Consider the following 67924-nt stretch of genomic DNA (forward strand, 5'->3'; position numbering starts at 1 on the left):
CTTTTTAAAAAATATTTTGGTGCTTAAATGTATTATAGATAAACTGAGACATAGTGGAAAACCTTCATTAGGTAAGAGTAGTTATTACTTTCACAGAAAGTTTGAAGATAGTTTAAGCAAAAATTTCCATGTCTTTTTAGTGTAGAGTCCGTAACATGCTATATATCTTCCTATATCTTTAGAAATTCAACACAAAATTAAACTTTTTTCAATGTTATGACATAACTACACATAGGACTAATCATTTACAAAAAGTTTAATTTTACTATTTGCTCTAATCATGAGTAGGAGGCTGAAACATCCTTATGAAGTGTAGAGTCCGTAACAGCCAAATACCTTGGAATGCCCCCTTCTACAAATGGAATGGAATGGAATTGGACAAGAAATTCGCACCCGTCGTTTTATATGACAGTTGGTTTTCTAGATTAGATAAACGAGGCATATCCAATAAAAAGAAATGCTGATTATGCGGTAATGATAATACCATAATGGTTGTTATAACCAATTTGCACCCGTTGACTTATAAAGATTAAATTTACAGCGTATACCGTTATGGTATTTTTATTTCTTATCAGTCTTCAACGGTGGGAATTAAAGTTCTCTGGAAATTTTTTTATTTAGATGAAGTTTTGCTATTAAAGTTCATCTATAATAAGTGTTTTTCCTGAAAAATGTTATTTTGCACGCGGGGCCTAAAAACCCCGTTTTTTAATGTAAAATCTGCTTGAGTTTGTTATGTGTTTATGCATGGCTCCATTTAAGCGTAAGCGAAAATTTAGTGAATCCATGGTTTATGTTACAAGTTTAAGTAGGTTGGTGACATCGAGGCTAATCGAGATAAAACAGAGCACGTAACATGCTTTATTGATATTATTTAAAATTGTACTCTTTTGAATGCTGATTAATAAAATTTTTATTATTGACAAAGTAATTCGCAACTCCAGAACTCAAATACGCTACCTTACAGTGATTAACAATATGATTAAAGAAAAAGGTAAAATATTCCATTCCACGTGTTTTCTTTGGGGTAAATTACAGGCTTCAGACAGTTTATGATGTAATGTAATTTCAGAAGAATAGAAAAGAAAGCTTCCCACGAACACGATGAAAAATTACTGTCCTTCACTAAGCGTCAAAAAAGTTATAAGTAGCGGCGTGTGTTTGTTTTAGGGCAGTTCTCAAAAGGTGGGAACAAAAAAGTTAACTTTGAGCAATTTCAAAAATTTTCGAATTTGACATCAATTTTGATTTTATTCTATAGTATGCATACCTAGAACACAATATATGAACATGAAAAGACAGCAGGTATTTGTAAAAATTGTTAATTAGCAAATTAAATCAGCAATCTGTAGGTAACAGATTTTGGACATTGTTTTCCTGTAGGTAACGGATTTTGGACATCATCATAACGTAAGTTTCACCATTTTTGACAATTGTTAATCTGATTTTTAACTTTTCCAATGAAAATTTTATTTACTACTTTTTAAATTTTGCAATTTAATAATAAAGAGGATATTAATGAAATACTTGAATGGCTATACATGCTGCTCCTTACATTTAATAAAGTTTTGGAATGATTTTGAAGAAATTGATGCAAAGTTAAAAAAAAGCTTCAAATTAAAAATAATACAATTGTAAAAAGTGACATCAGTTTTAATAATGAATATTTTTTCTAATGTCATAAGAATTAAAATGATGTCTAAAAAAATTATTGAAGAAAGAAATTCGTATTTCTATTTGGAGATCGGTTAAATTATGCTTCCAAAAGAAAGAAGAGAAAAAGAATTTTAAAATAATAAAAGCGGAAAAAAAAAAAATTGCTAGCGCAGGTGATAAAGTCGCCAAAACTGGTACAGCTGACGATAAACTACATTTGTCAAATTGATTCCCCTCTGCTAACCTTTAGCTTATCGTATACTGTGTTGTCGCCAACGGAGGTTTGCTTGGCGATTTTAGCGCAAAATGGCTTTGGTTCGATCATAAGCAGCCATGTTTCTACTGTAATTTATGTATTGTTCAATGTGTAAACAATTAAATTTTATGCAGAATACCAATGGATTAAAGAAGATAACATTATAATAACGTTTTTTATTGAGGTTAGAAGGACAGTAGATCATCAAAAATTATGAATAAATGCACAGAATTATCGGCGTCAAGATCGTAACGCTATTTGGACATCTCACATGTACGTTTAAAAAAAATTATTTTTCTTCTAAGATACTGCAATAAAAGCTTATGAAAACACTTTTAAACAATTAAAAATTGATTCCGAGGCTCGATAAACACCTTTAAAATGAAAACATCATATACTTAGTTCTCAAAAAATAGCATTTTAAAGATCGTAAATTTTGGACATGCATCAAATTTCAAACTTACTATTTTCTAAAATCGTTTACAAAGTGAATAATCTGTCTTTACTTTTGTTATTTGTGTAAAAATTACAACAAAAAATTATTCAGTGTAAGATTAATACCTTAAATTTTTTTTTGAAACGTATGGAAATAATTTTAAAAAATTTTTCTTTAATGGTACATTTGCTCAGTTAACGTTTTGGTATGTCCAAAATTGCGCCTTTTAGCAAAGAAAATATTTTTTAAGGGCATTTAAAGAGCATTTTTTCCATAATTTATGTCAATTCTTGTCTCTATACAGTATTATAATTAACTCAAAAATTTTGAGTTAATTAAAATGAAAAGTTATTTGGTATTGAAGCTTCAAAGTTGAGGTCTGTGTTTGCTCCCACCTTTTGAGAACTGCCCTTTACCTTTTTCATCCGCCATTAGATAGTGACTGCAGCGTCCCCTATAGTTTATTGAAGTTGCGAATACATAGCAGAGTTCAACTTGGAATGAACGCAGACGATTTGTAACCATATGAGGACGAAAATTTCCCGTTCTAAATACATATTAAAAACAACGAACTCGTCGTCGTAATTATCTCGTCGTCATGGTAGTCTGGAATATCATACCATCGTCAACTACTGTCAAATGAGGATAATAAACAGTTTGTGATTGCTCAAAAAATTGAAAACACGCCAAAGGTTTCACGTTTTCCTCCCAATTGCCGCCATATTTGGTCAAAGTTGCACGGGACCTTCTTATTCGGTGAAAAACATTACAAGTTTCATTGAAATGTAAAAAAGAAAAAACTAAATAAATAAATTAGGCCGTGTATAACCAGACAACAGTTTTCAGTATAGCAACTCGCACAATAGTTTCGGCGCATGCGCAGAAACTATTGTGCTAATTCGCTGTTGTTCGAATTACAAGTCAGACAACTGTTGTCTGAATAATACAGTACTACGGCCGTGTATGACCAAACAACAGTTGTCGGAATAGCAACTCGCACAACAGTTTCGGCGCATGCGCAGTTATCTGTTTTTCGAATAACAAGTCAGACAACTTTTGTTTGAAGTACGACGGTCGTGTATAACCAGACAACAGTTGTCAGAAACTCGACGTTAGATCCCGGTTATCACAAATTTGCCATCTCAACTGCGCTTGCGCGCGGACTTCGCTGATTTTAAAAATCTTGCTAAAATTAATTACAAACATTTTAAGTTTGGTAATAAATATGAGATAGCAACAGATAAAAATTAGAAATCACAAAGTTTTCTCTGATTTAGATTTAGGTCTCGGTAAAGATTGAATTTTGCGTCTTAATTATTAATGGATTCTGATATAATGGTGTCTGATTTATCTGTCCCTTTTCAGGATCAAATTTTTAACCTCAGAAGAGCGAACTAGAATTGCAGCATCACTTCTAATACAAAGCCGAACCCTCAACCTAAATAAAAAATGTATAATACTAAGTTGTTTACGCCAAACGTAAAATATCCGCAAAAAAAGGATTTCTGTACTAATATTCCAATCATTTTTGAAGTACACAACGTGTTTTACATTTATGTTAAATAAATATTTGCAAACTAATAAATATTGAAGTGTCATTTTTCTCTTAAGATTATCAGTCATTCATATCCGTGGTTTCATATAATGTGTCACAAAATCGCTGTGAAAATAGTCTAATCGCATTCATTAATTTGGTGGGACTCTCGCTCAGCCGAAATTTAAACAAGCAACACGAAATCTTAAAACAGAAAGCACAAAAAGCTAAGTCCGCGCGCAAGCGCAGTTGAAATGGCAAATTTGTGATAACCGGGATTTAACGTCTAGTTTGTCAGAATAGCAACTCGCACAACAGTTTCGGCGCATGCGCAATTATCTGTTTGAATAGCATGGTCAGACAACTGTTGTCTGAATATACAGTACGAATAAGGCCATAAAATAGCATTGAGATTTTCATTATCCGAATGAGCTAAACTTTTGCTAAACTTTTTTGTGATTATTGTTAAGCATTTTGCGTGAATGGAAGTTCCGCTGCTTGAGCTAAGCCTTTAGGCTGAATAGGCAATAATTTTATTTCACAAGTTTATTTGTTACATGCAGATTTACTAACACTTTCATCTCCATTTGTTTGAAATTCAGAGATCAGCCTTCACTGATCCTTTCCTGCAAATTATGGCGAAGACGAGATCGAAAATAGTGATAGACACAGATTGCGGCGTCGATGATGCTGTGGCCATAATGCTAGCCCTCAGTGCCAAAGATGTTTGCGAGGTGATGGGGATAACATGTTGTTTTGGAAACTGCGCTTTGGACGATGTTTGCAAAAACGTCATGCGTGTACTCACGCTTTGTAGAGAGACTAAGGTGAGTATAAAAAGTCGTTTCATTTCTAAACACAAAGTTTGCTCAATTTATAGGACAGCATTAATATATAATCCCCGGGTTGGCGACTTTTCGGCTTGGCGACGTTTTGTAACAGTACAACGCGTCTACGCACAAACTAGCAGCACATACTACAAAAAAAACCTAGACGCACAATGGCAACAGAAGCTCTCGCGAGAACAACCAAAACACAAGACAGCAAACACACTTGGCGAGTTATCACCGAAAAATGTCGAGAAAAAAAACGGTGCCAACCCGGGGATTATACTGAAGCAATACCCAATTTTTAGGGGATATTTCGATAATTGGGAAGCTGGCACGGTCGTCGCACTTTTGGCGTAAATAATTTTATTTTGGTAACCCTACTGGTTTAGTAACCCTGTGTGAATAGATGTTTCCGATCTCTTTGTTTAAATTTGCGAAGAAAAATACCTCTCTCACAGGCGCTGGGGGAAAAAATCGACGCCAATGAAGAAAGATCGCCAGATTCCCAATTATCGAAATATCCCCAATTTTATTTACTACTAGCAAAAATACCCGGCGTTGCCTGGGTCAGTAATAATTATGAGAAAAAATCGTTACTTGCTTTTGTTTTCTGTTTTAAGTGAAAGAATTTAAAACACATCTTTTTGACGTGATTAAAAATCGAGTTTCTTCCTTACCCATAAACCTAAAATAGCAATAAGTATAAAGAGCAAAGTAGTATTGATTTAGAAACGAAAGCACTATATTTAAGCATATACAAATTTCCAAAAGATGAAATTAATCTTCTCGTGTTTAAAAAGATTAATCTCTTGATACTTTTTTTTAACATGGAGTCTAAAACCTTCTCTGTATGGCTATTGAAGTACGAAGTTTAAAAAAATATATAGCCGCGCTCGTAATCCCCCTTATACTTGCTTTAGTTATTTTGGGAAATTTCAATCAATGTGGGCTCTTGGTGCGATTTTACCGAATTTGCTTGAATCGTTTTGGGATACCTTCGATGATGCTCCCTCCTTCTTTCCTTACTTTGTAAAACGATATGATATTAATTTTCGTTGCGATATTATCGCCAGGTGCTGAGATACTTTTGGTCACCATAAAATGGCGCTAAAGAGTTTCATCCGAAATGTTTCCAAAATAAGTAGTAAAATTTGGCGATTGTTTGACATTGTGCAAAAAGGAAAATTAATAGAAGTTTTTGTGCTGTTTATGGATTTGCCTAATTTAGTTGCTGGATTATTTAACACAGTAAAAAAAGTTTTTTATGGCGATATTTTGTTTACATGGTGAAAGCTGAGAAACATTATGACGTAGTCTTCAGCTTCAAAAACAGCGACGTTGAAAAAAACTGCCAAATGCATCAGCTACGGAAATCTTTCTGCAAAAATTTTGGCGATCTGCTGATTGATTAGATAATGAGTAAGTGTTCAATCAGCGTAAATACATTAAAGTTCCTTTTAAATGGAAAATGATCAGCCAAATCATGTATTATTTGCCAATCTTGTGCAAAAATCTTACCTCAAGATTTGACTTGAGAAAAGCCTTGAACAGTCACGAAAAGCAAAGATAGCCAACAATACAACAATTGCCGCTATCGACAGGGAGTTGAGATGATACACTAAATACTGTATTTAGTTGAGGAAAGCCTTCGAACATGGAACTAAAAAGCTCATAACTCGTTTTTTATTCTACTTAGAAATTTCGAATAGGTGCCATCTTCAGCAGAAAAATCAGAGCTTTCGATGGACATGTAATGTAAATATGTGCAAGTATTTGTTCATCCCTATATTAGAGAATTTATACAAAAATTGCATTTTATTGCCCCCCTAAGGGGGTTTTTCCCCCCATAACGGGACGAAAACTACCTAATGTGTTATTCTGATGCATAAGCTATATTATTGTAAAGTTTCATAAAAATCCGTTCAGTAGTTTTTGCGTGAAAGAGCAACAAACATCCATACATCCATACATCCATACAGACAGACTTTCGCATATATAATAGTAGTAAGATTTTTAGTTTCCCTAGCTCAAATCTTTCACGAAGGTAACGAATATTGTGCAAAATATTCCAAGCAAAAAAAGGCACTTCTCCGTTAAAAGTACGTCACTTGGCGTATTTTAATTCTTGAAACTTTAATTTATGTATCGTATTGCAAACTAAAAATTTCGTAGTTGGCGACATTCGACAACTTCAACTCCTGAAGTCTGTAGTTGGGGCAAACCTAACCTGCCAGCGCTGCGCCGTAATGCTATGATTAGGATCTGCGTAAGCCTTCACCATGCTGCCAGGTTAGGTTTTCCCCAAGTGTAGGGTAACTATAATTTTATCGCCAATCGCATCGCCAAACCAAGTGACATACCTTTAACGAAAAAGTACGTCAAACACTGAAAGCATATATCTGCTGATAGTCAAGCGTTACTAAAATCAATATTGCTAAAATTTTAAACTTAATGTTTGATTTTTATACAAACTAAGCCACTGTACAAGGTACCACATATTTTACTCAGGGATGTCAAAATATCCATTTTTACCATCCCCATTTAAATTACCACGCGTTTTCTCATGACGTCTGTATGTGCGCATGTATGTATCTCGCATAATTCAAAAACTGTATATCGAAGAAGGTTCAAATTTTGTATATTGACTCTGAGTGGGGTGCAGTTGTGAACCTTCCTTTTTGGTTGCATTCGGATGCTCCAGAGGTGGTCTTTTACTCCTTTTTAGAGGAAATCAGTGTTAATGTGCAGACTGTGTTGTTATGATTTGGCGACATATCATCAAACTTTTGGTAGCCAAGTTGGTGACAAATTTGACGGAATTTTATTTGAAAGTAAAATTCTCTACGTTTATCATACCTTTATGTGCTTAGGAAATGTCTAAAAAGCTATTCATTTAAGAAGTGTTGCTTCTAACGCTCTTGAGTCAGGCACCTTATAGAATCATAGGAAGTAGTGTGGGGTTCACACCAGACTAGCGCAGCATAGCCTACCAAGACTCTTGCACCAGAAAAAAAAACAATAGAACCGTTTATACGGCTTTAAAATTAGTCCCAGCTGAGTTCAATACATATTAACCTATACCTGTTATACGTTTTTTCATAAATACGCTTTTCATATCGTCCGCTCTCAAACGTATAAACGGTGCTTCACACGGTATTTATTCGAGTGGTGAACTTCGATACATAATGATGTGCACTTATTGACGATTTCGCTTCAGTTACAATTGTCGTTATAGCGTACGATTGCTGTATTAAGTTGGCAATGCGCATAAATTAGGACTGAAAATCCTTTCGTTTTCGTTTTTAGATTCCAATTTACAGAGGAAGCAGCACCGCTTTTATCAGACACGATAGAACAGGGAAAATACACGGCTCTGATGGACTAGGAAACCGCGGCCATGAATTTTCTACCGGCGATTTAAAAGAAAGTGAGATTCCAGCGGTTTCTGCTCTCATAAAAATGGCAAAGGAGCATCCCAAAGAAATAACGTTGATAGCGATTGGGCCGCTGACAAATTTAGCGATAGCTCAACGAATAGATCCACATTTCACTGAAAATCTGAAGTCCATTGTCATAATGGGAGGCAACTACAAAGGTAAGCGTACTTAATCCATTTCATGTAATTAAAAGTTTGTAGGCTAATTGCCAAGAGTTAGAGCACCACCATATTAGGGTGGTGATGGTTAGAGTCACTATAAAACATAATCTGACTCATCGCTGCCATTTTGATGCCAGAAAATGCGAGCGATCAACAATATTGGTATGAAATCTTAACTTTCAATCAATGCTGCCAAACTAATATGTAAATGAATGTGGAGATAGATGATTAGTGGCGCGATCCCTCGGTGCTTAAATGAGTTTTTTTCTTTCTGTGTTTGGTAGGGGTGATGATGGTAACCTACTATTCTTGTTTGCAAAGTTTCTTGATATTGACGTCACGTGTAGAAGGAAAACTGAGTTAACAGATAAAACACCACACTTACTATACTAGCTATACCTACTTGGCGAATTAGAGGAGATACTGTTTGTAAGCTCTTATTAGCTGACGCGTTCGATTCAAATGGATGTGCCTCGCAGCCATTTATGTATAAAAATTAATGATATTCAGTGAAATGTCGAATCAATGTGATCCATTTTTGCAGGCCTGTATTTTTGTGAAAAACAAGCCTAATTAGCACTATCCAATCAAAAGTTATCCAGCGAATATGTGATATGCAAATGTAGGCTTACGTCATCCGATGCGTAATCAAGCGTTTTGCGCAAAATAAATAACTTAGTGATATAACGTTTTATTTCAGGGTGTAAGGGCTTAAATCTGTTTGCTATGGCTTCGAAGTATCATTTGAAAGAATCTATGAAGTAGCGACTCATCGGCCGTTTAGAAGCAGGGCAGCCTATCACAGAAATTGCCAGATGTTTGAATATTTCACGACAGACAGTCTCTACATTATGGAAACAGTTTCAAAACGCGGGAACTGTTGTAAGAAGGGCTGGACAAGGCAGTGAACGAATGTCAACTGCTACCGAAGATCGATGCCTGGCACTAACTGCCCGTCGTATCAGGAAATTTACTGCTCGCCAGTTAGCTTCAGCAGAGCTTGTTGCTGCCACTGAAACTGCTGTATCACGGCAAACGGTATACAGAAGGTTTAATGATACAGACTTTTATGCCAGAAGGCCAAGGGTATGTGTTTCACTGTCCACACAACATAAGAGGGAACGCCGAAATCGGTACAGAGCACATCAGACATGGAGTGAACACCGATGGTTCCATGTTCTGTTTACTGATCAGTCGAGGTTTATAGTTTTACAGGTAATTCTACATTACATTGAAGTCTCGTTTACATTGAAGGGAGTCAGGAACACGAAATCACACCTCAAACATTATGGAACGTGACCGTTTTGGTTGTACGGGTGTGATGGTATGGGAATGAATAATGATCAATGGACGTACGCCCCTACATGTTTGCGAAAGTGGATCTGTGACCGGCGAGAGGTATCGGAATGTGGTCCAGAGCCTTATGTCAGACTTTTCAGAGGTGCATATAGACCTGACTTTTTATTAATGGACGATAATGTTCGTCCACATCGAACAAAGCTCGTTAAACGACTTCCTTGAAAGTGCAGGCATTGAGCGAACACCGTAGCCAGCAAAGTCTCTTGATCTGAATCCGATAGAGAACTCATGGGACTACCTTGGAAAAGCACTTTTGCGTAGACCTCATCCTCCTCGACCTGTAAAAACTCTGAAGACGGCATTACTTAAAGAGTGGTTCTTATTTCCCCAAACTGTGTTAACAACGCTATTGCCAGCATGAAAACACGTTGTGATATGTGTGTACAAGTCAGGGGATATCGTATTCCGTATTAAAATCGTAAGGCTTAATTCTGTTCTGCATTATTACTTTTATTCTGAGGTTGTTTTTCAACATTTTATTACTATTTTTCACATGTATCGTGCTACAATTTTATATTATGTGCAATACCCTTACTTTTTCCCTCTGTTATTTATGTGTCATAGTGCTATGTAACATTCTACAAAAAAACACAAGTTCATAGTTCACAGTTTCTGAGAAATCCGTGCATTTATGCATGTCAAGATAATTTTGGACATGAGTGTAGATCTCTACTACATAAGCAGCTAAATTGAAGTTGAAAAATAAATATATAATTTTATTACCGTTCCCTTGAGAAATCCCCGAATTTACAAGCTGTTTTGGAAAAAACTGTCTGCTCACGGTTGCTTTGTAATTGGCAAACGTCCAGTTAAGACGAGTCGATCTGAATGAGGGGGAAAAGGAAAAATGTGAGGCGCGTAATTCGTTCATTTCAATGTGACTGCTTAATTTAGAGGTCATCCACATCTGCAAACGCTGTCAGCCCCGAAAGCTAATAGATGCGTTCGTTTCCGCCTGTAAACCGGATGTTCGCCTTTCCATCTCATCGGTGGTCAGACAGTACCGTCATATGAGCATCGAATACTTATGATACAGTAGAACCTCGTTTATCCGGCTAAACTGGTATCAAAGGCAATCCGGAAAAACGGAAATCCGGATAATAAGCAAAACACATTTTCTTAAATATGCATACTTACCTTTTAAGCAAAAAAAACTGCTTTGTAACAAAACTTCATAGTACCGTTTCTCGCAAATACTTTATCATTAATAGTTCAAGTGCACAGGGCCTGGTTACAGCACAGGCCAACTAGGCCTGGGCCAGGGGCTCCCATCTTCCTAAGGGGCCTCAAATTTCCTAAAGAATTATGCATAATAATAAAAATAAATAAAAACTTATTAATCGCAAAAAAACTTACTTAAAGGAGAATTTTTATTCATTCAGCTATTAGCGAATTTACCATGTCACAACTATGATGGGCCCTGAAGGAATTCATAAATGCACATGGTTAATTATTTGTGTAATTCTGGGATAGACAAAGAGGCCCCAAAAATGAATTCTGACGGAGACCAAACCCGCAACCACCGTATCTTGCTATAGAGTCGTCAGGGAGCTTCCAAATTATTGTGGGCCTAGGGTCTCACTTTTAGTTAGTCGGCCCCTGCAAGTGCAGTGGTGTCGGACAGACGGTCCAAGTACGCCACATTGTTTGTTAATAGGGGTCGTTTCCGAAATTTTAAAAGCATTTTTTTTTTTTTTTTTTGAAAGAGCATGCTTAAAAGCATAGGATCTGACCATTTTTTAAATAATTTGACTTAGTTTAATATTTTTAAAAAATATTTTAATCGGTGCGCTTTTATTGTCTACGCTTCTGTCGATGACATCACAAATGATGAAATTCCATTCACTGTTGCCATTCACAGAGTACAATATTTAATTCGCTTCCTTACTCACATGTGTTGCCAACGATATGGGTGATAGCAAGCGCAGAGCGCAATATTTAATTCGCTTCTTGATTATCATAACGCGAAAACGCGGTAGACAGATGCGCCAAAGTGCATCATTTGTGACGCCATAAAAATCACGCCTCATTTTCAAAATCGGACATTTAAAAAAATAATTAAAAATCAAGCGTTGGGAAAATAAAGTTTTTTCTCGCTCCGTGTTTTTTTTTTTTTTTTTTTTTTTTTTTTTGAGCAATCACGATTGCTTATTGTTCTCACTTGACTGTTTTGAATTCCTATCATTTTATTTTCCCGCCAGCACCACCGTTGCGTCGACCGGCCTCACGATGCTGCTCCTCTTGCGAAAATTGTCTCCAGTGTGCGTCCATATCCTACACACACACGCATACACACACATACACACACTCATGCCTGTGCACAGACACAGACACATATGCCTACATACACACACACGAACGCCTACACACACGCGCGCGCACTCACATAGCACTGCATACACAACACGCACACACATGCATACATACACACACACGCACCCACACACATGCGCCTACACAAACACACGCGCATTCATACACACACACGCTCGTGATTGCGAAAAACATAATTTGAATTCAAGATGCCAAAAATTCATATTAATATAATTTTTTTTTTGCTTAATCTATTATTTTCAGGGACTAAAAGTAGTATTTTTGACAAATGGAAACAATCCCATTGCTACTATAATTTATTGTACGTTCTAGGGCTGTAACTAAACATTGAAATAAGGTACTTGAATGGCAGGACGCTCCAACAAATTTTTACGCAGAAGAATTTCAAGCACCTCATTCATGGCCCAAGGCCATCACAGAGTCAAAAAACTGAACATGACTTGGACGATCCTTCACGGTTTTTTCAAACGTATATACAGGGTGTCTCAACTCAACGTTTCTGAACTTCTAAGAAAAGTAGGAACTGCGAACAGTCTGGAATACTCCAAACATATCTCATATTTTCTGGGTTGGAAAAGCATTTCCGACCCCTCATTGCTGTTTGATTTGGAGTCTTCATGATGCATCCAACGACTCTTAGGAGTTCTGAAACATTTAACTGAGATACATGAAATACACCGCCAGCACAGTCATTCCAGCCGAGGACTGCAGTTTCGTGCTTATTAGCTCTTAGCTCTTTGCTTCCTTAAGGTGTTTTCAACCTCCAGCTCAGTTACTTCCTATGCCGGGCTGATGAGTGCTAATAAGCACGAAACTGCAGTCCTCAGCAAGAATGACTGAGACGGCGGTGAATTTCATGTATTTCTGCCTTAGCCCTGGCTGTAGGGCGGTAACTTACAGAATATACCATGCCTTGCCTTCAATCTTCGAGTTGAACCGAACCATTGCTTCGGTCACTCGTCTGGTCAGTGCTAATTTTATATTAGCTACCAGTTTGTTTGACACTCTTGACTTCCTTAAGAGGTTTTCCACCTGCAGCTCAGGCACTTCCTATTCCGGACTGATGAGTGCTAATAAGCACGAAACTGCAGTCCTCGGCTGGAATGACTGTGCTGGCGGTGAATTTCATGTATTTCTGCCTTAGCCCTGGCTATAGAGCGGGAACTTACTGAAATTTAACTGAGACTTGAGACCCCCGCATACAGATAGAGAAACAGAGCAGATCTAGCTTCTGATTCATGGAGGTCATTACTAGAATATGAGCATACAAAGACGAGAAATACGTCATGTACTAGAGAAAGAATTAGCAACATGAGTTTACCGGTAAAATAATATAGTCGACTCCCGCTACAACGCGATTTGACTTACGCGAAATGGCTATAACGCGAATTTTTCACGAGTAACGAATTTTATAACTAACGCGAATTTTTTGCCCACAACACGATTCCTTTTTTGGAAGGAAGTATCAGTTTCGTTATTGGCGGCTAAATACTGATTTCGTGAATGTTATTGCATCTCTTTCAGCATCAATGATAGCTAAAGTTCAAACACCAAACTAGTCTAGTGCATTAAATAACCACTCAGCATCTTTCATTTATTTATGTTCTCATTTTAAATATAAAAGTTGTTGAAATATAAATGACACCTTAGTGTCACCTTCATCTAAAGTTTGTGAAGATGGGAAGATAAAGAAGGTGCATGATAAAAAATAAATAAATAAATAACGCTAAAATTCTCGATATGCTTGAACAACTACAAAAAGTATGAGTGAATCTTCCATACGTACAATTAAAAGTCTAAACTAAAAGATATCCGTAAAAGTTCAGAACTTAGTTTCAATATTGAAGCTTGCAGAGCAGTCTTGCAAAGTAAATATTTTGAAAATGGAAGCTGCTCTTGTATTGTGGATTAATAAAAAGATCAGGAAGAGGAGATGTTGCCACAAATCGAAACGTTGTAAAGGCGAAGCAAACATATTTAAACATGTACAATTAGATAAGAATAACGATCTGATCATGGAGCATAATTCATCACTATCTTCATTTCTTAACTCTTAAATATTGTTACTGTATCTACTGTAATATTATAGTTTTTCATTTTAATTTTGCGTCTTTCATTCCCATTCGTCATTCATTTTGTTCTTAAAGTATTTCATGTTAAATTACAGTTTTTTATTTTTTAAATACAGTAAAAGTTCAGTTCTTTATGCAAGAAACTGTAGTGTATAGTTAAGGAATGCTTCAGAGCAGTTTGAGGGGTGTTTATAAGTATTTGGTATGCTTTCAAAAATTTGTATGCATATATTTTTCCTCAACGCGAAATTCCGACTTACGCGAGAAGTCTTAAAACGCATCCCTCGCGAAGTCGGGACTCGACTGTACTCACACAAAACAGAGGTATGGTAACTCTCCGTGAGAAAGTTATTTTAGACGATCTTCCGTGATTTAAGAGGTCGGGGAAGTTCAAAGGCCCTCCTGGTAAATTTTTCAAAACTAAACCCAGGGGTTTAAGGATCTTTAACCTTCAAAATTTTCGACTTTCTGGGAAAAAATATATGTTATGCATATTTTAATTCTGAACAATTTGATACCTTATTTATTACTATACACAAAAACTTTTCAAGTTATCGTAAAAATGCGTAACCAGAACCTAAATTTAGTTATTTTTTTTTAAATAAATTATTTATTTATTTGAAATTTTATAAGTTAATATCGAAATTTTCCAAAATTGTGGGCAAAAATATTTTTTTTTTTTAATATTAACTTTCATTTTTAGTTAAAATTTAGGTTCAGATCATAAAAATAAACTAGACAAACATGCATGAAAAGTTTTACTTAAATATATAAGAAATTTTGTGAGATATCATGCGCGCAAAACGAGAAAACCGAAGAAACCGGCACCTGAGAAAAAGAGGCTTAAACAGCTGCTGTTAACATAAATCTCTATAAGGAAAGTTAACGCATTTTTATGATAACTTGAAAAGTTTTTGGCGTATGGTAGTAAATAAGGTGTCAAATTGTTCAGCATTAATAATGTATGCATAACATATATTCCTTCCAGAAAATCGAAAGTTTTGAAGGTTAAAAGTCTTTAGACCCCTTAAACACGTTGTGGTAGACAATCTTTGGTAACGTTAGAGGAAAAACAGGGATACAAGGAATCTATCCCCCGGAAAGTTTTCGAAATCGCAGTCCTGAAAGCATAATTGTGGGGTATCTATAATGACGTTTAGGAAAAAGGTGGAATTTGGAACATTTCTTCCAAATTTTTCGAAGTTAAAGTTCTGATAACGCTATTTCAGACCGCCTTTATTGATATTAGAGAGGGTAGAGGTTTAAAATCTTTTCTCAGGAAATTTTAAGACCATTAAATCCTAAAACCGCAATTGTTGGCAAAATTTGATGATGTTAGAGGAAGAAATGGGTTTGCCACTCTCTTCCACCAAAATCGAAATCAGAAGCACTAAAACTGTGATTGTGGGTCACTTTTGATGACGTTAAAGGGAGAAATATAGTTCAGTTCTCTAGAAATTAAAGTTTCTAAAACGCAATTGAAAAGGATATTTGTTTATGTTATAGGAAGGGAGCTTTTGTGACTTTACCCCAGAATTTCCCTCCTTTTTTAAATGCAATTTTAATGTTTAGGGCATAGGTCACAAAAGGTAAGGCATATTAGCGCCCTAATGGAATCCCCAGGCTATGGCGCTGGTACGTTTAATCAAAACAAAAACCGAATATTTGGCGTATTTATAGTTCCGTTCTTGAAATCATAATTCAAAATTATTATTTAAGGTTTTTTTTTTTTTTTCCATCTCTACGAAATTGATCCCGATAAACCCGAGATCCGGACACGCGGGCACCAGATGAACAAGATTCTACTGTACGTACGCGTCCATTTATAATGCAGTCGAAGTGACCAAATAAAAATTCCGTAGCAGTTGCAATTTCGGTATAAAAATGTTAAATAATACACAGTAAAACGAAAAGGGGGATTCGAGCTATTACATTATAGTCATAAATTCCCTCCGCTATAAACGGGGGAGAGTTCATACGTTGGATACAGAACATGAGGTGTGTCACAAATGTTTTCGGCCAAGTTACTGGCTTTTTTTTTTTAATTAAAATTGCGAAGCATGAAAATTAATTTATTTTATTCTGCTTTCTTTGTGATGATTTTTTTTTTTTTTTTTTTTCAAAATTAAAAGTAACGCACTGTTTTCCCAGGCGTAGGAAACGCTACCGATACAGCCGAGTTCAACTTCTACTGTGATCCAATTGCAGCAAATATCGTTCTCACGGAGCCTGCTTGCTCAGTCGTTTTAGTGCCGTGGGAGACTGTGTTGGAGCACGGAATGGACTTGGTAAGATAAAATTGAGCATTAAGAGTTGAAATAAAATTGAAAATAGAAAACTTCTGCGACAGAGCGTAACAGGAGAGCGTGCGACATCGTAAGAAAATTCCGAAACGTCACAGTTTATTTCCGGGCAACGTTCCGGTATGGGTTTCCACAAGTTTCCTGTGAAAGATAAGTACATTTGCGAAAAGTTTCCTGAATCGCTACAAACAGCATAAAAGCAGACTTCCCATATTGGTGAAAAATAATTGTTACACGTTCGGTGCAGTTTCAAACTTTCTTCAAATGACGACACAGTTCTTGAGAAAACACAGGAGATTTATTTACAACTATTTACAAGAAATATCGTTAACAACTGCTAAATTAACCATAGCAATTAGGCAAATATCGATTAACACCGTAAACTCAACGGTAACACACGTATTCACATCAAAATGCACAAAAACACAACCCAAAAGCTTCACAAAACAAAGCTAATACACTCTCAGCGCAACAGCTCAGTCGAGACTGGCTTTTTATCACGCGTCACGGCTATTTATAAACATCGAAAGAGAGCTTCTCAAATAATCCAGAAAATCCTACACCGCTCTACCACTTTCTCATTTCTTTCCATTCACAAATTTTATCATTCAGAAGTGAGGGGACCATATACATCAGCCGAATGTTAGGGGGCTGTATGTACATTCGATGAAACTGTTTACAGGTTACGTTACTAAGACAATTTTAGATGAAAGATAACGCCAAATTTAGCTAGATTTCAACAAATTAATCACAAAAAATAATTATTATTTACTGAATTTGTAACAATATTTTCAAATGCCACTGTGCAGAAGTACTTCAACTTCTTTATTAGGTTTTTTGCCTTTAGCTCAGTTTCAGCCCAACCAGATTGACTGAACCGCCAAACGAGAGCGAAATGCATTCTCTGGATATTGTAGCTTTGCATGAATGCTGACTTAGCTTCAGTCATACTCGCTTTAGAAGCCTTGTTGCTGAATCAGGAAGGTGCCAAGCTAAGTTTTCTTGGTAGGTTCCTGATTTATTCCAGAAACACGACTGGCTTTTAATGAGAAGGTTTATGATTTTTGCAGAAAGGATTCAGGTTAATTTCAGGGTCCCAAGACACCGGCTGAAACGTTCGAGTTATTGGTAATTCGAGTTATGGCAAGTTTCCACAACAGTCTCAAAAGTTTGAGCCCGATAAAAACTTTGAGATAATGGAAAATTTGAGTTATAACTTCGAGTTATCGAGATTCTATTGTATTAGTTTTCTTGGTAAGTTTCTGATTTCTTCCAGAAACACGGCTGGCTTTTATTGAGAAGGTTTCTGATTTTTTCAGAAAGGTTTCAGGTTAATTTCAAGGAGGTCATTGACTTTTAGAGGGAAACTTTCTTATTCCTTCCCAGATATGTTACTGACTGAAATTAAGCACACTACCTGCACATTATATTCCAAATTGTTTTTCAGTGTATGTGCAAGACAATGTTGCAAAAAATGTGAGAGCAGACCCAGGTACATCGCGCTCGTCGGAAGATATGACAAAAGGATCGAGGTCGCTAAAAATACCGATCCATCTAATGCACAAATAAACAATATATACACCTGCAAAACATCTAGTTTGTTTTTATATGTGAGCGGATGTACATAAGATAACAAAATGCTCAATATTTCGCGTAAAATTTGCATGAAGCATCTTCAACGTTCCTGTTTAAAAACTCCTCAAGATTCAAATATGTCCTTTTCTTTCAAAAAACATCCGCATTCTCTTTAAGATTCACCTTTAGAAATCCATTCACTACTAGCTGCGTCACCCGGCTTTGTACGGTCTACCTCGAAAATAGAAGCTATGTTAAGTGCCGCGAGTTCAACAATTAGGCTTGCACAAAAAAAAAGTTTGTAAAATGTTCCGACAGATTTAATTGCGAAAAAATAATCAAAAAGAAAAAAATTTTAATCCCCCCGATTACGGGAAAAGCCTCAAAATAAAAGCCAGAATTTTATTTGTTCATATTCGAGAAACAAAATAGCAACAGATCTTTCTGCTCAGTGATTTCTTCACGCTATAAATTCTAATCAAAGCATTGTTCAACAATGATCGTTATCCACAATGAATTTCTATTTGAAGGCTTACCTTCATTTTAACGCGAAATTAGTTGAAAACAGTTATAATTCACGTTCTAACTACCTTGGAACCTCAGAACGAATTTTATCTGGTGAAGGAAAACTAGGGGTTTCTATGAATATTTTTTCTAATTTTTACGAGCAATTTTTCGCCCTTATAATATAGATAAGTGCCATTTTCGCGTCCTAAAGCTATAATTAGAACGGTTCGGTTCTTTTTTTGGTGTTCGTACCCCCCCCCCCCCCCTATGTTCCTTCTTGGATGTCTAAGTATTTCCCCGCCAAATTTGGTCGACATCCGACGTAAACCGTGGATTTGTATAGGAAATATACAAGCATAAATATAAATATACACACATATTTATTCTTTGTTTTATTTATGTAGACTAGATTGGAATTACTTACTATCTTTTGCAATTTTAAAATAGTTTTCCTAATATTCCATCAGCATGTCAGTTTTAAGAGAGCATAGGGCAGATGAGTCCATGTCTAGATCATCTGAACGGAAGATTCCCAGTGTTCGCTAATGGTGAATGGTGTACGTTAAATCCGTTGTGATCGCAAAAACCTTCAAGTTCCTTTTAAAAACCGATAACTTCTGGGGTGTGTTGGATTGTTACTGTCGCAACACAAATAGTCCAGTCAATGAACACATTGTAGCGTGCATGGAATATGCGATAATTTTTGACTTCAGAATATTGTTACGGGTCGTTAGTAAGTAAACATACTAAAAATCCCCGACCCTGGGGGGTGAGCTAAAGGTGGGAGGGAGGGGGGGGGGAAGAAAATTTTGGGTTTTTCGAGAAAACGTCGGAAACGGTGGAAAAAAATGAGTTTAAAATAAAAATTCAAACTAAATAAACTTACTATGAAACTGCTTCTACATATATTTGTCAAATTTTCAAAAATTTTCCAGGTATATGTTATGAAAACTCTACGATTTTCGAAGAAATTCTCTCTTTTTGTCAAACATTTACTCTTAGTACCTCCCAATATCAATATGCATAAAAATTGTCAATGACAAACTTGTAGATCATTAAATTACTATCAATTTGATATGCTACTTTGTAGCATTTTATTCAACCAATCAAAAGTTATAGGATTTCAAACCCGCACCTTCATGGCAAAAAATGAAACACTTGCCATTCATAAACACTAAACTGACTCGAACAGTCTAATCAATGAATATATTATAGCGTGCATGGAATATGCGATAATTTTTGACTTCAGAAATTTGTTAGGGTTAGTTAGTTGGTAAGCATATTGAAAGTCCCCGCCCTTGAGAGGTGAACTGAAGGTGGAAGGGGGGGGGGTTGAAAAATTTTGGGTTTTCCCTTAAAATCTCGAAAAGAGCGAAAAATATGTTTCAAATAAAAATAGAACTAAATTTTCTATGAAATTGTTTTTATACATACTTGTCAAATATCAAGTTGTTTTCGATGTAAACGTTACTGAAAATCGTTAATTTTCGAAAAAAGAAATTTTTTCAACTGGCTCTTTTTCTCCCAGAGTGCCAAAGCCAAATATGCACTCAAGGGATCGGTAACAGGCTGCAATCATGCGACATGTCCACTGACGATTTTTTTCATTTCGAAAATCCATCGACTGAACACTTAAACTACGGGTTTAAACCTGCGACTAAAGGTTTATGAAGCCAGTGTCTAACCATCACGACATCCAGCAGACAAGCTATCAAAAGTTATGAATTTCTAACGTGTACAAGTACACTCAATGTCGGTGTTTTTCTTGAATTGAGTATGGTTACGATACTATTTTAATTAACATTTTAACAACAGAAATTACATATTTGCAATTGACGAAAAATAATCGTTTGCATTATTCTTTTTATTATATCATTACTAGCCTCATTTTAAAAGTATTTTACAAATGAATACGGAATGACAGTAATTAACTAGTATGTTGTGGCCATCACGAAACTTTCTTCTATATTTTTCTTTTTTTTTTTCTGATCCCTCCCCATGCTTGACGAGGAAGCAATATTCCCAACAAAAACAAAATTACACATGCAAAAACTTGACGACCATCCCAATGTCTGAATTATTGCAAGAGCAAAGCAAAGAGCGAAAATTGAAAGTTATTTTAAAAGAAAGTTATTTTGAATTAATTACAAATATTTTATTTGTTAACAAACGCAAGATGGCAACAGTTAAAAATTTTAAATCATTGAGATAATATCATAGACTAATAATAAGAGTAGACCGAGCTATGGCAACCCTTTTGCTGCTCATAAACCAAACCATGTGACTGGTGGATATCCTAACAACAGCGGGCGTTAATCGTAGCAGACGATCAACGCCAGCGCGAAATAAAATAAATAGAATTTATGGAACACGGAAGAATGATCTTTTATGGAGTCCGATTTGTAAATTTGTTATTCTAATTTGTAAATATTTTGTTAATATAGTGAGTTTTTCGTTTAGATAGTATTGTGCATTTTCTTTAGTCAATTTCAATAACTCTCTAAGCAATAAAAGATGCAAGCGACCAAGAAGAATCAGCAAACGGTAAGATTTTTACCTACAATTTCAATTTAAGATACCGATTAGTACATTTTTGCGTTAACGCAAAACGTTTACGCCATTTCGTTCACGCCAACGCTGACAGCTCCAAATGAAATAAAAGTTACCGAAAACTGATCAAAAACTATTACTAGTGTCAAAATAATGCATAACTAAAAGAAAAACAGTTCAATCTCTGCACCTGGAAGTTTTTTTTAATGAAAACACATTGTCGTAAAATGCATGTCGAGTGCCAAACTGTAGATAATGCTGCCATCTAGCAACCATGCTGCCAAAGTCTTCGCCAAGCCCTTCCACTAGTCACATGATACATCTATGAACCAATTTTCTTCATCAGCAAGAATGAGAAAGCTCGGTCTACTCTTATTATTAGTCTATGGATAATATTTCCTATCATTTCCATACAATTAAAATCACGAGAAATACGCAGACGACAATCTATTACGATTTATCTTTCTTATTGTTGCATTAATAAAAATATTTTTATTCGAAAAAAAAAAATCAACACCTCTTGGAGCGATTGGCGTCAAAATTGAACCAAAGCCTGTTTACATATGGATTCACATATATTCCAAATTTCAACCAGAACGTAGTATTACTTCTTGAGATAGGGCACTCACAATGGAAAAAAAGAACAGGCTATTGCGTTACCCCCCCCCCTTTTTAGCTGTTGACACCAAAATAAAATCAGTTCTTATACCCACTAAGGGCTGCTTGCCGATAAATTTTTCTTTCATTCCGTTCATTATTTCTTGAGATACAGCAGTCACAATTGACGACAAAAAACGTTCTATAGCTCAACCCCCGTTTGAGTTATTGACACCAAAATTGAATCAGCACCTGTTCCTGTTAATGGCAACATATGGACCAAATTTTGTTTGATTCCGCGAGTTACTTCCTGAGGAATAGCAAGCACGCGTAACTCAAAAAACGTCCCATTGCTCCATCGCCCTTGGAGGAATTCGCGCCAAAAACCAATGGGCACAAGTTCACATAGGGGCACATATGTGTACCAAATTTCGTTCGATTTCATGCGGTAGTTTTTGCTATAGAGCGGCCACAAAAAACTGGTCACACACAGACGTGACACACATACACACACACATACACACACAGACAGACAGACATTTTCCAAAAATGGTCGAAATGGACTCAGCACACCTCAAAACGTTCGAATCCGTCAAAATTCGAAAATTTGTACGAATCCAATACTTTCTTCTATATATTAGATACAGAAGAAAGTAAAAAATGAGAATATAACTTTACAAGGTGACATCTTGGTATTCTTGAGGCGGAAATGTCGAGGCTTATTCATATTCATCGGCATTGGAAACGGTGTCCACAGAGATCAGCAGTGTATCGATGTCATCGCCGTCGCCTTCGTCATGAATACATATTTTGGCGCCGTTGTTGCAATTGCTCTTGCAATGCAGGCATGCGACTGAGCAGTTTAGCGGTGCTTTTCTACATCTGCACCTGCCGCTGTCATATCCTTTCGTGCATCGACAAAAATCATTTTTTAGATTTCGTCAGGAGCAGCATCCAACTCCGAGAGTTTTGCAACTAGTTGATCATGCCTCCTTTCCCAACCCCATTTCGTTGACCCGCCATTGAGCTCTTTCCCTAGCCACTACATTTGTATTTGGTGGTATGTCCGGAATGCGTGCTGCTTAAGCGCTCCTTCAGTTGGACAGAGAGTTGAAAGATAAGGCTTCATGTTTGCAGCTATTTTGATGAAAGATTTGTATCGGAACCGTTCAGAGACTTTTCCGTGGCTGTAGCACCATACCATGAGAGAATACTCATGATCTCAGCAGTCTCAATGGATTCAGGAGAAGAAGAACCGCTGACAAATACCTCAGATGCATGCTGTACGATTTTGGATCTCTGGTATAGTTTAACAAACCCACTTTACCCCTGCGATACGCTGCAGATGCTGAGTCGCAGCCTGTGAATGCATGTAAAAATAACAAGTGGGCATTGTCCTTCATTTTCAAATCTTGCTGAAGCTGTTGTGAGGAATATGCAGTAGTCTTGACCTTTCCTCTGCCAGGTTTTATGATTAGAATGTCGCGATCAGTTGGGGTTTTGGCAACCAAGAAAACAGCTAAGTCGACGTCTTCTCCAATAACAGCTACGGAAGAATTTTGCGATCTGACGATAGCTGTCGTCACAATATCAAAGTCAGCATCACCTAACGCTTGGAGTGTATTTATCCCATTTTTTAACAGATGCATCTTCAACAGATTTATCAGCTGACTCTTATTATGGACATTTGAAAGAAAATCATCTTGTTTAACTTTCACCTCACTTTCCAAACTGACATTGATGTCCACACATCTCTTTAACCGATATCGTCGGTTCAGTTCGGCTGCTTTTGTGCTTTCTGTTGTGTCAGTGTACCCATCAAAAACCATACCCTCCCGTTGTAATGGATCCTTAGAAATTTAACGTACCCATCGCAAATGGTTGATACAACTGTATCTTTCTGTCAAACAACTTTGTGGATTAAGAAACCCCCATCAACAAGTTCAAACTTAGTTAAATCCATGTCATGATCAATTTCCTTAAATAAGGTGTATAAGGCTGACTTTCTGCACTTCCTCATCCCACTTTCGTTTACTGACCCAGGCAACGCCGGGTATTTTTGCTAGTAAATATAAAATTTTATTACCGTTATTCCCTTGAGAAATCCCCGAATTTACAAGCTGTTTTGGAAAACACTGTCTGCTCACGGTTGCTTTGTAATTGGCAAACGTCCAGTTAAGACAAGTCGATCTGAATGAGGGGGAAAAGAAAAATGTGAGGCGCGTAATTCGTTCATTTCAATGTAATTGCTTAATTTAGAGGTCATCCACATCTGCAAAAGCTGTCAGCCCCGAAAGCTAATAGATGCGTTCGTTTCCGCCTGTAAACCGGATGTTCGCCTTTCCATCTGATCGGTGGTCAGACAGTACCGTCATATGAGCATCGAATACTTATGATACAGTAGAACCTCGTTTATCCGGCTAAACTGGTATCAAAGGCAATCCGGAAAAACGGAAATCCGGATAATAAGCAAAACACATTTTCTTAAATATGCATACTTACCTTTTAAGCAAAAAAAAAAAAAACTGCTTTGTAACAAAACTTCATAGTACCGTTTGTCGCAAGTACTTTATCATTAATAGTTCAAGTGCACAGGGCCTGATTACAGCACAGGCAAACTAGGCCTGGGCCTGGGGCTCCCATCTTCCTAAGGGGCCTCAAATTTCCTAAAGAATTATGCATAATAATAAAAATAAATAAAAACTTATTAATCGCAAAAAACTTACTTAAAGGAGAATTTTTATTCATTCTGCTATTAGCGAATTTACCATGTCACAACTATGATGGGCCCTGAAGGAATTCATAAATGCACATGGTTAATGATTTGTGTAATTCTGGGATAGATAAAGAGGCCCCAAAAATGAATTCTGACGGGGACCAAACCCGCAACCACCGTATCTTGCTATAGAGTCGTCAGGGAGCTTCCAAATTATTGTGGGCCTAGGGTCTCACTTTTAGTTAGTCGGCCCCTGCAAGTGCAGTGGTGTCGGACAGACGGTCCAAGTACGCCACATTGTTTGTTAATAGGGGTCGTTTCCAAAATTTTAAAAGCATTTTTTTTTTTTTTTTTTTTGAAAGAGCATGCTTAAAAGCATAGGATCTGACCATTTTTTAAATAATTTGACTTAGTTTAATATTTTTAAAAAATATTTTAATCGGTGCGCTTTTATTGCCTACGCTTCTGTCGATGACATCACAAATGATGAAATTCCATTCACTGTTGTCATTCACAGAGTACAATATTTAATTCGCTTCCTTACTCACATGTGTTGCCAACGATATGGTTGATAGCAAGCGTAGAGCGCAATATTTAATTCGCTTCTTGATTATCATAACGCGGAAACGCGGTAGACAGATGCGCCAAAGTGCATCATTTGTGACGCCATAAAAATCAAGCCTCATTTTCAAAATCGGACATTTAAAAAAAATAATTAAAAATCAAGCGTTGGGAAAATAAAAGTTTTTTCTCGCTTCGTGTTTTTTTTTTTTTTTTTTTTCTTGGAGCAATCACGATTGCTTATTTTTCTTACTTGACTGTTTTGAATTCCTATCATTTTATTTTCCCGCCAGCACCACCGTTGCGTCGACCGGCCTCACGATGCTGCTCCTCTTGCGAAAATTGTCTCCAGTGTGCGTCCATATCCTACACACACACGCATACACACACATAGACACACTCATGCCTGCGCACAGACACAAACACATATGCCTACATACACACACACGAACGCCTACACACACACACGCGCGTACTCACACAGCACTGCATACACAACACGCACACACATGCATACATACACACACACGCACCCACACACATGCGCCTACACAAACACACGCGCATTCATACACACACACGCTCGTGATTGCGAAAAACATAATTTGAATTCAAGATGCCAAAAATTCAAATTAATATAATTTTTTTTTTTTTTTTGCTTAATCTATTATTTTCAGGGACTAAAAGTAGTATTTTTGACAAAAGGAAACAATCCCATTGCTACTATAATTTATTGTACGTTCTAGGGCTGTAACTAAACATTGAAATAAGGTACTTGAATGGCAGGACGCTCCAACAAATTTTTACGCAGAAGAATTTCAAGCACCTCATTCATGGCCCAAGGCCATCACACAGTCAAAAAACTGAACATGACTTGGACGATCCTTCACGGTTTTTTCAAACGTATATACAGGGTGTCTCAACTCAACGTTTCTGAACTTCTAAGAAAAGTAGGAACTGCGAACGGTCTGGAATACTCCAAACATATCTCATATTTTCTGGGTTGGAAAAGCATTTCCGACCCCTCATTGCTGTTTGATTTGGAGTCTTCATGATGCATCCAACCACTCTTAGGAGTTCTGAAACATTTAACTGAGATACATGAAATACACCGCCAGCATAGTCATTCCAGTCGAGGACTGCAGTTTCGTGCTTTTTAGCACTTACCTCTTTGCTTCCTTAAGGTGTTTTCCACCTCCAGCTCAGTCACTTCCTATGCCGGGCTGATGAGTGCTAATAAGCACGAAACTGCAGTCCTCGGCTGGAATGACTGAGATGGCGGTGTATTTCATGTATTTCTGCTTTAGCCCTGGCTATAGGGCGGGAACTTACTGAAAATACCATGCCTATCCTTCAATCTTCGAGTTGAACCGAACCATTGCTTCGGTCACTCGTCTGGTCTGTGCTAATTTTATATTAGCTACCAGTTTGTTCGGCACTCTTGACTTCCTTAAGAGGTTTTCCACCTCCAGCTCAGGCACTTCCTATTCCGAGCTGATGACTGCTAATAAACACGAAACTGCAGTCCTCGGCTGGAATGACTGTGCTGGCAGTGAATTTCATGTATTTCTGCCTTAGCCCTGGCTATAGGGCGGCAACTTACTGAAATTTAACTGAGACTTGAGACACTCTGCATACAGGTAGAGAAACAGAGCAGATCTAGCTTCTGATTTATGGAGGTCATTACTAGAATATGAGCATACAAAGACGAGAAATGCGTCATGTACTAGAGGAAAAATTAGCAACATGAGTTTACCGGTAAGGTAATATTTACACAAAACAGGGGTATGGTAGCTCTCCCTGGGAAAGTTATGGAAACCTGGGAAAGTTATTTTAGACGATCTTCGTTGATTTAAGAGGGCGGGGTAGTTCAAAGGCCCTCCTGGTAATTTTTTCAAAACTAAAGCCTTAAACACGTTGTGGTATACAATCTTTGGTAACGTTAGAGGAAAAACAGGGATACAAGGAATCTATCCCCCGGAAAGTTCTCGAAATCGCAGTCCTGAAAGCATAATTGTGGGGTATCTATAATGACGTTTAGGGAAAAGGTGGAATTTGGAACATTTCTTCCAAATTTTTCGAAGTTCAAGTTCTGATGACGCTATTTCAGACCGCCTTGATTGATATTAGAGAGGGTAGAGGTCCAAAATCTTTTCTCAGGAAATTTTAAGACCATTAAATCCAAACACCGTAATTGTTGGCAAAATTTGATGATGTTAGAGGAAGAAACATGTTGGCAACTCTCTTCCACTGAATTCGAAATTAGAAGCACTAAAACTGATTGTGGGTCACTTTTGATGACGTTAAAGGGAGAGTTAAAGTTCCGTTCTCCAGAAGATGTGAAAGAACAATTAAATAACAAGTTTATTTAGTTTGAATTTTTATTTTAAACTAATTTTTTCCACCGTTTCTGACATATATTCGAAAAACCCAAAATTTGCTTTCCCCCTCCCTCCCACCTTTAGCTCACCCCTAGGGGCAGGGACTTTCAGTATGTTGACTTACTAACTACCCCTAACAATATTCTTAAGTCAAAAATTATCGCATATTCCATGCACGCTACACCCCTATTTTGAGCACTCATTGACTGGACTAAAAGCCATTGAGCTGAAATATGACATCACTCAACTGAGGCAACCGGATTATGCTGGCGCTTAATTTTGGCATGTTGTGCAATAGCTGCGATAGCGGACTGTATTTTTATGCGGTAAAATGCTGGTACATGCGGGGATGTCCATGTTTATGCGATATAATGAAAGTTATGCGATATAATGTATAAAATGAGACAACTGACTACATATAATCTTTGTTCCACCATTTATTGCGATCTTAAACAAAAACACAAAATGAACGAGCTGATGTGTGCGACACATGACTTTCTTTTACTCCAATTTAACGTCATTTACCCATTATTGGCAATTTTAATGTGATTCAATAGTTTACTCTCTAAATATTACCACCAGTGGCCAAATTGAAACCAGATTTTTAAAAAAAAATCGCCAAATTCGTCACTAAGTTGGCGGCAAAACTTGGCGACCAAAAAACTGGCGATATATTGCCAAGAGTCCGCCAAATTAATAACACCACTTGAGTATCCATTGAAATTAACAATGATTTCTCCCCAAAAAGGGGCAAAAGACCCCTTTAGAAACACCCGCATGCAACCAAAACGGGAGGTACACAACTAGACCTTACTAGGAGTCTACGTACCAAATTTCTAGGACATACCGTTCTTGAGTTATGCGACATACATACGCACATCCGCATAGACGCACATACATACGTAGATACGGACGTCACGAGAAAAATTGTTGTAATTAACTCGGGGAATATCAAAATGGATATTTCGGGTGTTTATACGTTCTTAGGCACTTTTCCGCGTGTGGTCGGGTTGAAAAAAAAAACTCAACATTAGTTCGGGGGTGAGAAAACAATACTTCCTTTTTTGTTAAAGAAAGTAAAAATGCATGCTTTAAAAAATCGTCTGCAGATAAAAATCGCCTCCGCACGTTATTATTCAATTCAGTGCAAGGATAAACTTAAGTAGCGAAACTCCTATTAAGGTTTAATACACAACATTCCACCCGGCATTGAAAGAATTTTATATAATTGCCACATATTATGAGAAAACAATGCGGTTATGCAATGAAATAAAAGTAAAACATACAAATATCAATACACAAAATACTATAACAGTTAAGATGAGTTTTGCACAAATGATATTATTTACTTTTTGCCTTGAATGGACACATATCTTAGATATTCCTCTCTTATAAATATTTGAAGAGGTTTTTACTTTGACCACCCTAATATTCCCATCTGAACCAGGTATAGTCTGTACAATTCTGCCCACAGCCCATTTACCTGGGGGTAAGCTATCATCTTTAAGTAAAACCATAGTACCAATACGAATAAAACCTTGTTTAAAACACCCCTTAGTGCGGGTTTGGAGATGATTTAGATAATCTCTATGCCAACTTTTCCATATCGATTGCGAATACTTTAAGTTTTTGCCATCTTGACAAGTGATTTTCTTTACTATCAATTAATTGCGGCTCTGGAATTGCGTTAACTGGACGATCAATTAAGAAATGGCCTGGAGTGAGAATTTCGTACTCATTAGAATCTGATGGCAAGGGAGTTAAAGGACGTGAATTTAATGTGCCTTCTATTTGAGTAACGATAGTCAAAAATTATTCTACTGTAAGTCTAACAATGTTTAAATTTCATCTCAAATGGTATTTAACCGACTTAACGCCAGCATCCCACAAACCCCCAAAGTTTGGGGAATTGGGTGGAATGAATTTCTAAATTACTGATACAGAAGTTAAATAATTTGAAAAACTGCTATTTTGCTTAGTAACAAGTGATAACAATCGTTTTAACTCTGAATTTGCTCCCTTAAAATTAGTGGCATTATCTGACATAATAATTGAACTTTTTCCTCTGCGGAGCAAAAAAAAAAACGCTTTTAGAGTCGCTATGAAAGCTTCTGAAGTCAGCTCTGTGACTAATTCAGTATGAATAGCTTTTGTAGCTAAACAAATAAAGCTAGGTAAACTTTTGAATCGATTCTCTTTCTTTGGTTCTGGTATTTAATTTCAAATGGACCACAAAAGTCAACTCCCGCAACATGAAATGTAAAATTAGGGTTGGTCCTTTCAGATGGAAGATTACCAATAATTTGTTGTGCAGTAACAGGTTTATTTTTGAAACATATAATGCACTCATGAACTATCTTTCGTGCAGTACTTTTACCATTAATTGGCCATATTGCATGCGAACATGATACAGAAATGATTGCGGACCCAAATGTAAGTACTTTTTATGGAAATATTCAAAAATCATTGAAGTGAGTTTATATGGCTCTTATTAGGTAAAATAATTGGATATTTGTGATCAAAATTTAAGTTGAAACTGTTAAACCTACCTCTCACTCTAAGAATTGAGTCTTTATCTAGAAATGGATTTAAAAATTTGAGTTTACTTATCTGAGCTACTGATTCGTTTCGCTTCAGCAGTTCTATTTCTTTTGTAAATTCCACTTCTTGAACAGATTTAATTAAGAATTTAGTCGATTGATCTAACTCTTGGATACTTATCTGACCCTTAGAGCTGCGTCGGCCCTTAGCAATTCTGAAAATGAAACACAATATGCGAATAATTTTTGAAAACCTGTTAAATATTCAGGATTGTTTGAATAAACGAAGTGCCCTTCGTTAATGTCAAACAAATGTTTTTTTTTTTTTTTTTGAGTGCAGTTTCATAGGTGTTAGAGTCCAGATAATTAGTAGAGTTTTCTGTCGTTTTTTCTTCCGATATGCCTTGCTGTAGAAATTCTGGACCCTTAAACCACAAAGATGAGAGTTGAGAACAGCTTGCTTCGGGTAAGATCAAGTCTGAAGGGTTCTGTTCGGATGCTTCATGTTTCCAATGGTAGACTTCAGTAAGTTGTTGAATGGTAGAAACTCTGTTGCCAACATAGGTCTTCAATGGATGCGAAGGAGTTTTGATCGACGCAAGTGCAATGGTGGAATCTGACCACAAGATGACTTCCTTTTGATATTCATTTTCAAAGATTTTAAGGTTTTTTGTGTTAATTTTGCGAGTAGATGACAAACGGAGAGTTTTAATCGGGCCATTGACATTTTCTTCAGTGGATCTACCCGAGATTTGCTACATATTAGACGCGAGGATACTTCTTGAGATTTAGAAATGCTCTGAAGATAAATAGTTGCTCCGTAGGCAGCTTCTGCAGCATCTGCGAAACCGTGTAAATGTAATGTGTCACCGTCTTCATTTTCTAGGTAACGCTGCACTTTAATATTTTCTATCTCCTTTAAGGATATCACAAAATTACGCCATTCGGTTGCGATTGAATCTGCTAATTTGTCTTTCCATTTTAGTTCAAGTAGCCACAGTCTTTGCATAAAGGTTTTTGCCTTACATATTAGGCATGGGACGAATCAAGCCTAGAGGATCATACAGTTTTGCAATGTCAGATAGAATGTCTCGTTTGGTGTAAGTTTCCTTGGCTTTCAAGGAAACCTTGAAGGAAAATTTATCTTCTGTTGGGTTCCAATTTATTCCCAAAGCTTTTATTGCATTTTCCGATTTCTCATCAAAACTATAGTGTTCTTCAGCCGAATTAGAAATGTAATTGCTGACATTTGAGCTTCATTTATGAAGAAACATTCCTCAGGTTTTTAACATTTTCGAAAGTTGTTCTTGTACCTCTTCAAATTCCTTAATGTTTGAGGCTCCAGATACCACATCATCCATACAGAAATAAATCATTTAGAGTTACAGTAGATGCTAGAGGAAATTTTGATGCTTCATCATATGCAATTTGTTGAAATGTTTTAATAGCTAAATAAGGAGCACTCGATGTTCCGTATGTTAGTCTTTAATTTATATGTAAGAACAGGATCTTCTGCTGTCTTTTTCCACAAGATTCTTTAGAGATTTTGTTGAGATGGATGAATTCCAATTTGCCTGTACATCTTCTTAATATCGGCTATGAATGCGTATTTATGTTTGCGAAATCTGACCATTATGTCAAAAATATCTTCTCGGACATCACCTTTCAATAAAATATCGTTAAGGGATTTTCCAGAAGCTGTTGCGGCCAATGCGTTGAAGACGACATGTAATGGAGTTGTCTGATTTTCTGGTTTATATACTCCGTGATGCGGCAGATAAGATTTTTCTTTGATATCTTCATCTGAGATAACTTCCATGTGATTTAGATCTTCGTATTCTTGGATTAAGTTTTGATATAATTGCATCATTGTTGGTTTGTTTTTCAATTGCTTCCAAAGGCTTTCAAGTCGTAGTTCCTCATTTGCTCTGGAATCTGCTAATACAAATACAATACAAATACAAATGTGACGACCAGCAACAGGCACTGGGCCCAGCTAGGCTGGTCCAAGTCAATTAATTAGTCCCCAATGAAGATCAATGGCCCTCTTAAAGCTATCCACTCCCTTGCTCATTACCGCCTCTTCCGGTAAGCTATTCCAAGTGCCCACGACCCTGCTAAAGTAGTAGTTTTTCCTGATTTCCAAGTTAGCCTGAGATTTAAATAGCTTGAAACAATGACCCCTTGTCCTGCTTTCCCCGCTAAAATTTAATCCATTTACATCTTTCATTTTGATAAATTTAAATAACTGAATCATGTCCCCTCTGACTCTCCTTTGCTCCAGGCTATACATGTTAAGCCTATTAAGTCTGGTATCATAATCTAAATCTGAGAGACCCCTTACTAATTTAGTTACCCTTCTTTGAACCCTTTCCAATACAAAAATATCTTTCTTCAGATAAGGCGACCAAAACTGAACAGCATACTCCAAATGAGGTCTTACTAAACTCTTATATAAAGGCAGAAGAACTTTCTTAGATTTGTTTGAAATAGATCTATTGATGAACCCAAGCATTTTGTTGGCTTTGTTACTAGCAATACTGCACTGTTGACTAAACTTGAAGTCCTGATTTATAAAGACACCCAGATCCATAACATTTTCTGCCTGATTTATGACTGAACCCTGTAAACGATATCTCATACGCTTATTTCCATGACCTAAGTGTAGCACTTGACATTTCCCTACATTAACTGCCATACCCCATTTATCTGCCCACTTAGTAATATGATCTAAATCCTCTTGCAGCTGTTTTACTTGTTCTTCATTTTCGACAATCCCCATAACTTTTACATCGTCAGCAAAACAATTCATGCTTCCAGAAATATTTTCATTGATGTCATTCATAAATATAATAAACAAAAGAGGCCCTAAAACTGATCCCTGAGGAACCCCACTTAAAACATCACTCCAATTAGAATGATTTCCTCTCACAACTACTCTTTGCTTCCTACCAGTAAGCCAATTTCTAACCCAAAGTAAAGTTTTTCCCCCTATTCCAATGTCAGCTAACTTGCTGAGAAGAGCAACATGCGGTACCTTGTCAAAAGCTTTTTGAAAATCAATATAAACAACATCCACACATTTTTTGTTATCTAAAGCTGAGGTAACCTTGTCGTAGAAATGCAATAAATTAGTAGTACAGGATTTACCTTTCCTGAAACCATACTGCAAACTATTCAACAGACTATTAGTCTCTAAGAACATCATGATCTTAATTTTGATCAAAGTTTCGAAAATCTTACAAATCACCGAAGTCAAACTTACAGGTCTATAATTCCCAGCAATACCTTTAGACCCCTTCTTGAAGAGTGGCGTTATGTTAGCCAGCTTCCAGTCCTCTGGCACCGTCCCCGAGTTATAAGAAGCATTGAAAATATTCAAAATAACATCAACTAATTCCTCTGCACATTCAACTAAAATTTTTGGATAAATATTATCTGGTCCCGGAGCTTTAGTTGCTTTAATCTTTTTCAAATGAAATAAAACCTCCTCCCTGGAAAACCTAACTGGACCTAACCTCCCTGAAGAACCTAAGCAGGAAGGTTCTTCTTTGAGAGGCATAGAAACAATAAATCTACCGTCATTATCTCGATTATACGTGGACGTAAAATATTCTTCGCAAAATTTCGCTTCTTCGCTAATAATGCGCTTATCGTCTTCCACGTTTTCAATGTGCCAAAATTTCTGAACACTTTGTTCAAGAGAGTCCAAACTTGAAACAAAACCACAAAATTTAAATCCGGATGCGCTTGCGCTTGTTCCAGTAGCTATATAGCCAAAAACTGTTTCTTGAAATCTTAAACCCGGCGATGGGATTCGAAATTGTCCAGTTTTTATGATTTCCCAAAATAACTCTGCGCCAATTAATAAATCAACTTTATTTAGAGTGCCAAAATCCGGGTTGCTAAGGTTACACCTGAGGCAATGTCCTATTTTTTGTACTTTTGACATGGGATGGGATGACATCAGTAATTCTTGAAAGAATAAATGAATCTAATTTTCTATTAAAAGTGCGATTTTCATTCGAAATTACTGTTTTTATTTTTGATAATAGATTCACTGAACTATCATTGATGTCCGAAACGGATGCGTGGAACCTTTATTCCTTAAATTCAATAAATCAGCGAATGCAGCTGTAATGAAGCTGCTTTGGGAGCAACGATCCAGAAGTGTACTCCCGATAACTGGATTTCCAGAAGCATCTAGAACTGAAACAAGTGTAGTTGACAAAATCACATTTCGCTCTGCTAAGGGAGTGTAACCAGCGAATGTCCTAACGTCTTGGATAGCGGGAGAACCATTATCAGCGGTATTGTCTGTTAACTGCAACTTTAAAATTATATCCAACGACTCGACAGGGGGTGTGGGTTTTGTAGTCTCTCTGACTTTGTAAAAAGCTGTTATGCCTTTTTCCACTAGTAAAACAGAAATGTTTGGATTTACATGAATTACGTTGATGCTGATAATTTAGACAGTTTGTACACAAATTATGTCTCTTTACTGTGTTCCACCTTTCTTGAACATTCAGCTGCAAAAACTGCTCACATTTAAATATAGCATGATCGGGAGATGAACATAAAATGCACATATTTTTGTCCCAATTTATCATTAAAGATTTTGAGTTAAGTTTTTGTTCTGACACATTTTTTGAGATTTTATGATGAACATTCCTGGATACATTGTCTAAAACTTGACATCTTTTTTCTAAAAATGATAGAAGCTCTTCCAATTTTGGAACTTCTTTGGAGCTTGCGGTTAGCTCAAATTGCTTGCGAGATTCTACGTCGAGTTTTTTCTAAGATGATATTTATCAATAAAATATCACTTAAATGATTTCTCTCATATTTGAGTACTTTAAGGGCACGAATATTTTTAATAATAATGTCAATGAGATATGTAAGTTCTTTAGAAGATTGGTGATGAATTTTAGAATACTTGAGAATTGAATTTACATGTGCTTCTACTATAAATCTTTCATTTTCATACCTTTCTTCTAGAGTTTTAAATAAAGGGTCATAAGTGACTGTAAATATTGAAGTTTTTGTACGTCTGATAAGTGGTCGTTACTATTAATAAAACTATTAAATTGCATTTTAAAATTACCTGCGAACTTTGAAATCGATAATTCTGGTGATCTAACTAATGCTTTGTTTTTACTTTCATTGGTAGAATTATTTCTTTCATGCGTTGAAAGAAATGTAAATTCTTACCCCTAATTCTTCAGTTTTCGATTCTAATTCATCGAGATCATTTTCAATTGGTGGCAAATCCTCATCTTTCTCGATTAGCTGATAGCACTGAGGGTTCGGAAGCACTTTCTTGAATTCTTTTCAAAGCTTTAAGTTTAATATCCAGTTCAATTTTTGTAAATGTCCATTCTTTGTCCTCGAAGAATAGTCGTAATTTAGCCACTTGCGTTTTTACACCCTTTTGGCGGTTCAAAGCAGTTATTTTCGCCATTTTCTACTGAGAACAAGTAGTTTGAAGTTCTGTAATGCGATGCAAAATAATCCATGTCCTGCTGCGAAGACGGACCTATTTGTGCAATAGCTGCATATATATATATACATTTAATAGAAAAATTAGAACACTTAATAGAAAAATTAGAAAAAAAAAACAACTTTATCTACATTAAAAACTCAATTGTAAATTCTTGATTTGAACCATTAAGTTAGACAATCCATGTATTATTTGTTTTACGTGAAATATGGAAATGTTAATTCCTTTCCTATTTTTAACCCCCAACACACAAAGGAAGAGGGTTATAAGTTTGACGTGTCTGTATATCTGTCTGTGGTACTCTAGCGCAAGCGCCTAAACGGATGGACCGATTTTGAAAAAAAAAAAAAAAAATCGAAAGGAGAGTTGATCGAGAGTGTTCTTAGTTAGGTTGAGTCTTCGGATGACATTAATTAACAAAGATATTAATTGGACGGTTTTTTGCGATTTTTGCAGTGACACCTGTTTAAAAATTTACCAAAATAAAGTTTTTCTGCGTCTGATAGAATGTGTTTGGAACTTCCATGTTATATAGAATTCGAATTATAACGTTTTTTTTTTTTAAAAGATTTTACAAACGGCTAAGCCTTTACTCACGCGATGAACCGAATTCATTGTTGGCAGACATGGAAATGAAACGCAATTTAAAATTTTTTTTCAATTTCTATTTGTTAATAAGTAAAATACTTGTAATTGATTTTTCATAGGATAAGACTTTTAAAGGGATTTTCAATTTTAGCTCTAGATTCTACATTTGCGACTCAGTCGGGATTTTAATTTTAGTTACTTGTGTTACATATCGGTAGAATACTTACTCCCTGATAAAAACAATCTATTAAATATGATGCAGATCTTTTGTCTTCTTTCTTTTCTTTTTTCTTTTGTATGTGTGTGCATGTGTATGTTGGCTTAACTCAAACTTTCTTTCAGGACTTTCGTGAAGAATTAATATCCAAAAATTCTGAGAAAGCACGCTTTGTTGGTGCAATATCGGACTTCCAGTGCCAAATCAACATGAAAAAGGGCCAAACGAAGTTTTATGACTGTGATCTGTTAGCAGTGGCTGCTGTTATCTATCCTGACTGTGTTCGAGACCGTTTTCAAAGAGCATGCGTCGTGGAACCCTTTGGACAGCATACGGAAGGATTGACTGTTCTGCAACTGAAAGAAAAAGATTCTTCTAACAAGATGAGAATAGATATTATTACTAGTTTCGATGATTCGATGGTGAACAAGCTCAGAAACCAAATGGTGCAATAAATACTTAATCAATAACAAAGAATAGATTTCCAATATTTAAAAACATACTTTAGATGTTAAAAATTATGTTCTCAGTACCAAAAATGGTTTTTCAATGATAAAAAATATTTTTACTTGTGTTTAACGTTGTTTCATCCTTACGGTATTAATTTTTGAAGCATCACAGGGGGCGGGATACGTTATGTGCAATTAAAAATGTTCGTCAATGTTGATTATAACTTCAAACGAGGACATGGATTTTAATTTTTTCTCCCAAGGGAGGTAAAAGGTAAGTACTCAATTCATGTTTTTAGGAGGATGGGGAGAGGGGGGATGGATAAAAGAGGCTTCAGGGGAAGTTCAAAATGAAAACAAAATTTTGAAGGAATAACAGATTTTTTTTAAAAAAATACTAAGCACTTTTCATAATGCACTCAAAAGAACAAAATAACTTAACTTCTCTCATTTGCATTCAAACAGTGTAGCTTTGGACAGAATGCACAACATTTTATGTCTAAGATTAAAAAGAAAGGGAAGAATCCAAGGTTGAAATTGTGTCTGTTTCCCATTATCCCAACAAACTTTGTCAAGAGAATCTACATCTTTGTTCATCATTATGAGGCAAATCTGAAAGATGCTGCTGTATAGTTTTTAGTTACACAATTCACAAAAATATGATTAAAATAATATTTATTCCATTCAAAAACCTTGATTGTACAGAGTGGCGACAGGAACTGGAAAAAAAAGTTCCCTGACTTTTACCTGATTTCCCTGATTAAGTTCACCAAATTTCTCTGATTTACGTTACTTATAGTAATGGTTTCCTTTCTTTGCCCTACCTGAAAAGCATTGCATATTAAATAAAATGCAGTGTTTAGAACGGTTTATGCTGATAATTAAAAATATATTTTAATAAGATGCTCCTTTTTTTTGGTAAAAATAGTGTATTAAAAATTATTGGCAAAGAAATATTGTAGGAAATCTAAAACAAATACTTTACTCCCAGGAACCAGTTAACATAAGAATTCTAAGAAATTATTAAGACCACTCTTGAAGACATATCTAATCATGATAAAACTAAAAAATTTAAATGGAAATAATCTTGAACTGAATTTTCAAGCAGTGTAATTGTTGCTGCAAGAACAACAAGTGATAGTTAAAGTATAAAAGTAATGTAGTTGGACTTACGTAAATAATATTGTCGTCTGCAGGTAAACAGTAGTATCAGCAGAGATTAGTTTTCGATAGAGACGTACCGAGTAGCACTTTGGCCGAGTAGCCGAGTACCGAGTACTCGGCCTTTTATTACTCGGCCGAGTACCGAGTTACCGAGTACTCGGCCTTTCACTACTCGGCCGAGTTCCAAGTACCAATTATGTTTTAAGAAGAACCACCGACACACATGTGATGAATTTTGAACTTATTGGAATAGTAGTATAAACCTCCTTGTCCATATAATAGTTTTTAAAACTAAATTCCTGCTGAAATTTAATTACGCATTATATATATATACAATTTTGTTTATGTCAAAAATTTTACAAAAAAATAATTTTTTAAATTAAAAATAAATAAAAGGTATGGTTAATCAAGTTGGAATTAAAACAAATTACAGTAAAATCCCTCTAATGCAGACACTAACAGGACAAATTTTTTTTTCTGCAATATAGAGGTGTCCGCAGGACAGGGGTTTAATAATGTTATTTGCATGGGAACTGGGGAATTAAAAATTGTCCGCATAAGAGGGGTGTCCGCCTTTGAGGGGTGTCCGTTAGGAGGGGTTTCACTGTATACCAATAAATTATAGTTCTAATCTGCCAAACATAAATAATTTTTAAAAGCAGATAAAACAAATGTGCAGGAACACTACAGACACGTGTTTCTGTCCCCCTCCCCCCCCCCCCCCGTTACAAGGAACGTCTTTTTCAGTGCATAACATGTGAGCTAAAGAATGTAAAGACATTCAACAAAAAAATACGACTTTTGTCGGATGCCTTTAAATCTACAAACCCCCATTTTGTGCATTGAAAAAGGAATTCCTTATAATGCCAAAACACGTGTTTGCAGAGTTCCTGCACTGTACTTTTAAGGTTGTTTTATTTTTTAAGCAAAGGTATTTTTACATTTTTTATAACTAATTTTTGTTTGTAGCAAAAATCCATTTTTAATATAAAAATTCCATATTTTCTATACTTACATTTTTTGCGTAATTTTTAATAAATAAGTTTTATTAACTTTGGGGACATTAAAATAAAGATTTATTCCACTGAAGCATTACAAACTTCATTATTCTCAAAATTTAAATTTGACTTATAAATTTTAATTGTAAATGATTGCAGAATATAATGCTTGCTATTTTTTTATAAATTTTAGTATCTGTCTTGGACAATATTCAATTTTTTGCAACTACTCGGTATTGGCCGAGTATCTGATCAGAATTTGGCCGAGTACCGAGTACTCGGCAAATTGGCCGAGTAGGCCGAGTACCGAGTAGTTACCGAGTACTCGGTACGTCTCTAGTTTTCGAGATATTTGAAGAAATGTGTGGTGGATTCAGTACTAACAATAGGAAAATGTTAGAATTAAGACTTTTTTTTGCGCCTCTTTTTCAGCGTAAACCAAATAAGTGAGTATGTACAGTAAAGATAACGTACCATACAATGACAAAAATGCAAAAAAAAAAAAAAAAAAACTGCTGTTACTACCCTTTACCCGCACAGGGCAGAATAGACATATTTATGTAAAACAAATTGAAATCTTCCAACAACCAGTCATATTGAGCTATTCCCTAACCAAGAACTTAGGTTTTAATGAATGGATACAGCATTTTAACTATTAAAAAATAATGCAAATATATTTACTTATTTACACAACTCAATTTCAAATGATTTCATTAGTTGTCGAAAAAAAATCATAGATTACTTTAGTAACAAACAACATTGAAATGAAAAAAAAAAAAAAAAAACAATTAGTAATAGTTTCAAAATATATATGTATATGGTTTTAAAATAAAAGAGTTTTGAAGTCTGAAAAAAAAAAAAAACCCTGCGTGTAATCTGAAGTGACAGCGAATAATACCATGGCAAAAAACAATTTTGATTTTCAGTCAAAATTCAGTTTTAATACAACAAATAATTGGTGGAAAATTTGTAGGGAACTAAAGTACTTCATTTTGCAAAGAAAGAAAGATTTTTTTCTTCATTTGATCAATTTTCCCTGAATTTTTGTTATTTTTTCAATATTCCCTGATATTTTGCAGATGTTTCCCTGAGTGATCAAGTTCCCTGACTTTTCCCTGATCTGTCGCCACCCTGTAGTATAAGTACAAAATTAAGAAAAATAATTTGTTTAAAGTACAAGTACAACTACATTTTATAAAAATGAATATTTATAGTAGCTTCCAGCATTAATTCCTAAGGGAATAACTCGATACTTCATTATGTGAGCCACAAACACTCCAGCATCAATGTAATAATTTATAATACAGCTACAGTACTAAGTACTTGAGTGCTTTTAAAGTTCAGGTGACTGGAATAAATATTAATATAAAGATGTGAAAGTTTTTATAACAGCTATCAGCCTAAAAAGAAAGATTTCCTTTTTTTTTTTTTAAGATGCAGAATTATGAAAGTTGCAAAAGTTTTCAAGCTCGGAAAGCTTTGATAAAATGTCGCAAATCACGTTCAGTCAGATATGGAAATATGATGTCAATGCTCAACCTCGGGAGAGAAGGTAGCCTTTCAGATAGGGAAATAAAGCACTCCACACATTGAACCACCAAGTTTCTCCTTGTTTCAGCACTCTTGACTTTGAAGGAGATGAGTTTGGCGTAGATAGAATTTCCTACCAACCAGTTATCCTGAAACAACGCACTACGGACTAGGTCGTTCTCCAGATGCACCGCCAGCTTGCTCACGCGTCTCCATGCAAAATCAAAGTAAGAGAAGGGTGTTCCATCCACCTTCTTGTTTTTCAAACATTGAACCACTGCAGTCAACTTTGAAAACAAACAAACGAAGTACCGAATGACATGTTTTGAAACTTTCATGTCCTCCCATCCAATTGCAATATTTCTTAATGCACAGATAGAAAGAATGCTATTTACAGCATAACCCCGCTTGAATTTCAGGGCAACCTCCAGTGGAGACTCACCATCATTGTTCAAGATGTGAGGATTCACACCACTATACAACAGCTTCTTGGTGATAGCAATGAATTCGGTGGCAAAATGCAAAGGTGTATTACCTTTTTTATCTTGAATACTGTTTTCAGCGTCTGCATCTGTGATGAGAAGTGCTACAGACTCGTGTTTGTTTTCTAGAGCGATATGTAGAGGAGTCTGGCCACGTCCATCCTGAACACGGGTACTGGCGCCAAGATCCAACAATATCCTTGCAACGTTTTCAAATCCACTTAAAGCTGCATAGTGCAAGGGTGTTTTCCCATCTTCGTCTTGTATGTTGTTTTGTCCACTCACGTTCAAGATTATCAGTGCTACAGAATCATGTTTGCTGTACAAAGCGTTATGCAGAGGAGTCTGGTTAAAAGAATCCTGAACACAAGTTCTGGCACCGATAGCCAACAATTTCCTGACAACTTCTTCGAACCCACTGAATGCTGCAAAGTGAAGAGGAGTATTACCAGATACATCTTGTATGTCATTTTCTCCATCTATGCTCAATATGGCTAGTGCTACAGAATTGTGTTCATTAGCCAGTGCAATGTGTAGAGGAGTTTGGCCAAATTCATCCAGAACACGGGTACTGGCACCAAAATCCAACAATTTCCGGACAACTGTTTCGAATCCCTTTAATGCTGCATAATGTAAGGGAGTTTTCCCTTCTTCATCTTGTATGTTGTTATTTCCGTCTGTGTTCAAGATGAGCAGTGCTATAGATTCATGACCATTATCTAGAGCCAGATGAACAGGCGTTAAGCCACTTCGAGTTTGAAGACGAGTACAAGCACCAGAAGCCAACAATTTTCTCACAACTTCTTCAAATCCATAATATGCAGCACAGTGTAAAGGAGTTTCACCACATTCATCTTGTATGTCATTTTCTGCATCTGTGTTCACGATGACTTGCGCTACAGAGCCCTGCTTGCTTAAGAGAGCCGAGTGTAGAGGTGTATGGCCATATTGATCTTGAATACGAGTATTGGCACCAAAAGCCAACAACGACCTTGCTACTTCTTCACATCCCATAATTGCTGCAAGGTGCAAGGGAGTTCTACCATCTTCACTTTGTATGTTGCTTTCGTTGTCAGTGTCCAGGATAAGCAATGCTGTGGAATCATAACCTCCATCAAGAGCGAGGTGGAGAGGCGTGTCAAAATTTTTATCTTGAAGACGGGTACTGGCTCCAGAAGCCAACAACTTCTTCACAACTTCTTCAAATCCCCATTCTGCAGCATAGTGCAATGGAGTTTTGCCATCTTCATCTTGTATGTTGTTGTCAGTGTATGTGTTCATAATGGCGAGTGCTACAGAATCGTGTTTGCTTTTTAGAGCATTGTGAAGAGGAGTTCGACCCCATCGATCAAGAAGACAAGTACTTGCCCCATTTGTCAGCAGTTCCTTCACAGATAGTATATTTCCTGTGGCAGCTGCACAATTTAAAGGAGTTTGCCCTTCTGCATTTTGTATGTTGTTCTCAGTGTCTGCATTTATGATGATTACTGCTACAGAATCGTGCCTGCATTTGAGAGCAATATGTAGAGGCGTTCCGTCAAATAGATCTTGAATACGGGCACTGGCACCAGAATCTAACAATTTCCTGACAACTTTTTCAAATCCTTCTGATGCGGCATAGTGCAAGGGAGTTTTTCCATCTTGATCTTGTATGTTGCTCACTGCGTCTGTGTCCACTAGGATAAGTGCTACAGAATCGTGTTTATTTTGCAGAGCTTTGTGCAAAGGAGTTCGTCCTTCTTGATTTTGAACGCAAGTACTGGCCCCATTTGCCAGCAGTTTCTTCACGAGTAAAAAATTTCCAAAGTCTGCTGCGCAATGCAAGGGTGTTTCTCCCACTGAGTTTTTTAAGCCATGATCTGCTCCGGCATGTAAAATAATCTCTGCTACTTTACTCTTCTCTCCCCAACTCCTCCGAGTAGCCGTGTGGAGGGGGGTGTCACCACTGTTATTTTGAAGATTGAAATTAGCACCAGCTTCCAGCATAATCTTTGCTATTTCTGGAATTCCATATGAGGCAGCCACATGTAAAAGGGTATCGTTGTCCCAGTGGCTTCGAATGTTGACAAGATTACTACATCTTGAACGTAACAAACAATCCCATTTCTCCTCACCGAGTTCAATTGCATTACGCAGTTCCATTTTTTGAGGATAATCCAAAAAATGATCCAAGACTTCTAGTATTCTATTCCTGAAAGAAGAAATTATATATTTGTAAATTTTTCTCAACACAAATCAAACAGTATGAAAAGATTACGGATACTTTCCCAGCTTGGAGTTTGAGACCATTGTTATTGTTCTTACCGAAATAACGTCTCACAAGGCCTGAATTCAAAGGAATTTTTTGTTCATTCAAATAAGATTTCTACCGTTCTAACCCATGGTAAGCATTTAAATATGCAAGCAACATCTTAAATACTGACAATATGCAAGTTTCAGCTTTTATATTTGAATGGATTTAATCTGCGCTTTTTTTCTTTCCTTTTTTTTTCTGTTCTCTCTTTGATCTTTTTTGTGCAATTTCTATATGTACAAGTTTGGCAAGGTTTTGTCAAAAACCATGGTTTTTTACTAGGGTCTGGTGGGGTAAAGTGGTCATAAAATCGTAGGTTTTCAACTTAGGTGGATAGTAAATACGATAAATTCTTTGAACACTTCAACTTTTTTGTTGTTATTTTACATTGCATTATTAAAGAACACGTACATTGAATTTCAGGCAAAAAAGTATTGATTTAAATATTTTTAGAATATTTTTCATTTCCCTACGTATTTATGACCACTTTATCCCATGGGGTAGGGGAAAGCGGTCATAGTATGGTGTAAACTGGTCATAGTTAAAAATAGATGCAAAAACGTTACAAATAACCCTAAAATTTCTCTATTTCAGTTATTTTTATAGTTACAAGTGTATGCACGAGTATATGCGGGTATACACGAGTATATACGTGTCGTGTAAACACGAGTAAACACATTCATATATTAGTAGATACATGTATACATCAGACACAGGCATGCATGTGCCTGATCAAGTAAATACGTGTATACACGAGTATATGCGTGACACGTATATATATGTGACATGTGTATACGAGTATATACGCGTATCATATGCGTGTATGCACTTGTATCTTGAGTATAGTGTAAGTGCATACCTGAGTATATACGTATATAGTAGACGTATATACGTATATATAAGTATACATACATATACGGAAAACACAAGTTAATTCGTGGATACATCCAGTTTGTGTTTGTACGTGTTTACTCATGTTTTTACATTGAAGCAGGAGTATATACGCATGTTTACGTGTAAACACGATTATATACCTGTATAGACGTATATACATACACTTACGTATATACACCAGTACATGTATGTATATTGTATACACGAGTATATCCGCTAATGTACACATGTATGCTTACAGAGTGAATCCACGCCCTTGGGCAAAAATCTAAGGGGTGTAAGAGGAGGGATAAGAAGCAAAGAATCATAAGTAACTTATGGTCACTGATGTGCTACATGCACACAAAGCCAGAAACGGATGGTTGCAAAACAGGTCACAAATTTGTTACACAAAGGTGATTTCACACAACATTTTAGTTTTTGAGAAATATTTTGAGCACTTGTTAAAAGTTATGGCCTGTAGTAGTTATACACGCATCGTAACAAAGGCGCAGCGACTGATGAAAGTTTTTCAAAAGTCTCATTATTGCAACAGAGAGTGCTTTGTGATTGCGACGCATGTTTTACAGCTGCAGGCCTCAAATTTCATCAGTCACTTTAAGACCTAAAATGTTGTGTAAAATTGTCTTTGTGTAATAAATTTGTGACCTGTTTTGCATCTATTAGTTTTGACTTTGCGTGCGTGTAGCGCGTCAGCGTTGGGACCATATGTTTCTTATGATTCATGCTTCTTATCCTCCCCTTTAACACCTTTTAAAAATTTGCCCCAGAGTTTAAACTCACCCTGTATACATGTATATCATATGCCAGTATGTAAGTGTCTACCCGAGTACGTACGCTATATACGTGTCTACCTGAGTATATACGTGTTTGTACATATACGAGTATAAGGGGGTATATACGCGTATAGTCGTTTCTGTATATCTTTATAGATAAAAAATACTTGCAGACACCCATATACGTGTTTATTGGTGCATCTATGTAAATACGTATTTATACATCCCTACACAAATATGCATACGCATATACTTGTATATGTAAGCATGTTTACAGTAAAAAGAATACATATTAAGTGAAATTAATGTTTAATTATATCTGCATTATACTTAAAGATTAAGTGACTTTAGAAGAACAATATTCGTTAAGCTTAATATTATGACCACTTTACCCCATCTTACTTTAATTGTTCTAAAAAATTATCCAAAATAGATTCAACTAGCTGCTAATGGGTAAGAATTCTTGAGACGTGTAGAAAGCTTCCTGCATAGTCAATCTCTTTATAATTCTATTAAACAAAACCTCGCAAAGAAGTTAAAATAGGTGTTTACATTTTTTAAAAAAATTATATTCACAAAAAAATTTTTTTTTTTTTTTTTTTTTGCCAAATAAAATTTTGCCAGTTGTAAAATTTTGTATTCAAAATGTAGTTTCTAACTAACCTACCCAAAATAAAATTTTCACATTCATTCGAACATTTACTTCCAAGATATAGCCATTTATTTTACGTATGACCACTTTACCCCATTGACCACTTTCCCCCACCAGACCCTATCCTATGCGAAGCCCTTGTGTCCAAAAGTGTCCAAAACTATGTTTGTTGTAAAATTGCATTTTGTGATTGATATCAAAAATTAACTGAATGTGAATTTTTAAAAGCATATAAAACTTATACTGCTAATTCTAATCTAGTTAAACAGAAGTTGAAAATTTTTCATCAAAAATTTCCATTAGTACACATGATTTTAAATTATTATTATTATTTTAAACAATAGCCTAATATTGTACATGTGTACAAATCAAGGTGTTCAAAATGTATCTCAGTAATTGACTTAGCTGCAATAAATGATATTTTTGAGACTTAATTACAGCCTTGGAGTAGTGTTTTCTTCTCTTGACTATACAGTCAAACCTGAACCTGTTTTTCTTGAACCTACCTGTATCTCAAAAACTTCTCTTATGTATCTATGTTCCCTACATTTATAGCAGAAATTCAATGTCTCCCCCACCCCATCATGCTTATCTTCAATGAGTTTTACCGAAAACGTCTATATCTCGAATTCCAACTACACTGTCTTTTTTGAATTTGATTCCAGCTATATTTATCAATAGCAAAATTTCAAGACAAAAAGCATTTTTTCTAATATTATCAGTCAAATAGTTTTCCAAGTTTTGTGAGACTTGTAACCGAGAGAAAACTAATGAGCAAGCTTTCGTGGATTCCATCCACTTGTATACTAGGAAAAAGGAAACATTGGTAAACAGTGAAAATCTTCCTAAGTTTAACTTTCGAGACATTGATACCGGGTTGGGTTTTGGACTGTCCGAAACTGGTTTAGGACAGGTGGTTTTTACCGTCCGAAAGTGACTTAAACTGTCCAAAAATATGCTGAAAACTAAAGGGGTGTAATCCAATCAATTTATATTTACTGCAATATTTGTATTTCATAAATATAAATATTAAAAAGGTTTATTAATGAGCATTTAATCATATTTTTCTCCGAAATGTTCATTTAAAAATATTTTACTTAACAAGATTGCCAATAACTCTATTGAATAAAAACTTCCTTACAAAACAGTTGGTAGAGTTATGAAAGAGTTTCATAACACTACAAGGACAACTAATTTCAGTTCCATTTATAACGCAAAAGACTGTTATTAAATGTGTAATATTTAGGTGCAAACAAAAAATCTCAATTTTTTTAATGGTTTTTGTAGAAAAGGTTTGCATGATGTTTTAACGAAAACTCTTTTTTAAATCATAGATTAAAGAACAATTTACTGATGATTAAATATATGCACTTTAATACATTCTGTAAGTACAATAAAAAAAATTTTGAAAAAAAAAATAGAACCGACTTCAAAATCGCTCTAAAAAGTGAAAAATAATTTTATTCTTTAAACACCATCGATAATGCTTTTAAACAAAATTTTCAAAGTTGGCACAAAAACAAAACGTAAAATCCAGTGTAACCATGCTTCGTTCATATTTTTTTTCAGAAAAGCATCCAAAGTTACGAACAAAACATTTATATCGTTATTCAAATATGCTGTCATCAATGCATAATGTATGTGTTAATGAAGAAACTGGGCCTGGTTAAATTTATAGTTGTAGTTGAGTCATGGCTGTGAATGATTTTATTAATCGTTTTTGTGCCAACTTCAAAAATTATGTTTAAAAGTATTATCGATGGTGTTTAAAATATAAAATTATTTTTCACTTTTTAGAACAATTTTGAAGTCGGTTCTTTTTTTTTTTTTTTTTTCAAAATTTTTTTATTTCATTTCTTTTAGTGTAAATGTAGGTATTTCAGAAATAGTAAGCAGTTACCATCACGAAACTTCACCTTATTTTTCTCATAAAAATGCTCCATACTAAAAAATAACTATAAACATGCGTTAAACTTTAAGCGATTGGCACTAAAAATGTATCTTTGTTCCTCTCTAGAATTCATGTGTAGTTAATTTAATTATAACTATTTAATTATTACGTTTTGATTAACTAATTTGCATTTCACAGCATCTAAGTTGCTCATGATGCAATCCTGTATTTTCTTACTTAGCCCCGATCATCTGTTATTGGCATAGATGATAACGATAAAAATACTAAACTATAGTTGAGGCAAACCTAATGGTATCATTGTGAAGGCTAAGCAGATCCTAATCACTGCATCACCTCGCTTCCAGATTAGGTTTACCCCCACTATGGAGCAATAGCACTGAAGAAGGGAAGACCTCGATCATTCACATAGGGTTACTATAAATCAGCAGGGTTACCAAAATAAAATTATTTATGCCAAAAATGAGACGACAGCGCCAGATTCCCGATTATCGAAATATCCCCTTGAAGAAACTTGATGCCTGCTTCAGAGAAGCCTTCATTCAAAATTATCATTACAATTACTATTAATGTTACTGTCATATGGCACCAAACTTTCATAACAATGGGTTTTAAATTTAATCATTTAATAGGAAATTGCATGAAATTTATTGTTTTTTTTGTACATAACTTTTTTTCTAAAGGACAAATATAGTCAAACAAAGTAATGGGACCTAAGTTGAGCCATCCCCTATCCATTAAAAAAATAATCATCAAAATCGATTCACTAGGTGAGACGCTGTGAGTGGACAAACTAAAAAAAAACATACATACGGTATGAACTGATAACCGCCTCCTTTTTGAAGTTGGTTAAAAAGGTTATTTATTAAACACATTTGTTTTCTGGGCAACATAAATTTGCCAACAAAAAGACAAAAAAGCCACATATTGCTATGATTTTTATAGGAAAATTGCACTTTGGTAGACATATGGTAATGGAGGGAGGAGGGAGAGGGAGGTCAAAACAGAAAAATGAAAAAAAAAATCGGAAGACGACAAGGGAGGGGACAGGCAGTAGAGTATTATTGGTTTTTTTTCTTCTTTTGAACAGTATTTTTTCTGAATTATCAAGAGTTAAAGTAACTTTATCAAAATGTGAACAAATATTTTCTCAGATAATTTAAACTTACTATTATAACATCATTTAATCAAAATTAGATAATGTATAAGCTTTCTTGGTTTAGAAAAAGATGTGGTGTCACAAATGTCGCAATTGCGAAAGATACCAATGAAATAAGGACCTTCAATTGACCCTCAAGTGGGACTTGAAATAGTAATATGTACACCAATCACTTTTCGTGAGCTCTGAGGGTCAGGAGCGCCCAAATGATTCTTTATAAGGAAGGAGCAGACCTAGTCAGAGTACTTTTAGTATTTTGAAATAAATGCCAAACTGACACTGGGTTCCTCATCTCATTTTAGACGCAATTTCAAAAGACATTTTTTTAAAAACCAAATTTCAGGCTTGTTTCGTAGTAACACATGGGAAAGGGTTGGGTTTGCGGGTGCTTCCCTGGAAAATTTGAAAGCCTTTAAAACACATTTGGGACTGTTCCCAAAAGTTTTGTCATTGAAGATTTCTTTTTTTAAACGTAATTTCAGGCTAAATTTGGTAGTAATAGAAGAGAAAAGGTTTGGTTTGCGCGATGCTCCTCTGGAAATCTTTGGATCCTTAAAACCGCATTTGGGGCTGACCCCGGTAAATTTTGTTACTGAAGTTTTAAAAAGGCAATTTTGGGATACATGTTGACATATTAGGGGAGGAGGTGGTTGCTGTAACTTAGAAAATTTTTGAAGTCATAAGACCTACGCTTGATGATGCTGGGGGAGAAGAGAAGTTTAGGGGGGTCCTTAAATTTTTGACAGCAAGATTTTAAAAGCGCCATTACAAATTTTCTTTGGGTGAGTTTATGGGAAGGGGATTGAAATTTAGGGGCTTTCACTTCTTAAAACACATTCTAAAGTTCTCTTTGGCAATTGAAGTCCAAAAAAACATGATTTTCGATTATGTTTGGTACGACAGCATGAGGGGTGGGTAAGTGGCTGCTGTCCTCAGAGCCGGCCTTAGCAGAAGGGGGGCCCGATTGGAGAGATCTGGCGGGACCCTTTACAAAATGGTGATACAAATTCGAGAAGTGCCAACTGATTTTTCTGATTCGGGCAAGGATTCGAAACAGCCGCAATTGTCAGACTTCCTACAAATTTCTATATCACATTAGATTTTTGCATTTCTTTTTTTTTTTTATTTGTATTAAAGAAATGGATGAATGAATGACCACAAAAATAAGTGTAAATTTTAAGAACGTAAGAAAGAAGCTCTGAGAATATTTATGCTCAATCACATGCGTTTGGTGCACAAGAAAAGGGGGATGAAAAGAAGTGTGGGGGTTAGGGAACGGCGCCCCGGCTGCTGATTTCTTGTTCTTTTTTTTTTGTAAAATTGGACGATATTGTGGGATTTTAACATGACTGATTAAATTGATTCCAAAAAATGTGGAATATGGCCTCCAAAACCAGGACGGATGGCCACCGTAGACTTTCTTCTTCCAATTCAAAGTTCGATTATCATGAAATAACACTAGAAAAGTCCATTAAGTTAGAATTTTATTTTCTTGGAATAAATCAATCCACCCATAAAAAATCATTTTTATATCGATCATTACTGTGCAACTTTGAGAAAATGAGAAGTGAGGGGACGATTCCCTTCTCCATTGGAAGTGAGCGGGCGGTTGCCTCCCCCCCCCTCTCTTGTACAAGCCGCCTACGCAATTTACAGCGTAGACGGAAAAAGAAAGTGCACCAAAATTTATCAGTTCTAAAAAAGGAATTTTGACTACATGCAAAAAATCAGTCGTCTTTGGATTGTCAGAAGTGGAACGGAATTGCAGGGATAGGGAGAGCTCTTCTACTTGGGAAATTTTTCGAAATTGAAGTTAAAAAAAAACAGTTTAGGTACGGAGACATGGGTTGGGGGTGGAGAGGGGCATTAGAGGTCAGATAAACAATCCACGGAAGAGTCTTCAAAGTTAACGTCTAAAATCGCAAATTTGGACAATTCTGTAATTCTGTTTAAAAGAGAAAGGAGTAAGGCGGAGGTTCCTCGCCTACCGAATTATTTTTAAAATTTATATAAGTTTTGATGAATTTTGGTAATGATAGGGAATCTGAGGGCTCGGGAATTTGAGGGCTCCTCTCAGAATTTTTTTCCGAAATTTTAGTCCCATGGTGATATTGATGAAAATGGAGATAAGAAGAATTTGGTGATCTCCTATCGAGGGCTTTAAGGCGCAATTTTAGACTATCATTAGTGACGTTAGGGAATTCAGTGACTCTTCGAAAATTTGTCGATATTGAAGTGTTAAAAACTCAATTTTAGGCTTTGTTTGGAAACGATGGAGGAAAAGGGAAGAGATACTTCCCTTATTTTTTTTCGAAACTGAAATCAATTTTATGCTATCCATGAGAAAGAGGGGTTTGAGGGTTCTATCGTAGTAGTATTTTCTAAAACGAAAATTTTAAGCTATTGTTCTGATTCTAAAGAAAGGGGTCATTAGTTAGGAAAAAGGTTTCAGAGACCTTTACCAGATTGTATTTTGAAATTTAAATCTTAAAAACACTATTTTAGGCTGCATTTGGAGCAGGGGAGAGAGATGGGACACCTGTTGGCTCGGGTCCGAGCCTGAAAGGGGCCCAATGTTTTTTAAACTAGGGTTGAAATATAGGGGTATAAGGGAGGCCCGGAAAAGTCATTTAGTCATTTGTGACGGCCCCAAAATTTCTGTGCACGCCCCTGCTTTGGAGACGTTAGAGGAGAAGAAGGGGAGGAGGGTGGTGAAATTTATGAATTTTCCTTCCTTGGAAATCCTTTAAAATTGAAACTGAAGGATGTAATTTTAGTCAGTTTTTTTTGTAATAAAGTTGAGGTAAGGGTGAGCATTTGAGTAACCTCCTCCTGAATTTTTTGAAATTGAATTTTAAAAACGCATCTTCAGTCACGTTAGGAGATATATCAGGGTTTGGTGTCTGCCCCAAGAAATTTTTTGGGCTTGAAGATTTAAAAACCTATTTCCAGGCTATATGTAGAAACGTTAGAAGATTAATGGCAATTTGCTTTATAAAATTTATATGGAGATGTTTTACGCTAATAAAAGCACACAGTATTTGAAGTATCTTTTGTTTGTTTATTTTTCAGAATCGCTTCTACGTTAGTGTTAATTGTGTATTAAAAAAACTGTCATTGCTGCTGAGTTTTAAGATTTTATCAACACAAATAAAGAAAGTAAAAAAATAATAAAAGTAAGTATATAAATTAAATAAATTAAAAAGATAGCTTTGGAGATTCCTGAAATTGCGGAGTCTCGGGGGTAAGTTTCCGCACTGCCAATGTGGTAGTAAGATCCTGGGATAGGGGCCCGTATTAATTGCTGATAATCATTAAAAAATTTCTTTGGTTCCCCACTACCTAGTTCCTTTCTCTTGACCAAAAGTTATAGGGTACAGCTGGTACGGCCTTAGGATTTAAAAATGTGCGGGTACGGCCTTATGGATTTAAAAATGTTCAACTGGATGTATGTTTTATTTTTTTCTTCTGGAAATTCATCTGATACTACTAGTTTCAGATAGGTTTCTAGGGACACATACTTGCTTAATGCTTACTTTAATAGGGATGCTAAAAGTCTTAGGGAACACCCCCTACTCCCTTAATCACACTTAAAGTAGCTCCATACCCCCAGCTTAAATATCAGTTAAGTATATTATGATTATTATCAGTTTAGTTCATTTGAACTTTTTATTTTCTTTATTTTCTTATTTATTTTTGCGAGGGAAAAAAAGTTTTTTATAGCGGTGCCCCTGCTGGCACGGGGCCCCATTGGGCTCTTTTGCTCTAATCGGCTTAAGGCCGGCTCTGGCTGTCCTCCCATAAATTTGCAAAATCAAAACTCTATGGCATTGAATAATTTAAGGGTGGCATGCGTATCATCTTTAATTCTAAAAAAATTTTTTAAAAATGTCAGAAAATAAAAATCAGCAAAACGTCACTATGATATTCTGATTTGAGCACCCCCAATAAGGACCTGTCCACAAATGTCACGGTTTGTGGTGGGGGTGGCATGAAATTGTGACAATTTGGGACAGGGGGAGGTGCGAAAAGGAGTGTGACATCATGCATTTTTATAATATGTTAATAAAAAACAGCATGATATGTGACAAAAAGGAAGGGGAGTATAGAAAAACTTTTATGTTATTCAAATGGCAACACTGTTGACCAAACAGTCCAGTATATTAATCCATTAAATTCATGTAGTTTGGTTCTGTCGGTTCTGTTAAGTTATGTTCGTTTACTCAACTTTTATTTTAGTTCATGTTTTTTCTTCAATAAATGTTATAAGTTAATAATGGTTTCATGTACATGTTCTAACCATGTGGCGGAAGAGATTTTGAAATTGCTTCGTGATAGTGGGTTAAAAAGTAGTAAAAAAATTATCTATGAGAGGTTTATCCGCGACCTTTCACACATTAAAAACATTTTTTTTCAGCAATGATTAACTAAATGTATACAAATGCACACATATTAACAAATGCCAAAGTCTAATCCTAGACATTCCTATTTTTTTTTCTTCCTCTTCGTTTTCAATGACATCAAACCTTCTATTGTCATCGAAACCTAATTTCTAGATCTGCACCACTTACATGTGTGATTGAGTGACCGGATCAGTCTTGTTCAAAAAAATTTCTCTCTCCTCTTTCTACATTTTTGTTGTAACCTAGCTTGATCTGTTTCAAATAATCTATTTGCCCCATTTGCTCGCGTATGTGTGTAATCTATTTGCAATAATGAGCGATCCATTTTTAACTTTTAGATACATTTTTTATGCACTCTTACCATTTTAGCTATAGTTTAAATCTATGCAAATATTATTGATCTATCTAAAGCTATTGCATGCACTAATATTGTTTTCAACTTACTTTGCGGGTGTTTGCGAATTTGGTTATCAATACGATTACTGTACTATCCCAATCTGTGGATAATCTGGTGTTTACTGTATTGTCATAACCAGTGGCATACCTAGCATGGGTGACACCCGGGCGACAATTTGTGACGTCACCCCCCCCCCCCCCACACAAACACACACAAAAAAGATTTCAATATATTATGCAAGCATGAAATTCATACAATTTTCTGTCTGAGTACTGACAATATGAACTGAATCCTGAGTATAGTATTCACTCAACAGGGGTCTGGCCAGAGGATATTTGGGTCCGTTAACGGACCCTTCACAAAAATCCGATCAACCAAAACGGACCTTTCACAAAATCCCGGTCAAACAAAATGGACCTTTCACAAAATCCCGATCAAACAAAACGGACCCTTCACAAAATTCTGATAAACAAGATCGGATCTTTCACAAATTGTTTATTGAAAGAGCAAATCTGAAAGCAAAATAAAGCATATTTCTGTGTATAAACCGATAATTTTTGGAACCTTTTTTTAAGTCAAATTAGAGGGATCAGCTTTTACAAAATCGGCTAATTTTGAAAAAAAAAAAAAATCGGCACTCTTGCGATGCTCCTGCAAGCGCAAGCGATAAATAATGGCTACTGCCAAATAAATATAATGGTTGTTTGTTTTATCACAGCTAATTAGCAGCGGTGTTGTTGCAAACTTTTCTGAAAAGGCATTGGTAAGCACTTTTCTCCCCCCCCCCCGCTCATGATTTAATAAACAATAATAATATATATCTGCGAAATGAACTTAGAACTGCAAAGGGATAGTAAGGGTGGGGGAAAAATATGATCGCTTCAGATAAGGTTACCAACTTCAAAATTATCACCACTTAGCGTCTGGCGTTGAACCTTTATAATGACTTGACTCGAAAATATTCTCATCATTTTACCAGCTTGTCAATATTTGCGTTTTTACGGGTGCGATGCGGTGCGATGTTTAATTGTTATTTTGGGAGAAAATTATATGGGTTTTGATTTTTCGATGCTAACAAGGATGATTAACTTTAAATAAACTCTTTTAATTACCGTTTTTTTTTTTCCTTTAGATGTCTACATTTTGAAAAATGCAATCTTTTAACATCCGATATGAGAATCATATTTTGTTCTTTTTTCAAGCTAACTTCGCTTTATTAGGATGCAAATAAATGAAAAGTCTCTTTATTTTTGTTAGAACTCTCATTTCAAGTTTTTAAAGCAAAATTCGATTTTCTGTTATGAGTCAAAAACTAAAATGCTGAATAGATGGTTTATTTTAATTAATTTTTTTTTTTTTTTTTGCGTCAACTGTGTCCACAGATATTAATGAAATGTTTATCATAGGACTCTCAAGTGCAATTTTAAAATGATTTTATCAAAAATATTTTTTTACAAGCCGTTTTTATACTTTTGATGCCTTCACTTTGAGAATTGCGATCTCTTTGCATCCGCTATGGGAATCGGTTTTTTCGAATTTTTGATGATTATTACGCTTTTTTAAGAGGTAAACAATTAAAATACCCTTTTATTTTTGTCAAAATCACGGAATTTAAAAGTTTTAAACGAAATTCTGTGTTTTTTAAGAGTGTCTTGGGTCAAAAAGTTAAATGCTGAACCCCCTATTCTGAATTTTATGTTATTTATTTTTTTGTTACAATTATTTTAAATGCTGTACAGAAATATTTCTAGTATAATTTAACATAATGTAGAAAGGTAGATAAATATTGATACTTGAGAGGGCGATGCCCCCCCCCCCCTCCTGGCCAAATATCGGAAAAACACTCCAGAATGATTTTCTCGACATAGAAGAGGAAAACACTCAACTTTAAGTTTAATTGATGCAGTTTGTGCCATCTCTAAATTCTAAAATTTCGTTTTAACAAATTTTTTTTTTTTGCGAAGTTATTTGATTTTTCACAAAATTAATTCATTTTTCACAAAATTATTTGATTTTTCACAAAAAACGAACCCTGTGAAAAATCCTGGACAGACCCCTGCTCAATGATGTGGGATGGAAGAGATTTTCCATTGTAGTCTTAAAAATGCATTTCAGTTTCATATTTTTTTGAAACTTGCAATTCTACTTTGAGTGTCATCCCCCAGATGGGTGACATCTCTCCCTCCCATAGTGACGCCACTGGTCATAACTATACTGCTGTGTGCAGGTAAAGGGCAGTAACTGCAAATTTTTCATTGTTTATTTTTTTGCATTTTTTGTCATCTGTTGTACGTTATCTTTATTTTACAAGCTCACTTATTTGGTTTCCACTGAAAAAAAGGTGCGAAAAAGATGTCTAATTCCAACATTTTCCTATAGTTAGTATTGAGTCCAAAACGTGGTTCTTCAAATATCTCGAAAACTCATTTCTGCAGATACTGCCGTTTACCTACACACGGCAGTATGTACAACAAAAATCAAACTCACTTAAAGTAGGGTGGAAAAACTCCATACAAACAAGAGCCAATCAATCAGAGAGTGCTCATTACAAAACTAAATTATCAGACACAGGGTAATGACAGTCATTTAAAATACTTGACAAGAATTAACTTGGGAACACCCAACTATACTTGACTCTATAACTAGATAATGTGGACCACACACGCACGCCAAGAGCAGATACATTTGCTGCTGTGCAGGTACCTTTGCTGCAAATATACAATTTGCTCAAAAAATTTTAATTAATATAATTGTTAAACAATGGTAATTTCCTGCTTTCATGGATACATTCTTCATGGATATAATTGGGGAAAGCACAATATCATCACTGAAAATTTTACCTACTCACTGTACATTTTTTTAAATACAGTGAAACCTGTGTAAGTTGACCACTCGCGGTGCAGTTCTTTGGTGGTCAACTTATAAAGAGCAGTAATGATTTTTTTTTTATTTCTTGTCATTTCTTGCACCATGTATTCATTTTTTGAGTAATTCTCCCACATTCTTTCTGTTCAACTCACTTTCATTGTTTAACTTTATTGAAAGTGAAACAATAATTGAAAATACTAATCAAATAATTTTGTTATTTTTTCCCTGTTTTTAACTATATTAGACACTGAAGTTTTAGAAATTCCATATGTGCCGGCTAATTTTCTCTGGATTTCTCCATTTTCAATTAATTTTTTTAAATCTCAAGTTCAATTAACTTTTTTTTTCAAGCCTTTTTTGTACAACTTATAGCTCATCCAGTTCGTAAAGGCAAAATTAAAATATCCTATCTCATAATCCCTTGCACCAGAAACATGTAACTTTAGTCATTAGCAGGCCCAGATCTGCGTATGCCCAGTGCGAGGGCCGCATCCTTAAAGGGGCTAACGGCCCTAGAAATTGAAGAAAAAATAGAAAAAAAACTAGCTTATTCACTTTACAAATAGACACTGCTGGCCACCGGAGAGGGGCCCTACATATTTTGTTGCAGGGGGACCCAAAATGTATAGATCCGGGCCTGCTTTTTTTTTAGCACAATTCCTGTTGTGCCACAACATATTGCAACTGAAAGAAAAGACTGAAGTTTTCTACTGATACCTATTTTCATTGAACAGAGTACAAAAAGCTATCTCAAATAGAACAACAAATGAAAAACAAGTTTGGAGAATAAAGAGCAGCATAAGCTTTCTGCTGCTGTTTAGTTAGTAAAATGCTAGTCTGTCATCAAAGCATTAAAAACATTTTTGGAAAGCTATCAAAAAAAAGAAGAAATAATAATAATAATAATAATAAATAAATAAATAAATGATAAGACAAAATAATTTGCTGAAGAAAGTTTTAAAAAAATAAACCAAGTGGTCAACTTACAAAGGGTTTTTTACAATACTCCAAACCAAATTTGGCATACATTAGTGGTCAAGATAGACAGGTGGTCAAGATAGAGAGGTGGTCAAGTTACGGAGGTTTTCCTTCATTATATGAGATAGGACTAATTCCGCTCCTGTCAAAAGTGGTCAATATAGACAGGTGGTCAACTTACAAGGGTGGTCAACTTTACAGGTTTTACTGTACTTGCAGATAGCTTTGTGCTGTGTGCACAGATACTTTATACTTTCATCTTACTATGCTTGACTCTATTTTCACAAAAAGAGCTAATTAAGATTATTTCTAAACTGAGGCCCCAATTCAAAGTCTAAATTATGGGTTAATATAACGTATTACCAGATGCGAGAATCATTGATTCCATTGTGGGGCAGGGGAATGACAACAAAGTCAAAGAACATTTTTTGTTGTTGTTTTTTAATTTTATTTATTTATTTATTTATTTTTTCCCAGAACAGTGCAAACCTTGAAGTGCATTTTTTTTTAATTTTACAACATTGCATAATAATTGTTAATAGGATAATTAGTAGTTGTTTTACAAATATATATATGGAATCCTGAATTTCTAGGACTAATTTTGCTTTAAGTTGGGGGGTAGGGACACACAGGGCAAAGACATTCATCATGGAAAAAAGTTATTTAAATGAATAACAGTAATAGAATGTTTGTTTTAGCATATTTGCAAACATTAAAACATGTTTTTAAAGCATTCTAGCAGCAGTTTTTTTTTAGTTTAATTATTATTTTTCGAGCTAGGACAAGAATGTTGGAGTTTAGAGAAAATGACCCTACAATGACACCACAGCTTCAAAAATATTATGCTCAAAAGCAAACTTACCCATAATTTAAATACAGTAGAACCTCTCTTATTCGAACCTCTATTAACCGAAACTCTCCTTTAACCGAAGTCGGTTTCAATTCTCTTTTTTTTTCCTATTATTATCTAAAATTTTCTCTAAACGAACATCTATTTTTAAATTTTTTCTCCCCACATTTCTTTTGCATGTCAGCCGTTTTTTCCAAACTACGAGTGCAGATAAATAGTTTGGAATTCCTTCTCACTAGCTCAATTCTTGGTATGAGTATACTCTCCCCTACTTTCAAGCGTTCCTGTTCTAAACAAAAACACATGTCATTTCGAAATTTGGAAGGTCATACTGCCGAGGCCCAGAACAATCAAATGTTATTGCACCGTCTGATTGTAAGCAAGTGCAAAGAATCACCTCTTTTGTAATCTCAAGAGCAGAGAAGTTTTCTTCGCAGCAGAATTTGAAAAGGGGGAGGTCACTCTGTGTCACTTATCCTTTGTGAACCTATTCCAGGAAAAGGGAAAAGAAGGAAAACCCGTTTGCTGTTTTCTGTCGCGTTGGGCTGGGCAGCTGGCCAGAATTCGAAATTTCCCGGAAATTTCGTGCTAATCTGTGGGTTCTCTTTTTCTGCTCCTACATTTTCGATCAGAATTTTCTTGAGTGCTATCAGTGAAGTTGGTAGTTTTGATCTGCCGGGGGATCTGATAGAACTAACGCATTGTTTTTCTCATTTTTGAAACTCATGTTTTCTTCTTTATGATGGCTTCCATTAAGAGAAAAAGAATCGTATTAACCATACAGGAAAAATATGATATTGTAACGAGACTAGAATCTGGTGAAGCTGTTACAAAACTTGCAAAAGAGTTTCACGTTGGTGTGTCAACCGTGAGCAAAATGAAAAGAAACTCGGAAAAAATTAAAAAGTGTTTTGCTGAGTTTGATGTCATGAAAGGTGCCAAATTCCGAAAAACAATGAAATTAGCCGATCATACAGATTTAGATGCGACTTTGTACAAATGGTTTGTGCAGAAAAGATGTGAAGGAATACCCCTATCTGGACCAATGATTCAAGAAAAAGCTTTGATTCTCAACTCGAAGCTTGGTGGTTCTGATGACTTCAAAGCCAGTAGTGGCTGGTTAGAGAAATTCAAAATTCGCCATAGTATAAGGCAACTCAATATCGAGGGGCAAAAATTGTCTGGAAATGTCGCAGCAGTTGCTTCATTTGTTGCAAAGATTGAAGATTTGATAAGAGATGAGAATTTATTCCCAGATCAAATTTACAACTGCGATGAAACCGGACTGTATTGGAAGGCCCTTCCTGAAAAAACTTTAGCTGCGGTAAATGAAACTTCTGCTCCCGGAAGGAAACGAATGAAAGATAGGGTCACTGTTTTAGCCTGCTCCAACGCATCGGGTTCCCACAAGCTTGAACTAGCTGTTGTTGGGAAAAGTAAGAATCCGAGATGTTTTAAGAATGTAAACAGATCTGCTCTTCCTGTACACTATTTAAATCAAAAAAATGTTTGGATGGATTCCAATTTGTTTTCCAAGTGGTTTTTTGATATTTTCGTGCCTGCAGTGAAATCTTGTCAAGAAAAAAAACATTTGAATGGAGCGCTTCTGTTATTCGACAACTGTCCAGCTCATCCGGAACATAACTCTTTAAAATCTGGTAACATCCTGTGTTTATTTTTGCCCCCCAATACAACATCTCTGCTGCAGCCTATGGATCAGGGAGTCTTAGAATCTTTAAAACGACGTTACCGAAAGCAGTTTATCAGAAAATTACTTTTTGAAGGAGATTCTGAATCTGGCGCAGTTTCAATAGTTGAGTTTTGGAAAACTATCAACATCAAAGACTGCATTTACATGATCAGTGACGCGTGGGAATCTTTGCCTCAATCGACACTAAGACGAAGTTGGAGAAAACTTTTGCCGAATTTTTCAAGTGGCACAGATGAAAATGCTACTGACATTGCGAAAGATATTGTTACTGAGTTTTCAAGCGTTTTCAGCACAATGAAAGGCTTTGAAAATTGTGGTGATAGAGAAATTACAGATTGGTTGAATTGTGACATAGAAGATGCAGGCTTCTAGTTGCTCAATGATGACTTAATAGCAGAAGTCCGGAATTCTCCAGAAGAAGATGATGATGATGAAGATGAGAATGATTCTCGAACAAATAAGATAAGTAACAATGATGCATTTGAGAATTTTGCAAAAGGTCTTGCTTGGTTGGAACAACAGGAACAGTGTGATTCCTCTAACTCATGATTTTAAGAAAACTTCGGGATAGAGCTGCACGGCAAAGGACGGCGAAATTGCACCAGATGAAACTTCCATTTAAACCATTGTAAATTTTGTTCCAGAAATAAATTAATTTTCATTTATAATTTTAATTTCTTTAACAGTAAAAATAGCCATAACAGTTGAACGACGACTCGACATATTAAACTAGATGATTATAGATGAATTCTCGATTATCCGAAGTTTTCAATTATCCGAAGTAGGTTCTGTCCCAATTACTTCGGATAATCGAGGTTCTACTGTACATATTTTCTGTAATTTTGTTCAAGTTGTTTAAGTAGAAAACTATTAATACTCATATTAATGTACAATAATAAAAAAAATTTGGTGCAAAAACACTATTTCATATAAAATTACAGCATTGTTTTTCTAACCCATTAAGTAAATTGTAACTTAAAGATAAAAATATAAATTTGAATTATTAATAAATTGAAGGAGCAAAACATTTTCTTTAAGAAAAAGGGGGGCACAGGCAGAAAAAGTTTGGAAACCACTGCTTTGGAGGCCGAAAATAGTGGTATAGAAAAAATAAAAAGGTTAACAAAAAATCTTACCTTTTTCTTTCATAATCCTGAGAGCAAAGCTTTCTTTTAGTGCCTGCAGCACCCATTACACATTCTTCTTCATCAGAAGCATCCTGGAACGTTGAGATCAATTTTTAAAAAGTGTTTCAAGTGAAATAAATTAGCAAATACCAAGTTTGTAATGCACAAATGTGACAGTGACAGGCAAAGGGATGTAAGTAAACTTTTGAAAATTTTGAGTAAAACGCCTTTAAAATTCGCAGCCTAGGTAGGCTTTCCTTTGATTTTTTCTGAATCATGCTGTACAGCAGAATGTATCAGAGCTACTAGTACCATCTTATTTAACAACACAGAGGAGAGGTTCTCCTACCATTTGTACAAATGATCTCAAAATTTTTAATTTTGACACTTTCCTCCCTTCGCTTCCGACTGCTTCAAATGTATTACAGACACATTTGTGATCTACTTGAAAGCAGTGTATTTTACATCAAAGGATTAGTTGGGCGAAAAAAATTTTAATTTGGAGAGCAGACGTTTTAAAAAAATTATGCTTTGGAGTAATTATTTTGGAATGTTTCTTCTTATTTTTTTCACAAAAACTTTTAAATGGTCAGTTTTGTGAGATCACACATTTTGTTGTGGATACCATATGATTTCCTAGTGTTCATTAACAAGGGCGCCCATATAGGGGGCAATTGGGGGCTCAAGCCCCCCCCCCTCCCCCTAGAAATTAGAACTTTCTTGCTTTTAGCACTTTTTCCTTTGCAAAAACGTAAAAACATTTCTTCTCCAGCCATTAAGGAACAATTTATTGAAAATGTCAAACATTAATTACTCTGTACTAAAATTGGTTTCTATGGGGAAAATATCTGAGCGCCCTCCCCCTTAAAATTTTGCATATGGGCGCCCATGCTCATTAAATTATATATACATATTTAAACTACTAAAATCTAAATAGGGTTGTATCTTTCTCTAACAACCAAATTCAGTAAATATTAACAGCATAGCTAAATTATTTGGGACTATTCATGATTTTAACTTTGCTTTAAGGAAAAAACAACCTAGTACAAAACACGACTTGATGAAAAACGGTAGAGAACTCCAGGAAAGTCCGATTACAACCAAAATTTGAAGTTATAACGAAATATTTTAAAATCCAAAAGTTCACCAATCTATAGCTAATATTTCAGTATTCCCCCAAGCTTTTTAGGAGAACATTGTGCTCTGCCACACCTTAAACTTAAATTTTTCGAACAGGAAAATTCTCAAATTTTACCAAATGAAACTCTTAATTTTACTGAATGATAGAATATGAACATTCACACATATCAAAGTCTATTGGCATGAGACATTAGGCATCAATTAATAAAAAGAAAAAAAAACTCAATATTGTCTTCAAACCTGACAAATCACCAAAATCTTCCAAATAAGCAATTTTTTGGAGAAGTCACACTGATCTCCTCTGACTTCAATTTGGAGCACCCCTGAGTAAACCTTTGATACACAATACCCTCTTTTTGGTACCTCTCAATGAACCCTCCATGCCCTTTTGAAGTTTTAGCAATGATAAAAAGCAAAACAGTTTTTGTTAAACGTAACACACTTGTTTCCCTTGTCCACTAGAATGGTAAAGGAATACTGATAAGAATAATAATAAAATTAAAGTAAAATTTAAAAACTAATAAAAAAATTGCTGACTTAAAAATTTGTTGATTCTATCTCTTATATAATTAAAAACTGAACGTATCTATGTATCTCCAAGCTTCTTCTCCCAAACGACAGTGAACTGACCATCGAACCAGATATCGATGGATTCATTATCTTCCCGTCTTCATGTTTGGCTATTTAACATAATCATCAGATAATAATCAGCGGAGATATCAATTAAAAATTATTAATTATGAAGCTTGGATTTCAACATAAAATCCCTATTTTTTGAAGGCTTTCCTCCATTCAAATTATTATTCAGTGCTTCATCTCAACTTTCCGCAACAACGCTTTTATTAAAATGTATAGCGTGAAGAAAATCATTGAAATAAAAGATCTGTTGCCATTTTTTTTCTCGAATATGAACAGGTAAAATTCCTGTTTTCGTTTTGAGGCTTTTCCTGTAATCAGGGGATTTAAAATGTTAACTTTTTGGGGGTTTTCCGCAATCTGCCGCAAAATTTCACTGACTTTTTTTTTTGGTTCAAGCCTGAGTGTTGAACTTGCGTCACTTGACATAACTTTTATTTTCGAGGTAGACCGTGCAAAGCCAGGCGACGCAGCTAGTATTGATCATAAAACTTGAACGACTTTAGACCGACATAAAACTTTGGAACCAAAATTTTGTTGCTAGACACTAGATATAAATTTTCCAATCAATAAATTTGAGTTTGATTTCAATATGTGCTTGAATTTACTCAGTTTCTAGTCTAATATAATAAACTAAACATTGAAAGCCTTTTATTACTAAGAAAAACAATCACCACTGAAAAATATCAGGAGTTCATGTATATTTAGCAAAATTCATGATTTTTTACATTTTTTTTTAAAAATCAAAAAAGTTGAATTTTTAAAATTTAAATCAGATTTCATCTTTTTTTTTAATTTAAATTTTCAAAAATTTGTAGTTATAAATTACTCTAAATTTATAAACATAATATATTTCATACAATAGATGAATTAATTCCTTAAGCTTACTTTTAAATTTAAGATAAGTTCTCTAACTATTCAATACATTTTAAAAATTAATATGCTACAGTACTTTGATAAGAAGTGATTTTGTTTTATGCTTTGCTTAAAAATAAGGTTTCCATCATCATGTATGTTTCAGTGCAAAATAATATGTTGAGCAATTGCTTTTCTGAACTATATTAGTGATGGTGTATAAGAAAAACTGCAAATTTTTATTTGGTTCTGTGCTGAATTGAACTGTAATTTTGGAGTAAAAGCAATGTTTCAAGAGTGAAAATCTGTTACACACACAGAAAGAGGGATCTATGTAGTTTTTAATGTGGAAGTTAAGATTGTATGATGCAGTGTAGTTAAATTTAGAGAAATACATTCTAAAAATGCAAAATTAATTTTTAAAAGTCAAATGAACTGATTTTAATTAATGATTTTGTTAAAAAAATCACTTTACTGAAATCAATTGATTTAAATCAATGGATTTTAAAAAAAAATCCCTTCATTTAAATCATGATTTAAATCATGCTGATTTAAATCAACGAACCCTGATATTTAGAAAAATGCAAAAACTTGAATAAAAGCGTGTTTTCTATTATAAAATTATTTGAGGAAGTGCCATTTTTAATTGAATTCAAGTGGCCTTTCCTCAGTAAGCACATTACCATTCTTTTTATCTGGGGGATGTACTATAATTTTATTTTCCAAGATATGTACATAAAGATACAAGGCAAAAATTTGCTTGGGATATCCAAAATGGATGCTTCAATAGTCAATACATAGGGTGACGTTGTGCTAGAATTTAAACTGGAATGTAGTTGCAGTACCGTTTCTCTGATGAGTACTTACATATATACAAAGTTCAGACATAAGGAAGAAAGTAGTTAAACATAATACACTCAAACTTGTTTTTGTGCTGTCTTTTTTGTTCTTTTTTTTTTGGGTGCAAACTTTTTTTTGTGCGCAGTGGCGGATAACAAACCCACAACAGTATTTGAATGTTTGCTCGAAAAAATAAAAAACTTGATCAAAACTGTAAGAAGTGGATACAAGGGGGGGGGGGGAATCATGGGGGTCATGACTCCCTCCCTCCCTTCCTTATTAAAATCTGTGACAATACTTTGTTTTACTGTTCACTGCATTTGAGTAGTGAAAATGACCGCTTGAAAAAAAAAGAAAGAAAAGCTGGACTGAAATCACATACTGAGAAACAGTAAATAGTTCTCATTTTCTTTTTTTTTTTTTTGAGGGGAGGGGGAATAATAAATGTCACTTTTCTATTTATAGCATATGTATTTGAAATATGCAGACTGTAAAATAGCTTTTCTTGAGACAGTTAGTCTGCGGTGCTGGGTTCAGGAGCCAGTATAATGAAAAGTAACAAAGAAGTGTCTGACGCCCGATCGCTTTTTATGCAACAAATTTCATCAACAGTAGTTTAAAACCATATCCAAAGCTACAGGCATCACTTCAATCGAAAAAACATTTGAGTGTGTAAATGTTTTTTTTTCATGTAAAGTCTCTGTATATTATAATTTCTTTCTGTTGTAATTTTTAGTTAGTTTCGTTTTTAGTTATGCTGAGTTAATTTTTAAATGTGCTGTAAATAGTTTATTAGTTTAAATCAGTGTTTTTTGTTTAGTATCGTGGGAGAAATGTATAATTTAAGTGTCCTGTTAGCGCAAAACCTCATTATACGAAAGTTCTCTTAAACTAGCCCACCGTATTAGACGGAAACCCTGCTGAAAAAAGCCGCTTTTGTTAGAAAACAACTACATATAACAGGGGTTTCCAATTTTTTCCGAGTCACGGCACCATTTGACGAATTACAGTTTTTTCACGACACCCTAATCTATTTCTATTATACACGCAGGCCAAAAATATGGACAGCTCACGGCACCCCTCGCCCCTTCTTGCGGCAAACCAGGGTGCCACAGCACCAACTTTGGGAACCCCTGACCTATGAAAAAAATAATGAAGTGTTTGGGTGACAAAGCAGTGTAGTCTCTTTTTTTAGACTGTTGAAAAAACTGATGAACTCAAAACCGATGGAAACATATCTAAAGTTCCTGTATCAGACTCTGAGACATCTTCATCAACCTCCAATTTTCTACAATTGGAATTAATCGATCAGTGAGTAATTTATCAAGACTGCATTATATTTATGGAATATTTAATTTTAAATTAGATTTTTGCCGCATGTTTTACTGCTATTTTAAGTGATGTTTTACTGTTATTTTAAGTGATGTCATTTTTCCGCATACAAGATGGATGTGTCGAGTATCCTGCAAATTTATAATGTAAGATATATATGTGTCGAGTATTATGCAAATATTGAATCAACCAGGGTTTTTGTGATTCGAACTTTCCGAAAACTTTGAGTTGTTGTTTCCGAAAATTTGTCTTACATTCTAAAACTGAAAAATTATTTTAAAAGAAAACTTTTTAAATGATTTTTGATGTTTTTTGTAAGCATATTTGAAAAGCTTTTATGGTTTCAATGATTTTTGTTTGTATGTTTGAAATATTTTTAAGGAGGGGTGGAGGGTTCCAAGAAGTTTTTGTATGTAAGACTATGTTCTTGAGCGTGACCCCCCCCCCCCCCCGCATACCCTAAAATGAAATCCTGCATCCACTCCTGTTTGTGCGGAATAAGAAAATTTTAATCAGATTGGGGTTCAATTGACAAAATTATTAAAAAACGGACGTTTAACAAATTCCGGAAGTTATTTATAAAACAAAAGAAGTTTATCTATGAAACAAATGATTTTTTTTTAAATGTGGTCCCCATCCACCGCACAAACACAGGTTTGAGTGCATGAGGGGGGAGAAGCAAAGGGATGTAAGTGGACACTTTCAAGTTTCGAGTAAAACATGTTTAAAGATAATGTCCTAGGTAAGCTTTCATTGAATTTTTTTCTAAATCATTCTTTACAGCAGCGTCTACGAGGGCTACTAGTACTATCTCTTGCTCCAAGACAGAGAAGAGGTTCCCCTACTATTTGTACTGGTTATCTCCAAATCTTTAATTTTGTCACTTAGGTCCCTTTGCTTCTCACTGTATCATATAGAGAGCTATTTAAAAGGGAGACTTACATTGAAATCCCAGTGCCAAATCCTGTATGTTATATAAGGAAGAAACAAAATAAAATCATAGAACTGTACTTCCCTCCGTTTTGGAACTAGTATGAACAGTAAAAGGTCTACAACATTTTTAGTGTTACTGAGAAGTTTACAAACCTAATCACAAACTACTCATTCTCTGAATAAGAATTCCCAAACTAAATTTAAAACAAATTTAAATTACAATAATGAATATTTATTGGTGCAAAAAAAAAATTAAGCCATTGACAGCAAAAGAGGCGTAAATCTATCAAGGGAACATATGTGCAAAATTGTAAGGGGGGAGCTCAGATATTTTTCCCATGGTTTAGCAGGATATTTTCTCCATGGAAACTGATTTCAGTGTGGATCAGAGGTATTAAAATTTGACATTTTTAATAACTTATTCATTTAATGGTTGAAGAAGAAATGTTTTTACATTTTTGCAAAGAAAAAAGTACTAAAAGCAAGGAAGTTCTAAAATCAAGGGGGGGGGGCTAGCCCCCCTCCCCCCCATATGGGCGCCCTTGAAGTCTATGTCAAACCAGTTACAAATAGATGCAGACAGCATTTTAAAAGCAAAATAGCAGTAATAGTGATTTGTGAAACTAAACCATTTAATTTTTCAAAATCTTGTTTTATTGAATTTATCTTCGCTCTCAAAGGCTCTTTTGAAATGAGTAACCCCAAAGTATGAAGAGAAGATCTTCTTTCTTAGAAAAGGCATTTGTCTTAAAATAATTTTTTCAACTGTTAAAAATCAAAATCAATGTCAGAAGAAAATATCAGTTAAAATTACACACATTTATTGGGGACACAATAAACCTTTTTTTTCAATGCAGAAGACTTGACCTCATAAATAAATTTCAATTTTTGTGCTTAGGAGCTTCTATGATTCATTAATCTATCTCTCAGTTTGATTGAAATTTGATTTCATCTGTTTGAAGAATTAAAATAGCATATTTCAAATATTAATAGGCAAAAAAAAAACTTTTTTAATATGAGGTTATAAACAAATTTGAATAAAGTGCAGTTAATAAAAGTCAAATTTCATAAAGTTAGCATATTGGTGTAATATATATGCAGAAAAGCAGAAGAAAACAAACAAATTGGGTCCTCTTTTGCGAGATGAAAATCAAAATAAGATTTAAATATGGGCAGAAAAAAGATTTTTCGAAAACAAATTAAATACCATTTTTTACATATGTAGAGCTAATTTAGCAAATGGTGGACCACAGCTTCCAGGTCAGGGAAACAAAAGGTCAGAAACTGGACTGCCAAAGGGTCATTCTTAGGGTGACTGATTTTACAATTTGACTCAATTTTAAACTCACAAAATCAGCACTGGCTCGAAATCAAATTTTGTTTCTTCTGAAATTGATCTAAAATATCATGATATGGCACATCACTGCCCCCACACTTG

General features: G+C 35.3%; 3 protein-coding genes across 3 annotated transcripts; 2 read left to right on the top strand and 1 right to left on the bottom strand.

The window, feature by feature from the left end:
* The first annotated feature begins 4517 nt into the window (after positions 1-4517).
* Positions 4518-22464, top strand: LOC129230524 (uncharacterized). The gene is made up of 4 exons (XM_054864927.1): positions 4518-4709; positions 8019-8307; positions 16227-16363; positions 22249-22464. Exons 1-4 carry the CDS (start codon positions 4518-4520, stop codon positions 22462-22464), a joined length of 834 nt encoding a protein of 277 aa, XP_054720902.1.
* A 357-nt stretch (positions 22465-22821) lies between these two features.
* On the bottom strand, positions 22822-43022 carry LOC129230525 (serine/threonine-protein phosphatase 6 regulatory ankyrin repeat subunit A-like). The gene is made up of 3 exons (XM_054864928.1): positions 42997-43022; positions 40694-42924; positions 22822-22967 (listed from the first exon to the last, which is right to left on the bottom strand). Exons 1-3 carry the CDS (start codon positions 43020-43022, stop codon positions 22822-22824), a joined length of 2403 nt encoding a protein of 800 aa, XP_054720903.1.
* A 15632-nt stretch (positions 43023-58654) lies between these two features.
* On the top strand, positions 58655-60172 carry LOC129230526 (jerky protein homolog-like). Its single transcript, XM_054864929.1, has 2 exons — positions 58655-59348; positions 60021-60172. The coding sequence occupies exons 1-2, from the start codon at positions 58655-58657 to the stop codon at positions 60170-60172; spliced, it is 846 nt and encodes a 281-aa protein (XP_054720904.1).
* The last annotated feature ends 7752 nt before the right edge of the window (positions 60173-67924 follow it).

The sequence above is a fragment of the Uloborus diversus genome, chromosome 9, assembly GCF_026930045.1.
Source record: "Uloborus diversus isolate 005 chromosome 9, Udiv.v.3.1, whole genome shotgun sequence".
In the NCBI taxonomy this organism is placed as follows: Eukaryota; Metazoa; Arthropoda; class Arachnida; order Araneae; family Uloboridae; genus Uloborus; species Uloborus diversus.

Coding starts and splice junctions, on each gene's coding strand:
- LOC129230526 (XM_054864929.1), top strand. CDS start 58,655: ATGGCTTCCATTAAGAGAAAAAGAATCGTATTAACCATACAGGAAAAA. Junction 59,349..60,020: donor ACTAGCTGTTGTTGGGAAAA/GTAAGAATCCGA, acceptor ACTTAATAGCAG/AAGTCCGGAATTCTCCAGAA.
- LOC129230525 (XM_054864928.1), bottom strand. CDS start 43,022: ATGGTCTCAAACTCCAAGCTGGGAAA. Junction 42,925..42,996: donor TCAAACTCCAAGCTGGGAAA/GTATCCGTAATC, acceptor TTCTTCTTTCAG/GAATAGAATACTAGAAGTCT. Junction 22,968..40,693: donor TCACATCTTGAACAATGATG/GTGAGTCTCCAC, acceptor ATGCATTCACAG/GCTGCGACTCAGCATCTGCA.
- LOC129230524 (XM_054864927.1), top strand. CDS start 4,518: ATGGCGAAGACGAGATCGAAAATAGTGATAGACACAGATTGCGGCGTC. Junction 8,308..16,226: donor AATGGGAGGCAACTACAAAG/GTAAGCGTACTT, acceptor CTGTTTTCCCAG/GCGTAGGAAACGCTACCGAT. Junction 16,364..22,248: donor TGGAGCACGGAATGGACTTG/GTAAGATAAAAT, acceptor TCTATATATTAG/ATACAGAAGAAAGTAAAAAA.